This window comes from Nuphar pumila, chromosome 16 (assembly GCF_984573655.1).
Source record: "Nuphar pumila chromosome 16, dmNupPumi1.hap1.1, whole genome shotgun sequence".
In the NCBI taxonomy this organism is placed as follows: domain Eukaryota; kingdom Viridiplantae; phylum Streptophyta; class Magnoliopsida; order Nymphaeales; family Nymphaeaceae; genus Nuphar; species Nuphar pumila.
The window spans coordinates 47,784,253-47,856,341 of record NC_143264.1 but is presented as its reverse complement, the minus strand read 5'-3'; the positions used below and the strand labels follow the sequence as shown (position 1 = coordinate 47,856,341).

Genomic DNA, 72,089 nt, shown 5'->3' with positions numbered 1-72,089 from the left:
TGACAGGAAAGTGGACTTTGGCTCATATCGGCTCCGGAAGGATGCCGAAAGGTGGTGGGCGACCACCTGGGATGTCAAGTTTGGAGGTGGACCAGTTACGTGGGAGCAGTTCGTGGAGGTCTTCTACGCGGCCTATTTTCCGACCCACGAGCGCAGCCGAAAGATGCAGGAGTTCCTCGACCTTCAGCAAGGGAACTCTACTTTGGCGGACTATATCACGAAGTTCAGAAGCCTGGAGCGCTTCTGCCCTCATCTGTATGTGACCGAGAAGGAGTGAGCGATGAAGTTCGCTCGTGGATTGAAGTTAGCCTTACGCTTGAGAGTGTTCACACGTGCTCCCTCTACTCTAGAGGAAGCCCTGGAGACGGCTACACTTTTGGAGCAGGAGTGGACTGAATCCCAGAAGACCCCGCAGTCCAAAGGAAACCAGCAGCAAGGCCAAAAGAGTTGGCCTAAGAAGCGTTCGTTTCAGTCGAATTCGGGTGGAAAGAAGTCCGCCCCGTCAGCAAAGAGGAACCGCAACAACAACAACCGGCAACGACAGAATCGTCAGCCCCAGCAGCAGCAGAGACAGGTGGTGGCAACATCGGGTTGCCCAAAATGTCGGATGGATCATCCTGGCCGACCGTGTCCCCGGGACCTCGGAGGATGCATCTACTGTGGCAAGATGGGCCACTACATTAAGGACTGTCGGAAGAAGCAGTCCGACGATCTGAGGAGGAACACACCAGGAACATCGCAGCCAGCACCTCAGCGACTTCCTCAGCAGCAGCAGCAGCAGCAGATGTATACGCCGCAGCAATCTTCCCAGCAGAAGACGGGTAACCAGAAGACGGTGGCAGGGCGTGCCTACGCAGCCACTATCGAGCAAGTGACCAAGGGAGAATTGGTCCAAGGTACTATTCCAGTCGCTGGTCATGCAGCTTTTACCTTGTTTGACTGTGGTGCTTCGCATTCTTTCATAGCTTCGAGATTTGCTAGTTCTTTGCCTATATCTGCTGTATTGTTGAATTATCCTTTGGAAGTTTGTACGCCGACTGGTGATCAGTCTTTATGTACTTTGTACATTCCAAGCGTGGAGGTGTCAGTGGCAAGTCAGAACTTGCCAGCTGACTTGATCCTACTAGATATGACAGAGTTTGATGTCATTCTAGGCATGGATTGGTTGTTTGAGTATCATGCTCAAGTCCTTTGCAGAGAAGGCAAGGTGGTGTTATACCCTCTTGATCGTCCAGTTTTGGAGATCAGCCTTGCTCGACCTATTCGAGACAGTCGTATGATTTCATCGTTTAAAGTTCAGAAATATCTGCAGAATGGGGGTACTGCTTTCTTGGTCAGTATCACCCCAGTTGAATCAGTGTTAACCCCTATCGAGGATCTTGATGTAGTTCGGGAGTTCCCCGATGTGTTTCCTGAGGAACTGCCTGGATTACCTCCGAAGCGTGAGATCGAGTTTTGTATTGAGTTGTTACCTGGAACGACTCCGATCTCGAAGGCACCATATCGTATGGCTCCGGCAGAACTCGAGGAACTGAAGCGTCAGTTGGAAGAGTTGATGGAGCAAGGGTTTATCAGAAACAGTGCATCGCTGTGGGGTGCACCTGTTTTGTTCGTAAAGAAGAAAGACGGATCCCTGAGGTTGTGCATTGATTACAGAATGCTCAACCAAGCGACGATTAAGAACAAGTATCCGTTGCCGAGAATAGAAGATCTCTTTGATCAGTTGCAGAGAGCGAAGATATTCTCGAAGATCGACCTCAGATCGGGTTATCATCAACTCCGGATCAGAGAGAAAGATGTCTCGAAGACAGCTTTTCGAACTAGGTACGGGTTGTACGAGTTCGTTGTGATGCCTTTTGGGCTCACGAATGCACCAGCAGCATTCATGGATTTGATGAATCGTATCTTCCGTCCGTTCGTGGATACGTTCGTGATCGTATTCATCGATGACATCTTGATCTACTCAGAGACCCCTGAGCAGCACCGAGAGCATCTGCGTATTGTGTTGGGAGTACTTCGAGAGCACAGATTGTTCGCCAAGTTCTCCAAGTGCGAGTTTTGGCTTCGACGAGTCATGTTTTTGGGTCATGTGATATCCAGTGATGGTGTGTCAGTTGATCCAGCGAAGGTCGAAGCAGTGTTGGACTGGAAGCAGCCTCAGTCTGTTACAGATATCCGCAGTTTTCTCGAGCTAGCTGGTTACTACCGGCGTTTCATACAGGACTTCTCCAGGATTGCGCTTCCTTTGACGAAGCTTCTGCGTAAGGGAGTCAAGTTCGAATGGACTGACTCTTGCGAAGAGAGTTTTCAGATCCTGAAGACGAAGCTGACTACCTCTCCGGTGTTAGCCTTACCTTCTGGCAGAGGCGGTTTTGTGGTGTACACAGACGCCTCGGGTACCGGACTGGGATGCGTGCTCATGCAGCACGGTCGTGTTATTGCGTATGCTTCGCGGCAGCTGAAGATTCACGAGAGAAATTACCCGACTCATGACTTGGAGTTGGCGGCGGTAGTGTTCGCCTTGAAGTCCTGGCGACACTATCTGTACGGAGATACATTTGAGGTCTTTTCTGACCACAAGAGTCTCAAGTATTTGTTTTCCCAGAAGGAATTGAATATGAGACAGCGTCGTTGGCTCGAGTTTATCAAGGATTATGAGTTTACGTTGTCTTATCACCCTGGTAAGGCGAACGTCGTTGCAGATGCGCTTAGTCGCAAATCGAGCAGTGTTCTGGCTAGTCTAGTGTGGAGCCAGAGGTTGATCGAAGATTTCGTGGCTTGGAAGCCATTCGCGATCGGAGGCGGATCGATCAGATTGTCTGGGTTGGCCATTCGATCAGAATTCTTGCCTAAGGTTATCGAGGCACAGAAGCGAAACGCTCAATATCAGAAGTTTGTCGACCGAGCTCGTGAAGAGGGCTCAGTCTTTCGTGTTGATGATAGCGGTTGTATCCGCATGAAGGATCGACTTTGGGTGCCAAATGACCCCGAGTTGAGAAAGGAGATTCTTGATGAGGCACATCTGTCGAAGTACACCGTCCATCCTGATGGTACTAAGATGTTTAAGGACCTTCAGCGAAGGTATTGGTGGAACGGGATGAAGCGTGAAGTAGCGGCGTATGTATCGAGGTGTTTGACTTGTCAGCAAATCAAGATCGAGCACCAACGTCCCGGTGGCACCATGCAGAGGATTGAGATTCCTCAGTGGAAATGGGAGGATATCACGATGGATTTCGTGGTAGGGTTACCGCGAACCAGGCGAAAGCACGATGCGATATGGGTGATTGTGGACAGACTCACCAAGTCTGCTCACTTCTTACCCATCCGGATCAGTCAGCCGCTTGAGAGCTTAGCAGACTTGTATATCCGAGAGATTGTACGGCTACATGGTGTACCTACGTCAATCATTTCGGACCGTGATCCCAGATTCACGTCGCGATTGTGGGGACAATTGCAGTCAGCCTTGGGAACGAAGTTGAAGTTCAGTACCGCCTTTCACCCTCAGACTGATGGCCAGTCAGAGAGAACGATTCAGACGTTAGAAGATATGTTGCGGGCTTGTATGCTCGACTGGAAGGGTGAATGGGATTCACACTTGTGTTTGGTCGAATTTGCCTACAACAATAGTTATCATGCTAGTATCGGTATGGCCCCGTACGAGGCTTTGTATGGGAGACCTTGCCGATCACCTTCATATTGGGACGATATCAGCGATCGATCCAGCGAATCACCGATTGTTCTTCAGCACTACACTCAGCAAGTGCAGAAGATTCGAGAACGTCTGAAGGCAGCCCAGGACAGACAGAAGAGTTACGCCGATAAGAGGCGGCGAGAGTTACAGTTTGATGTCGATGACATGGTTTTTGTGAAGGTATCCCCGACGAAGAGCGTCTTTCGTTTCGGAAAGAAAGGAAAGTTGAGTCCTAGATACGTTGGGCCGTTCAGGATCCTTGAGAGGATCGGTGGAGCAGCCTATCGGATTGAGCTACCACAGCAGTATGCTCAAATTCATAATGTTTTTCACGTGTCGATGCTGAGGAAGTATGTTCCGGACCCATCGCACGTTATCCGATACGAAGAAGTCGAAGTGCAAGAGGACTTAACTATGGCCGAGAGACCTGTTGAGATCGTCGATCGTCGCGACCAAGTTCTGCGTACCAAGACCATTCCGCTGGTTAAGGTACGGTGGCAACACCATGGCATTGAAGAATGCACATGGGAGCCAGAGTCCAGCATGAGGAAGAAATACCCTGATCTTTTTGTAGCCTAGCGTTCGTGATTTCGCGGACGAAATCCCTTTTTAGGAGGGAAGGATGTAAGCCCCACTATTTTTTCTGAAGAATTTTAAATGATATATACTTCATTGTTGGAAAATTCCTTGTTCGGCACGAGCATTGCCCATGAATCTGGCAAATTATCGCCTTCTGAGGCTCTGAATCGCGTAGATTCGCTCTACGAGGCGATTCGGGGCAAACCGCGAGGAATCAAACCCCAATATTTGTAGATTTGACTTATATTATATTCATTTGGGTTCGCTCCAAATTTGGAGCCTAAACGAGAAAAATTTCTCGTTATTTCTTTGAGATTGCTGAAAAAGGGTATATCGGTAATTTTGAGTTATACCGAGGCCCAATTTCATTGAAATTGGGAAATTAAACATACTTTATTATAATTTAAACTTTAATTCATGAGATGTAATTTAAAATTTTGGTTTTTAAATTAATTTAATCATGTTCATTTAAATAATGAAGTGAATTGGGTTTTTCATAAAGCGAATTGCAATTTTCGTAAAATCTAAAAGTATATTGTAAAACATAAAAGTGGGTTTTCAAAATATTTTGTATGGAGGATTGTCTTGGGCATTTTTAAAAGTGGTTGGCATGGGCTCCACCTCAGCCCATGCCATTTTGAGGAGTTATGAAAATAAATTTACAAAAAAAAAAACTCCTTTTAATAGGCAATTTTGAAAAGTTTGTAAAAAACCAAAAGTTGAGGCCTTGTTTTGGGATTTCAAAAAGTGGGTGGGCATAGGCCCACGACTTTTTGGGCTGGAATCCCCCTAGGGGGTAGCCCCTAACCCCCCCCCCCCCCCCCCCCCCCCATTTATTTAAAAAAAAAAAAAAGTTTTGAATTTGAAAAAAACGTATATTTTGGCTTGAGGGTTGGCTTTGAAAAGTCAAAGCCAACCACTCCCCTTGATTCAAGGGGAGTGGTTGGGGGCCAGCCCCTTGACCCTCCCATTTGACCCCATAGGATCTAGAGAGGGTATTATGGAGGACCCTCCATCCCCCTTTTTCCTCTCCCCACCCTCCATCTCTACCTACCCCACCCTCTTTCTATTTAACCAAGAGAAAGAGAGGAGAGAGAAAGAGCTGACCCCTTTCTCTTTCCCTCTCTCTTTCTTCCCTTCCTCTCTTCTCCCTTCCTCCCTCACGTAGCAGACTGGTGGCTCCCCTCCAGCTGAGAAGCAGCTCCTCCTTCCCAAGGTGAGTAAAAACTTTACTCTTTACATTTCGTTTCTAATTGTTTGAGCATGGGTTACATGCCCTTGGACGAACCGGGATGCACTTGCAAAGTGCATACCGGATCGTCATGGCTTCGAGCCATTGTATGCTCGACGGAAAAGCACGAGTTTCCATGTTTCTATTTGATGTTATACACGTTCTATTAGGCCTGAATTACATTTTGTTGCAAAAAAAAAAACGCTACTTTTTCTCGTTTTTTTTGGGTTGACAGGGAACCCTCCGGTAAAACGAGCATATCTCCCTGGATATGCGTCGGATCGGAAAGTTCTTGGGCATTTCGGAAAGCTCAGACGAAGCTGCACCACTTTGTAGTTGTCTACTTTGGATGATTCGGCATGGAGGGCTGACGAAAAACCTCGTCTTTAGCTGACAGGTTTCTGCATCAGCAACCCAGGAACGTCCCGAGGGATGCCTGGTTCTTCGGCGATATCTCCTGGACCGTATATCAGAACGGGAATATCTTGGTTGATTTTGAGAGCTGACAAAACTCTCTATGAGTTCCGTGTTTAGCATTTTGGCCGGAGCAGCCTGTAGACTGCCGGAAACCGGCAGCCTTTCGGCTGCACATTTTGGAATATATATAGTTATATATATATATATATAAGTATATATTTTGGGGTGTTCGGGTTGCGTGGGAAGGGCTACAGCCCTGGTTCGAATCTCTACAAGACTCGAACCAGAGGGCTGCGTAGCCCGTTCTTTCCCCCTTCCTTGGTCCACCAAATGGCAGCACGGAACTGGGTGCCCTTGGCACCCGGGTTTTTTTTTTTTTTCTCCTTGGTGCACCCACTTGGTGGGGTGCCGGCCAATGTATGGCCTGGTCTGGACCCACGGTAGGGTCAGACCAGGAGCCACAGACCTTAGGTCTGTGGCTGGCCATTAGTCTGTGGCCTTGTACAGTCTGGACCTGCATGGTCCAGACCATGAAGGCTGGTCGGCACCGACCTGCAGGGTGACAGCACCATTGGCGCACCTTTGGGTGCGGGTGCAGCCTGGTCTGGACTCTTCTAGGAGACCAACCAAGAGCCTGGGCTCAGCACACGCCCAGTGTGCTGCCCTGCCCCTTCTTGGGTTCGGTAGGGACTGGTCCCATAGGGCCCAGACCCCGCCCCCTTGTTGGCCCGCCTAGTCGGGTGTTCTGGGCTAGCCACACCCCACGCGGGTGTGGGCTTAGCCCAGCACCCTGGTCCGAACCCCCTGGGTTCAAACCAGGGGCCCTCCTGTTAACCTAGCTGGGTCTGGTCCTTGTTGGACTAGACCTACAGGGTGGACTAGGCCCAGCCCTTTTGGGCCTAGCATCGCCGGAGCCACTGTGGGACTCCCTTGTTGTTTCGCCGGGTGCGGGAGCACCCGGGTGAGCTCAGTACCTGCGAAACCAGTGCCGCAGCCCAGCAGCACTTGGTCTGCACGTAGGGTGCAGACCAAGACGGTTGTGGGCCCAGTGGTCCGTCAGTGGCAGGCCCTACATAGGCCTTGCCTCTTTTTCCCTTGGCGCCAAGACCGGCGTCAAGCGCTAAGGCAATCGGTAGCTTCGCTACCTTTGGGCAGCCTTGAGCTGGACCCGGGCTCCTGTTCGGAGTTGTTAGCAGACTCGGTACGGGTGCCCGTGTCACCCATGAAGTTCCCGCGAAGGTCCGATGGCAGCACCCGTTTCTCGCGTCGCCGCCAAGCGAAACTAGTTTGTTAAGGGGATAATGTTTATTGTCGTGGTGGTCGCATGCTTCGCATGCTCACACCCCACTGACCACCTTGGAAGTAAGGTGTTTGCGTCGTGACTTATGTCACGGTACACGTTTGTGTGTACTTCGCTTGTTCTCTTCGGACGCTTGCGATGATTGGGCTTTGTGCTCCGGTTGCGCGGGCAGAGCGCGACTATACTCCGATAACGGCGATGTATTTTCCATCCGGATGGGATTGTTTTGACCTCGCTCTCGACACGCTTGGGTGTCGATTTTTGTGATGATTCTACGCCGATGGCCTCTCTACGTGGGTTTTGGCCGCAGTGTGAGGGATGAAATATGCGTATTGGGAAAATACGTATTTCAAGCCCTGGTCGCTCCTCGATCATACAGAGAGCGTCGAATATGCATTTTGAGCCTTGTGCCGCTCAAAATTTGTAGTTAGGGGTACGTTACCTGCCTGTCAACGTATCGTTGCTCACAGCACGATACTCAGGCAGAGTTCTACCTTTGGGGGTTCTTCTTGTTTTGAACATGCAAGATGGCACGTCCTAACACGTGTGGCACTAGCTCAGTTGTCGAGTGTCTTCTTGTTTGTTTCCCATTCGTATATCGATGGATATATGCTGCACCAGGGGCGTGCTTTACACTCGACATGACATACACTTGGAAGGAACAGAACACACTATAGGGTTCGACACTTTTGACCTTTCGAGGTTTTGCGACTCGGTTGGAGTCTACGGGCAATGGCCCGGGTTCGTGAGAAGGTGCTCACATATTCGTGTCACCCCAGGCATAAAATAAAATGGTATATTATCGTCTTCACAGGCGGTGTGCTCGTGGTGGCCGTGTAAGGCTGAGCACGTGAATGGGCAGGCCAAGTCCTCGTTTGCGTACCCCGCGGGGACCACGAGGCACGACTACCTCGAGAGGAGGTATGACTTGAAGTGTGAGCCTAAATAAGATAAACCTGCCGCGCCCCATTCACAATTTGGTCACCCAGGGAGAGGGTGAATGGTACAGCCCCGAGTGACGTGTCGTTACTACGACTTGTTCTTTTGAGGAGCCGATGTGCCCTCTGACCTCCAGTCACTCGGAGTTAGGGAGGTCAAGGTCGCCCTCTACAGGGACCTCTACTATTGCAGTAGTACGGATTGCAATCCTTTGCCCCTGCGAAAGGTTTCTCCTGGCTGCGTGTCGCCCGCAGGTGGTTTTCTCGTTTTGTAGTATCCCCGGTTACCACATTAGAAATTAAATAACAGACGCCGGGTGCATGTCTCACAGAACTTGAGGGTTTTCCTTCGCGTACCCGAAGGAGGTTAAAAGATGAACATAAAGACTAACCAAACAGACTGACTTACTATAGTTTCTACTTTAGAGCCGTACACACTTCTGTTCAGTTGCTACCCTCTGTTGGTTGGTTCCTACTCTGTTACTTTAGCTGCTACTTCTGTTGTTCAGTTTCTGTTTTGTTACTTTAGTAGTTGCACTGTTACTTACTTGTAGTTGTACAGTCTTGTGGCACGTGCACCTACCTGACACGCACTGGTACTTTTATTCAAGTGCTTCTAACTGTTCCATCATGCTAGTTATAGTCTTGTACTTAGCACACTTGTAGCATGTTGCTTACCTTCTGCTTTTCCTTAAAAATGATAATGTATGGATGGTTTGTCTCACCAACTCGCAAGAGTACTGACCCCGTTTTATGGGGATACAGGTGACGAGTAGATGCAGCGCAATGCGACGGCGCACAGCAGGAGCCTTGAGACCCACACTTCGCAGCAGATTCTGGCTTCTTCTGGTTTTGGGGTTTGAGGGGTTGTACCTCTCCTTTTTGTGAGACTGTCCCTTTTTGTACCCAGTCTCGTTTTTGTATCATTGTGATTATTGTGGAAATAAAGAATACTTTACTTGTCTACTGTGGTTTGGTTTTCTCACTGTGGCTCGCTCAGACTTGCGACTCTTGCTTTACCCCTGTTTCCCTCCTTTACTTCCGCTAGTTGTTTTTCACTCTGTATATCCTTCAAAAAAAAAATTTCCTCAAAAACCAAAGGTTTTTACAAGGTCGGGGTTTGGGGCGTCACAACCTTGTATGTAAGTTATCCTTAGCTTCCTCTTTTTTCTTGATAGATATCATTCTCTTCCTCTTGGAAGCAACTAATTCAACTTATAGTTGCTCAATACAAGACTGGAAATCAATGCCACATTGGGTGAAAAAACAATGGACTCCAAGGGCAAAAAAGAGCCTGGGGAGCATCTACACACACCAAAGGAAATGAGTTATCAAATTATAGGGCATGCTCACTTTGCCCCAAATGAGAATAGTTCTCAGAATGGTGAGAGAACAATTCTCATTTGAGGTGCAATGAAGGTCCGATGAAGGTCGACGATGCGGTGGAGGTCCGGTGATGGTGCCAACAGCGGTGGCCGACGGAGCGACGAAGGTCCGATGACATGTCAACCATATGACGATAGTGGTTGCAGGTCGCTGACCAGATTCAGGCCGAAGGAAGGCCTTCGAAGAGAGACAGAGAGAGGAGTCGGCGTCGACGAAGGCGAAGGCAAAGGCGAAGGCGTCGGCTTCATAAGGGAAAGTTGGGAGGATTAGGGCAAAGAAAATTTGCCCTAATCCTCCTCCCCTTAGTCATTTTCATCGGGCATTTTTTTATCCAAAAAATGGACAAAAATGGCCTTAGGTGCATTGACCACACCTAGGGTCCCATTGACTGCATTGGGTGCCGCACTTGCACGCACACTCGCATCGCATCACATCGACACGGGTGTGGCACTCAGTTTGCTGAGTCTCTGTGACTTAGTCAGTTACCATGTTAACCAAAGCATTCTTCACTTTCTTAATCATTTTTATCATCACAATGATGAACGCAAAACATGTTTCAGCGACCTTCAACAATTTCAGGTCAGAATGCCTATTAAATATAGCATTAGCATGATGGTGGTTGACAACAAAATTCCTAATGCTTTTAACATTTTTTTCTAATTCCTCAATTCATGAACATAGAGCATATGCTAGTGAATTTTCTTCTTCTTTGGGGTTGCAGATGCTTTTGAGGGTCAGATTCAAGTTGTACGCTACACAAAGAGTCTAAAAAATATGAGGATATTCACTCTCTAAACTCAATGTTGCACTTTTACAAACTTGAGTGTTGTCTGTGATCATTTGCACTACTTTCTGATCACCCACTTCTTTTATTACTTCTATAAGCAACCCCTTCAAATACTCAATATTTTTATATTGCCCATATGCATCAACTGCTTTCAAGAATACTGGGTCACTAAGCGAAAAAGCAATGAAATTAATCAGTGGACGCCTTTGAATATTTGTCCACCCATCAGAAACAATGAAAACTCTATTTTGTTCTTATGAATATTTCTTAATCTCTAGCAATCTCTCAACATTTGCCCTATCTTCTGCAAGAAGTGTGGTTCATAGTTTTTCTGTACTTGGAGGTACATAGTCACTCAAATTACAATTTGCCAAAGAAGTAACTAAGTCATTCCAATAAGGATTTCTAACTGCATTAAATGGAAGTAAACTAGAATAAAAAACACTCCCTACTTTTCTATCCATTTCCTCCCTTCCATATGTATTGAATAATGCTTGTATCGTTACTTTTCCTCTACCTCGTATATCCACTTTTCTTTTTTTTAGCATCTTCTTGGTGGTTTAAAAAGAGTACACTAATTGCACATGAATCACTCATTGTCTTCCTCTTCTTATATTCATCTTGTATTTTCTTGTATTGCCTTCGCATTGCCTCGTCAACTCTTCTGCATCCTGAAATGCCATGTCCTTGTATCTTCAACAAATGAACTTTGAGTCTTATATAAAATCCAACAAAATCTCTTTCACAAAGCTTGCATCGAAATCTCCTGATTCCACCACCTCCTTCAGTTTTTACAAGCTTATCCATATATGCCTATAGTGGCCCTTCATTAACATATGTTGCAGCTAACAAACTTGAATCAATACTCCCACTATAACTACCAGCAGCACTAGCAGCAGAACTCACATGTAGGGATAAAGATGACGCAAGTCCTTTCTCTTTATATGTTATTTTTGTCCTGAAAATAAAAAATTTTATTATATTAAAATCAATTATGCACATAATCAAGATTGAAAATATTAAGTGTAAGGTCAATAACATATACAGTAGTAGACTAGTAGTAGTACTTCACATATAAGTAAATACCAAAAGGTATGAAAAAAATATATAACAATAACATTAATGCAACTTGATCTAAGTATTTAACTAGTAACAAAATTTTAACAAATTTTAGGCAGTAGACTAGTTTAGCTAGTAACAATAACAAATTTTAAAAATATCTAAGTATTTAACAATAACAATAGTAGACTAGTAGTAAGTTAGTAATAAAAATATGAGCATTCAACCAAATTTTAAGTAACAAAATCAATAATAACAATCAAATTACCCAACATCAAGTCATCAACAAATAATACACATTATAAGCAACCATATGTCATAAGAAAAACTCAGTTCAGCTTGACTAGTTTTATGAAATAGATTTTTAAAGGGTATTTTTGATAAAAACAGTTTGTGAAAGTCAGACACCAAATACTAAAAATCGACTCACACTAGTGGTGGAGTTTGGGTCGAACTCAAGGAATGGGTTTAATCACTTTTGTACCCCACGCAAAACAAAGTTTGTTGCCTTTCAATAAAATAAAAGAATCATTAACTACTTAACTAATTACAAGAGTTACCCTCTGTAGAGGGCTTAAAAAATAAAATGGATTTATTACAGCCCAATTAATAAAATGGCCCTCTGGTCCTAAAAAAAATAAAACTAAAGAAAAACAAAAAATTGCAGAGCTTCTTTTCCAAGCGCTCTAGCCTTCTTCTCGTAATGCATGCACGATTCCTCGCTATTACGCTTTTACTCTTAAATGTGAGCCCTCCTGCGAAACACAAAACAAAGCAACTACAAGACACAAATTCTACAAACAAAATAAAGGTTAGTAACAAATAAACAGATAAAAATGTGAGTTAACATTAACTAAATTAAAACTATGGATTTAACCAACTACTATAATGCAATTCAAGAAAACATTAACTCTGACTAATTCTAATAAGCTAACAAATCAAATCTTAACTAATAAACCATTCAATATTAGTTTACCCACCTAACTACAAATTGTTACCTATGACTAGCTAGTTAATGTCATGCAACAATGTAAAGATATTATATCCTAAACTAAGTTAAATACTTGGCTAAATAACTAACACTGAAAGATTAACGTAGCTAGTTGAAGTTCTAATATCAGGCTAACTATTAATTGCCAAAAGGAATTAAACGAAGTCTAAACTATTAGCTAAAATATTCTAAAACAACTCTACCTAATTACTGACGCAACTGAGTATAATATTGGTAGACCGGAGACTGCCCAGCGTCGTGGATGAAGCTGGCTCAGCAATCACGCTGAATGGCTTACGTGATCTGTCTGGTAAAGATTATTTGCTGCACAAACTGCATGTGCTCACCTTGAATTTGATAGAGAGGACGTGATTCCAAAAGCACGGTAAACCCAATCAAATATAAGTTGCGTATTCACTCTAATGACATGTGTAATATGATCTATCGATTGATCTGCTCGTCACGCGTATCATTAAGGTGCACATATGACAGATTTCAAAAAAAAATTATTTAACGCTGGTCATTTGCCGGTATACAACCAAACCGACCTACATGAATGGGATCTCGTGCAGGTCTGTTTGCTGGCTTTTAAAAAAAAAAAAAAAACTTAACTATAGGTTGCGTTTTCTAAAAAAATGATTATTAACCAGAATAAACAAAATACATAAAAAAACTATTCTATGACGCAACGTTTTCTACTCTAACATGTAGAAAATAAAAAAATTGAAATCAAACTACCCTAGATAAACCAATGATGCTGAAAATATAATGTGATGCATGTAGTATATCTAGTGAGTAAAGAGATGGGGAAGAAGATGTTAGAACTTGAGTTTGCACCAAACCTGATCTTCAACAGAGGAAAGAGAGAGAAGAAAAAGGTAGAAGAAGAAGAATACACAGAGACATTGGGGCTGCACATGTTCATGATTTCTCTTAATGTTTTCGTGACCTGGTCTAATATATTTATGTATTAGGTTACAAGGTAATTCAGTTATGGACATGATTGTCCTACAACAAAAGACAATATTACAGTTGTGCCCTAGTAAGCACGTCAATACGCAATCCCAGTTTGGGTCTAGATCAGACCCAAACTGGTCCAGCACTACACGACACTTAATACCCTCCCCAAGTTGTGTATGGTCTTGAACCATGGACAACTTGTTCTTCAAGAACCAAAATCTGTTTTTTGTCAAACCCTTTGTAAATAAATTTGCCACCCGGTCTTTCGTAGAAATAAAATGAGGCTCAATCTCTTTGTCTTCAACCTTCTGTCGAATGAAATGTTGATCTATCTCAATATGTTTTGTCTTACTGTGGAAAATAGGATTAAAATATATTTTAATGGCACTTTGATTATCACAAAATAAAATAGATTGCGAGATTTGTTCCTCCAATTCATTCAACAAATGTCTTGTCCAAGTAGCTTCAGCAGTTGCAGCAGTCATTGATAGATATTCAACCTTAGTACTTGATCTAGATACTGCCTTTTGTTTCCTACTGCTACAGGATACTAGGTTTTCCCCAAGAAAGATGCAATATCCAAAAACCGACCTTCTTTCATCAAGATCTTCTGCCCAGTCCGCATCACTATAGACCGTGACATCATGCATGTCTCCTCTTTTCCAACTTTTCTTATATACCAACCCATCTCGAACGGTATCTTTTAAATACCTCAACACTCTCTTGACTGCATCCATGTGCCATGTTCGCGGCTCATGCATGAACTGCGACACTTGATTGACAAAATAAACAATGTTAGGGTGAGTAAAGGTAAGATATTGAAGCATACCGACTACACTTCGATATCTTGTAGGATTTGGGTACAAATCTCCATTCTGTGAACTGAGTTTTTGATGTAAGACACTCGATGTAGACAAAGGCTTGCAATCTTGCATACCAAATTTCTTCAATAAATCTAGTGTGTATTTATGTTGTGTCAATGTCAGGTAACTATCCTTCTTGTCTACCTCGACGTCAAGAAAATAACACAAATCTTCTAAATCTTTCATCTTAAACCTTTGACTTAATAGTCTTTTTGTTTCTTCTCTAACGCTCCAAAATTTTTAACCTTATTATAGTTCAAATATTGAAATTTTGAAACCATTTTTTTATATATAAATATAAGTAAATCAGATCTTATAATGCAGAAACGATTTTTAAAAACAGTTAAGACTTTGGGAACGGTTATACTAAAGATAACAATCAAATCAAAATATATAGGATATACACATTTCAAACCACGTACAATATAAGACTGAAATATGAAGAATTTTAATTTCATTTCAAATCATAGTATAAAAAAATACATCAGTCTCTACATGATTAAGTACTTAAAATGAAAAGATCATGAATACCAAGATCGTAAGGTAAGAGTGGACCCTCGAGGATGCAGCTCGACCAGCTTTTCGCTCCAACTACTCATCATACTTTACCTGCATTACCTGTCCCCCATAAAATGGGGTCAGACTCGCTAAAGTCTGGTAAAATAACCAAACTCAAACTTAAAGAAAACATATCAAGCATTTAAAGGTAAAGATATATTATTCATCCATCGTCAAGTGATAGACAAAAGAACAATGTCCTATGAGTCATTCATTTCAAGCATTCGAACATAAAGCATTTAAAAACATTTCATCACTTAATATTCTATTCAACCTTAACTCACATAATAAAGTATAATCTATATGCATTCAAGTCAAACAAGTCATCGCATATATATATATAAGACATTCAGATCATTGCATCATTTTCATATGCATTCATAATTCTTATAAATAATAAGTCAAATCACATTTGATCATTCTAACGTGAAACACACACACATACCTTATAAGTAATTTAGTTAGATATTCATGATACACATCAATCATGATACATAGGTGTGATATATTTACTCATAATCATTTGCAATGAAACTATGTAGGTGTGATGTATCATTCACCTAATAAGTCAAAACTAGTCATTTGTAGGTGTGATGTGTCATTCACCTATACGCTAATATAAGTGTCACAATCATAACCTCATATCAAGATCTAAAATCAATAAGGATTAGATTATCATATCTGAGTTCAATATATAATCATGATATAATAGAAAAGCCAAATCTATAGATTTATAACTGGCTATCTCAATCAACTCAGAAGATCATCATAATTCATCATAACATTTCATTTATTCATAATAAAGATTCATAAAATCCACGTCGGATCACCTGGTCTGGAAAATGTACAACCTCACAAGGAGTTACAGCCCTAGACGGATGGTCTGCCTGGTCTTGGATAATGCACTTCCTCACAAAAATATACCGTCTTCGCGGGCTACCCGCTCTTGGATAATACACTTCCACACAGAGACTTACAGCTCTAGCCGGATTACCTGATCTGGTCATGCACACCCTCACAGAGAATCCTTTGGGAATAATTTCTCAACGGGTACCATATCCAATGAAAACTATTGTGATACATGCATCAATACAATTGATCACTCTCAGGGTCGATAGCCATCAACACGGGAATAAGCATGTATACAATCAAAGCATCACACCATACATCACTTCATATGACATTAAAATTATAAAATCACACATTTAACCATTAAGGCTTCACGAACCAAAGTTCACTATTGAACTTAAACATTTATCGCATGCATTCATAATTTTATTTCACATGACATTTAAATCATATCATACATAAGCATATTATCCTACACATCATATCATCGCCACAAAGAATATTGCACTCCGTAAATTGAACCTCGAAGCATACGTAAACAAAACATGAGTTCTATGCAAGTATACGTAAACATGAATATTTCATAATACGAAGCAACTAAACCTCAACATACATAACTGAAATTCCAATAGAGGGGGGTGAATAGTGAAATACGATAAAGATCGATAAAATAAAATAATCAGGCAATAAAGCACAACACATAAAACACAGAATTTATACTGGTTCGGTCAATACCCAGACCTACATCCAGTCCCCAAGAAAACCACTTGAGCTTTCCACTATAACATCCGAGTCACCGGATAAATAGTACAACACCCTCTTCCTTAGAGGTCTTCTTCTCTCAACAGAGAAGGGGCACACCCTTTTCCACAGAGGTCTTTTTCTCTTAACAGAGAAGGACAACACCCTCTCTCTCAGAGGTCTATTTCTTTCAACAAAGAAGGAATACAGTGAATAACAGAGTTACAATACTTCCTATAGAACCTTCAGAATGATATGAATGTACGAATGAAGGATTCTCAGAATGTTTTGTTTGTCACTCAGAGGATACTCTTTGTCAAAGAGCTGGACTTGACTTTTTTCTCTTTTCTTTCTTTTCTTTTTCTCTTTCTTTTTCAAGGCTCTCTTTTCAAATAATGAATAGAATTTTTCTCGTTGTAAGCTCACACGTCTATTCCATTCCATGTTGAATAGTTTATTTGAGTGTGTTTATATATCTTTAAAAAAGTAGTCATTACATTTTGAAATCGTAGCCTTTTTGAAATGTGAAATGTTATGTCATTTCAAAAACATCTTTTAGAGAAATTCGAGAATGCCTTTTTCCATAAAAGTAAAATATAGGGTACACTAGTCGTTGTAATATTTTAGGTAATACATATTTTATGTAAAAAGTCTATTTCTTACAATAGTACATTGAACGTTGGATTATAGTTTTGTCTTTATTCTAATTAATGATTTGAGGTACATAAGTACTTCTTTACTTTAAATGAGTGTAAGTACAATGAGTGCTTTGAGATATTTATTTGTACATAGTCATGTCAAGTGTTTTCTTTATGTTGTGTTTTTCAAAGTCTTCAGAGAGAATGAGGACTACAAGAAGGTCGACATTCTTGAGAAGGATATTAAACAAGGATTTCTTACAGAAGGTATTTAATGCTTGTACAGAGAGAATGATGACTTCAAGTAAGTCGACATTCTATGGGTTTGTAGAAAGGTAACTAGAGTCTTTATCAAAACCTTTATTATATTTGTTTTCTTTGTGTAGCCGATTTTCATGTTTTGTCTTTTACCCATATTTAAAATTATTTCTTTAAAGAAGATAACTAGAGTCTTTTCAAAAAACATATTATATTTGTTTTTCTTTATGTAGCCGATTTCATGTTTTGTCTTTTACCCATATTTAAAATCATTTCTTTAAAGAAGGTAACTAGAATCTTTTCAAAAACATATTATATTTGTTTTTCTTTATGTAGCCGATTTCATGTTTTGTCTTTTTCATATATTTCTTTTCATGTTGTCTTGTATATGATGTAAGGTACAATTATTACATTTTGAAATCATGTCAAAATACCTTTTTCATAAATGGTTGTAAGAAGGTACAATTATTAGTTTTCAAAAATGAGTTTTTTGAAACTATCGTATACTTTTATGATATAGTTTTTATGAATGAGTATGTAATATGCAATATGCATGTTCCTGAAGGTTCTGTTACATATGACTCTAAAGAAGAAAAAAAATCTTCATCTTGAGGTAGCCGATCTCTTCAGTTGAACTTTAGGAATGCATGGCTCATCAAGCTTTTTTTCTTCAAGGAGTATGATTGCACTAGTTGTACTTGAACAAGAAGTCTTCATCCTTTTTGGGTGAGATATCCTTGCATCAAATACTCGTTAGATTTATGGCAAAACATATTCAGTCATAATATAACATTTTTCAAGAGGACATATTATCATATCATATAAAATCAAATACGACATTGTATCATATTATGTGACATCAAAATAGAGTTTCTCAACATTCTCCCCCTTTTTGATGATGACAAAATATGCTCCCCCTGTCAAAAAGACATTATGCATAGAAATAATAATATGAAAAATGTTTAAAGAGAGTATTTCTCCAATAATGGAGACAGGTTTTCTCCCCCTTTGTCATGGACAAAAAGGAAGGGATCAGAGTAAGAGAGTTATTACAGACCAAAAGTAATTAAAAGTTATTACAGACCAAAACAAAAAATTTATTTTGAGCCGGAGGAAGGGTGAAGCTTTTGGAGTAATGCATCTTGGTCGAGTCGTAGTGAAGCTTGATTCTTCAAAAGGAGATCCTGGGTGTTCTGAATATTGACAATAGCTGTGAAGATGTCAAGGTCAGAAGTTGCTGCTTGATCTGCTTCTTGAAGGCCTTCGTCGTCAGAGTTTAGAGGAGAGGACTCTTCTTCATGAAGAGAGGAGTCATCAATTATATTGTTTGAGTAGTAGATGACATCGGTTGCAAGAAGAATCTGGAAGAATTCAAGAATGAGTGAGATGAAGTATCCGAAGGGAAGAGACTTAAAAGAACGAAAATTGATCATGTTGTGGAAGATGACACTGGACCAGTTGATAGGAAAGGCAGAGAAGATGGCATAAAGAAGAAGGGAGACTTCATTTGCAATAAATCCCCTGGAGGGCGACTTGGGGACGATATTGGAGGAAAGAATTTTGGACAACAACAGAGCATGAGGTTGGAGATTGCTCTCATGCCATGGGAAGTGAGTGGAGCGAGTGGAGAGGAGGATTTTCTGAAACACAGAGTGGTCGAGAGGAACGACGTTGGGAAGTTCAATACCGTAAGAAGAAATATTCAAAATATTGCCTAACTGAGATATGTCAAAGGAGAAAATTTTTCCATGTACCATGGAAGTGATAGAAGAGTGATCATGGTCGATAGAAAGGTTGGTGTAGAAAACTTTGATAAGGTGAGGATAGATGGGCATTTGTTTTGGAGAGGCTAGAACATGAATAAGTTCAGAAAGAGAAGTTTGTAAGTCAAATGTTGGAAGGGCTTCAAGGTGAATCAAGCTGCCTGGTAGGATGGTCAAAGATTTTATGGAGTGATAAGTGTGAACGAGATCAGGAAATCTCAACTCAGAAGCTTGGAGTAAGTCGGATGTGCCAGAGAATGCCATTGCAAGAGCAAAAAGAAAACGAGCAAGAGAGAAGATCTTGGAACGAGTAAGGGTTTGTAAGAGAATAGAGAAAATTGTGGGAATGAGATATGAATCAATCTAATAAATAGAAGAAGAGAAATAATGGTGATAAGAAATGAATGATATTGGAAGTGAAGGATTTTTGGATTGTAGTTTGAATAAGGAAATTTGTGAGTTGTAAGTTAAGGGGCTTGTGAATGACAAATCAAATCAATGGTGGAAGATAGTGTATCATATTGGTATGTAAGTTAAGAAGGACATAGATTTGAACAAATATACTATGGGAGAGTGTATCGAGTAGTTATGAATGGAGTATGGAGTGACCTATTAAAGAGAGTGAAGAAAATAATGGCCTAATAAAACAAACAACTTTAACTACATGATATTACTTGATATGGAAGCATTTCAAATTCGTGAAGTGTGATTTTGGAATAAGACAAACAAAGATGAGTGAGTGAGAGGCAATAATTGGTTATTTAATAAATTTATATTTTGATAGGCGTGGAAGAAGAATGAATAGACATAAAGAAGGGTGATACGGATATGTGGTTTGAAAGATATGACATTTTTGAAGGAAAAGAATGCTTTAAAAAAAATGTGTCATGATTAATGTGTCTTCACATTTGTATTGTTTTATGAGTATACGTAAAGATGAGAGGGACACACTTTGACTATAAATAATGATGAGACAAAAAAATATTTATGAATGAAGAGTAATAATTGTTTGTATAAGAAAAAAAATTTATGGATATGTGTAGAAGGAGTGAGAGTAGTCATGGAGAAAAGTGAGATGACATATATGGATTGTCGAGTAGGATAAGAAGTAATAAAAAATTCATGATTGATATGAGATGAAAGACATGAGATAAAGTTATGATTGACATGAATTAATGTTTATTTGATAAACATATTTTTAAAGAAACTCGATTGGAGGAAGTTTATAGTTTTTAAAGACTAAAGTTAAGTTTTAAATTAGTAGAGGAGTCACAAACATGAATTGACAAGAATGGAGGCTCAATTCGTATGAGAGAGAAAAAAAGTACTAAAGGTACTAATGAGAATAAAAAATATGAAGGACAAGGTTTTAATGAGTCTCGATTGGAGAGAGATATAAAATGTATGAGAGAGTCATGGTCACGGATGAGAATGAGCTATGTATAATGTATAGAGAGAGAGAGATAAAAAGGTGATACAAAACGTACTAATGGGTGGTGTACAAGTGTTTTTAAAATACTTTTTGTAAAAGATGTAAAACATGAAGAGATTATAATAGATAGTTCTTTAGGCTATGATATAAAAGATGATATAGTAAAAATGTACGTGAGATATAATAGAGTGTACGTAATATATGAGATATCACATGATATAGTAAAAATTTACGTGAGAACATAGTAACTAGATCTTTAGAATAAGGTAAAAAAAATAATCATCCGAATTTAACCAAAAATTTGAAAAGCAAGATTTTTCATAAACTAATTATGTTATTATGTTGAAGGTGAATCAATTTATCGTAAGAGAAGTTTTCACAAAAGGACAAAAATAATAAAGGAGTTATGAGATGAGTGATGTGAACAATGTTATGATAGCTTTTAATATAATTAGTTTTTATGGATATGAGTGAAAGGAGATAGGACAAGAAGTCATAATGGATGTGTACTTGAAAAGATGACAAGTTGAAAGACATAAAGAATGTGTCTTATAAGATTTTTAAAGTGTACGTGAATATGGAAATCTAGTTTGACTAACAAAAATCGACAAGAAGAAGAAAACTTTTTAAAATAAGATTTTAACAAAACTTATTATAATAAGTGTGATTAATTTATAAGTCACTTAGTTTGCATATTCCTAGTTCTTTTCTAATTCGTGTAAAGTCTTCATGTTTCAATGGTTTAGTGAAAATATCTGCTAATTGTTGATTAGTGGGTATGAATTCCAGTTTAATTATTTTGTTTAAGACTTGTTCTCTTAAGAAGTGGTGTCTTATTTGAATGTGTTTAGTTCGTGAGTGTAGAATAGGATTTTTAGATAAGTTTGTAGCACTAGTATTATCACAGAAGATAGTTGTATTTTCAAAATTTAAACCAAAATCTTTTAAGGTTTGTTTCATCCAGATAACTTGTGTACAGGCTAGGCTAGCAACAATATATTTGGCTTCAGTAGTTTATAAGGATACACAATTTTGTTTCTTACTGAACCATGATACAAGAGAGTGCCCTAGCATATGACATGTTCCACTTGTGCTTTTTCTATCAGATTTACTTCCAGCAAAGTCAGTATCGCTGTATGAGATTAGATCAAATGTAGAGGATTTTGAATAGAATAATCCAAAATCAACTGTGTCTTTTAAATATCTCATTATTCTTTTTACAGCTTTAAGATGTGATTCTTTTGGATTTGACTGAAATCTAGCACACAAGCAAACACTGAACATAATATCTGGACGGCTAGCAGTTAAATATAGAAGTGATCCTATCATACCTTGGTATACCTTTGTATCAACAGACTTACCATCTTCATCTTTGTCCAAAACAGTAGTAGTGCTCATAGGAGTAGATTTTGAAGCAGTTGAGTTCATGTTGAACCTCTTCAGAAGTTCACGAGCATACTTAGATTGATTGATGAAAACTTCATCCTTGGTTTGCTTAATATGTAGTCCAAGAAAGTAGGTGAGTTCTCCCATCATACTCATTTCAAATTCTTTCTGCATGGACTTAGAAAATTCTTCACAAAGAGTGCTGTTAAAAGATCCAAAGATGATATCGTCTACATATATTTGAACAATTAGGGTATGATTATTCACTATTTTAACAAATAATGTAGAGTCTGCTTTGCCTACATAAAAACCAGTTTTTAACAAAAAGGTTTTAAGTCTATCATACCAAGCACGAGGTGCTTGTTTTAAACCATACAAAGCACGTTTGAGTTTGAAAACATGATCTGGATATTGTTCATTCTCAAATCCTGGAGGTTATTTTACATAAACTTCTTCATTTATAAATCCATTTAGAAAAGCACTTTTAACATCCATTTGATATAATTTGAAATCCATATAGCTTGCATATGCTAAAAACATTCTAATAGATTCAAGTCTGGCAACAGGAGCAAATGTTTCATCAAAATCAATACATTCCTCCTGGTTGTATCCTTGAGCTACTAGTCTTGACTTATTTCTTACAACATTACCTGTTTCATCTAGCTTGTTTCTGAAGATCCATCTTGTCCCAATGATTAGATGATCCTTTGGTCTTGGTACAAGATCCCAAACTTCATTCCTTTGGAATTGATTCAGTTCTTCAGTCATGGCTAGCATCCAGAACTCATCGATGATGGCTTCATCAATCTTCTTTGGTTCAAGTTGAGAAATGAATGTCATATTTGCAATCCGTTCTAACTGAGCTCTAGTCTGAACCCCCTTTGTCAGTTCTCCCAAAATCTGTTTTTGAGGATGATCTTTGATATCAACAAATGTTCTTTGATGATCATCTTCATTAGACTTAGCTGTGTTATCTAAAAATAAATATGTACTTTCAACATCATCATCGTTAGTTTGCTTATGAACAGATTGATCAATAGATTCACAGAAACTAACATGCATAGATTCTTCAATAGACTTAGAACACTTATTGAAAACCCTGTATGCTTTACTATGACTTGAATATCCTAAAAATATGCCTTCAATAGATTTAGCATCAAATTTATCTAGGCTATCTTTTGTGTTTAGGATAAAGCATTTACAACCAAAGACTTTGAAATAGTCTATTCTTGGAGTTCTGTCATAGAATAGTTCATAGGGAGTTTTATTTAATAAGGGTCTAATGAGAACTCTATTTGTTATGTAGCATGCAGTATTAACAGCTTCTGCCCAAAAAGATTTAGCAAGATTGTTGTGTTGGAGCATAGTTCTAGCAGATTCCTGAAGGGTTCTGTTCTTTCTTTCTACTACACCATTTTGAGGTGCAGCTCTAGGAAAGGCAAAGTTATGAGAAATACCATGCAAGTTACAAAATTTTTCAAAAAGCTCATTTTCAAATTCTCCTCCATGGTCACTACGGATTTTAACAATGGAACAAGATTTTTCATTTTGTAATTTTTTACATAAAATTTCAAATTGACAAAACGTATCACTTTTGTTTTTCAAAAATATCACCCAAGTAAATCTTGAGTAGTCATCTACAATGACAAAAACGTATTTATTGTGATTATGACTAGCTATCCTAGAAGGACCAAAAAGATTCAGGTGGAGAAGCTCTAAAGGTCTTTTGCTTGAAATGATATTTTTTTATTTGAAAGATGATTTTGACAGTTTTCCTAATTGACATGCATCACAAAAATAATCCTTTTTAAAAGATATTTTGGGTAACCCACGTACTAACTTATCTTTAGCTAATTTAGACATGTATTTAGAATTGATATGACCCATTCTCATGTGCCATAGATGTTGAGATTCATTATTAGCTATGAGGCAATGTTCTGTGATGTTTTCTAGGTATAGTTCATATATATTATTCTTTCTTATACCTTTTAAGATGATGTTTTCGTTGATGTCTGCTATGAGGCATGCATCATGATTAAAGCTAACATTATAACCTGTGTCACACATTTGACTGATACTTAGTAGGTTATGTTTTAAGCCTTTAACAAGGAGAACGTCTTTGATAAGAGGTCTATCTATGTTACCAATATTACCAATGCCAATTATCAAACCTTTGTTGTTATCTCCAAAGATGACGGTTCCTCCTTCTTTATGATGAAGAACAGCAAAAAGGTCTGGATGTTCTGTCATGTGTTTTGAACATCCACTGTCTAGAATCCATCTGTTCTTCTTATTTGGAGCCTGCAAATCATCAAGTAAAATTTCTTTTTGGTACCCAATCGGGTCCCTTTTTGTTAGACCTTGGAACCCATATCCATTTGGATTTGGGTTTGTCTACAACCTTAGAGGAGTTAAAAAAATTATAATACTCCTTATTTGGTTCAGACGAACTTTTCACAAACGTGGTCTTTTGATTCATACAAGAAGGCTTGTTGAAATGAGAGTAGCCAATACCATTCTTGTAGAAGGAGACTTTTTGAGAAGATAGGAGTTTATCCAAGTTCTCTTTTCCTTTAGTAAACTTGAAAACTGTTTTCATAAGGTTTTTAGTTTTACTTTTTAATTCTGAAATTTTTACTTGCAGATTTTTAGTCTTGAAGCTAGTAGATAAGATTTCAGAAGCAATAAGAAGATTTTTCTTTTTCAACTCAGAGTTTTCACTGCTGAGTTTTTCATTTTTCTGGAAAAGCTCTAAATTTTCAGATTTTAATGTTTTATTTTTGGAGCTTAATTTTCTAGATTCTTCAAATAGTTCTTGAAAAGCATCTAGAAGTTCTTCAAAGGAAAAATCAGAAATGTCACTTACAGAGCTTTTGTTTGCCATGAAGCACATGCTTGCAGTTTCGGCTTCATCATCACTTGACTCTTCACTGGTAGATGGTTCTGAGTCATCCCATTGAGCATGCAGAGCCTTTTTCTTGAAGAACCTCTTCTTTGGTTCCTCGGTCTTGGATTTTCTTTTGAGAAGGGGACAGTCACGCCTTAAGTGACCTGGCTTATTACACTGATAGCACATGGGATCTTCCTTAGGATCTTTTCTTTCCTTGTGCCTGTTTGGAAGTTGGTTCCTTCTCATGAAGCGCTGGAATTTTCTGGTTAGTAGCGCAATTTTGGATTCTTTATCTGAGTCTTCATTCTCAGATAGAGCTGAGAAAGCTAGAGTTTTCTTTATTGGTTGCTCTTCTTCTCTTTTTTCTTTCATGTGGACTTCATAGGCCATAAGATTGCCTATTAAGTCGTCCAAAGTAAGCTTAGATAAATCTTGAGCTTCTTCAATAGCTGTAGTCTTTTTCTCCCAATCAGTTGTGAGAGATCTCAAGATTTTCTTCACCTTTTCTGTCTGAGAATATGTTACACCCAGAGATTTCAGATCGTTGGTGATATTGGTGAATCTGGTAAACATCTCTATGATGGGTTCATCTTTGTTCATTTTGAACAACTCATATTTTCTAACAAGAGATGAGATTTTGGCTTCTTTTACTTTGTTGGTTCCTTCATGAATAACCTCCAAAGAATGCCAAATGTCATATGCAGATTCACATATAGATATTCTATTGAATTCGTTCTGATCAATGGCACAATATAAGGCATTCATAGCCTTTGCATTTAGGTTTGCCATTTTCTTTTCTTCATCAGACCATAAGTTATAGTCTGCGGATGGAGATGTGTATGGATGCTCAACAATTTTCCATACAGCAAAATCTATGGATTTGAGAAATATAGCCATTCTGCACTTCCAATATCCATAGCTGGAGCCATTGAAGAAAGGAGGACGAGATGCGTGTTGACCTTCAATATCACGAGCATAAGAGGTAGATGCCATTTATGCTGGAAGACTTGTTATGTCGAAACCAACAAACCAGCTCTGATACCAAATGAAATTCCACTAGAGGGGGGGGGGGGTGAATAGTGAAATACGATAAAGATCGATAAAATAAAATAATCAGGCAATAAAGCACAACACATAAAACACAGAATTTATACTGGTTCGGTCAATACCCAGACCTACATCCAGTCCCCAAGAAAACCACTTGAGCTTTCCACTATAACATCCGAGTCACCAGATAAATAGTACAACACCCTCTTCCTTAGAGGTCTTCTTCTCTCAACAGAGAAGGGGCACACCCTTTTCCACAGAGGTCTTTTTCTCTTAACAGAGAAGGACAACACCCTCTTTCTCAGAGGTCTATTTCTTTCAACAAAGAAGGAATACAGTGAATAACAGAGTTACAATACTTCCTATAGAACCTTCAGAATGATATGAATGCACGAATGAAGGATTCTCAGAATGTTCTGTTTGTCACTCAGAGGATACTCTTTGTCAAAGAGCTGGACTTGACTTTTTTCTCTTTTCTTTCTTTTCTTTTTCTCTTTCTTTTTCAAGGCTCTCTTTTCAAATAATGAATAGAATTTTTCTCGTTGTAAGCTCACACGTCTATTCCATTCCATGTTGAATAGTTTATTTGAGTGTGTTTATATAGCTTTAAAAAAGTAGTCGTTACATTTTGAAATCGTAGCCTTTTTGAAATGTGAAATGTTATGTCATTTCAAAAACATCTTTTAGAGAAATTCGAGAATGCCTTTTTCCATAAAAGTAAAATATAGGGTACACTAGTCGTTGTAATATTTTAGGTAATACATATTTTATGTAAAAAGTCTATTTCTTACAATAGTACATTGAACGTTGGATTGTAGTTTTGTCTTTATTCTAATTAATGATTTGAGGTACATAAGTACTTCTTTACTTTAAATGAGTGTAAGTACAATGAGTGCTTTGAGATATTTATTTGTACATAGTCATGTCAAGTGTTTTCTTTATGTTGTGTTTTTCAAAGTCTTCAGAGAGAATGAGGACTACAAGAAGGTCGACATTCTTGAGAAGGATATTAAACAAGGATTTCTTACAGGAGATATTTAATGCTTGTACAGAGAGAATGATGACTTCAAGTAAGTCGACATTCTATGGGTTTGTAGAAAGGTAACTAGAGTCTTTATCAAAACCTTTATTATATTTGTTTTCTTTGTGTAACCGATTTCCATGTTTTGTCTTTTACCCATATTTAAAATTATTTCTTTAAAGAAGATAACTAGAGTCTTTTCAAAAAACATATTATATTTGTTTTTCTTTATGTAGCCGATTTCATGTTTTGTCTTTTACCCATATTTAAAATCATTTCTTTAAAGAAGGTAACTAGAATCTTTTCAAAAACATATTATATTTATTTTTCTTTATGTAGCCGATTTCATGTTTTATCTTTTTCCTACATTTCTTTTCATGTTGTCTTGTATATGATGTAAGGTACAATTATTACATTTTAAAATCATGTCAAAATACCTTTTTCATAAATGGTTGTAAGAAGGTACAATTATTAGTTTTCAAAAATGAGCTTTTTTAAACCATCGTATACTTTTATGATATAGTTTTATGAATGAGTATGTAATATGCAATATGCATGTTCCTGAAGGTTCTGTTACATATGACTCTAAAGAAGAAAAAAAATCTTCATCTTGAGGTAGCCGATCTCTTCAGTTGAACTTTAGGAATGCATGGCTCATCAAGCTTTTTTTCTTCAAGGAGTATGATTGCACTAGTTGTACTTGAACAGGAAGTCTCCATCCTTTTTGGGTGAGATATCCTTGCATCAAATACTCGTTAGATTTATGGCAAAACATATTCAGTCATAATATAACATTTTTCAAGAGGACATATAATCATATCATATAAAATCAAATACGATAGTGTATCATATTATGTGACATCAAAACAGAGTTTCTCAACAATAACTCCTACATAGTTCAAGATTGCACACACGATAAAAGTTATATGCATTTTTCACCACATGAATCAATATATCACCTTAGATATAATTGTGTAAGGATTGGTTAAAATCTCATTGACCATCCTACCGTACATTATACGCATATATTTCTCAAGCAAGCAAGACATACAAGTTCAAAACAATTTATAACATTCGCATATTTTTTTCTATAAAAAAATAAATGAGTCCATCATATGACAAGACAATATATATAACATTCACAGTATGCATCAAATATAACTTATATATGTCCATAGTAGTTATATGTGCACCATGTGTCAAATTCATACAAACACACAAAGCAATATAGTATGCGCAAACCAAAGTATGATGATACACATTGCATACATATTATATATTCATAAGTGCACAGGCATTCAAACCACACACAGATGTACTTGTAACAAACACACTCCATATTCTGCTAACTACAATCATGACAAGCATGATCTTCGAACTACAATCACAAGAGTCTCTTCATGAGCTACAACAGACTCATGTTGAATTAACTGCACTTTTTCAAGTAATTCTCTTGACACTTTTCTCATACATACATAGGCTTATTCGCTTTTCGATGCCAAATCTGCAACATGCATAAGTGACCTACATAGTTGTTGGTAACGGGAGGTTATGTGGCACTTCTTATCAACACCAGATAAACTGACATTATTTGTATCCAATAGTTCAATCTTTGTTTGTCTCGTTCATCTTCTCATTATATATGACTAAGGTATTTCTTGTATCTTCTCTTGATTAAGTACCTTTAATGCATGACGACATAAAATATCTTTGAATTCAAATATTTTACACGTACATTCAATTGTTCTGTTGTCAACATTATACGTAACATGTGCTTCTTTTCTTTTTTGTTGCTCTTCGCTCTCCCATACAACATGGTATTTGCGCATATTCTCATATTGATATATCTTTTTATGTTGCAATTCATGACCTGTATAACCTCCTCCTTAGTTCATTCAAATACAGTTAGTGTGTACAGATCTGCAAGTCACGCCAATATTTTCATGCCCAAAGTTACAGGGCGGATGTTAAAGCATTTCACATCTTGTTCAAGCTCATTCTGTCTAAGACTGTCTACAAATAATTCAAATTGTTCCATGAAGCGAAACATTATTAAACAAGAATACAATATTTTTTTCAGTGTGACATGCATATATTCAGCTCTTTGTGTGCTTATCATACATGCACAAAAGTATTGTCTTCCATATGCTAATGCCCACTTCTCTTTGTCAGCATATAAATTTTGTAACCACACACAGTCTTCAAGGTTGTACATCTGAATCATTTGCTCTCAATCAGACATAAAAGTGATATTGTCTATGCTCTCAAGTACACACTTTCTAAACTTTTTATCAAACTCTGTCTTCTGATTAAAAACATATCATATGTTCTTTACTGCATTCTGAAAGATATGCCATAAACATAGGCGATGATGTACATATAGCCATACATAAGACACTGCAGCCGCAATTGCATGATCATCATCTGTAAGTATAGCTGCAGGTTGTTTCCCATTCATTGCCTGTATAAATACATTGAACAACCACTTAAAGCTTTCCTCGGTCTGGTCATACAAAAAAGCACCGTCTAATATGCAACTCCGTGAGTGATGGTTCACTCCGACAAACTGCGCAAATGACCACTCTTTCGTATTAATCTTCACTGTCGCATAAAAAATAAGGACATCATTGAAGCATTCATAATCTACTCTTGACTTTGAATCTGCCCAAAACATATTCACAACATACCCATCTTTATCTAATTGCATTGCACTAAAGAAACGATGGTCATTGCTTGAATTCTTATGTAGGTAATCCAACAAATAACATATTCCTTCATTCTTCAAATTGTCTGACATCTTCCTTCTTAAATGGTTTCTTAGATCCATAGGCGTGAATGATACATTCTCGCGAACATCATCTATGTACGCGCACAAATTGTATGTCTTCCTTGGTGCAATATCGATGCTATCAGCTATTTCAGCAATTACAGAATGCACTTCAGTTACTTTACGATGTGACCTTAACATAGGTGTCATAAATGAAGGGGCTAATTCATGGTTATGATCATTGATTAAAGTACAAACTACATATTTTTCATTCAAAAGTCTTATTAATACCATTCTCTTTGGATAACCACATCTTGAATCTGGCTTGCTCCTTGTTGAATTTTCACTTGACTTCTTCCAACCTTGCTTAGAACAAACATATGCCTTTCTCACCGCGACACCTTGTGCATTTTTTGCCCAAGAATACCTTCTAACACTTAAGCCAAATTTTAAGGCATAATCATTGTAAAAATTGCATGCAACTTCCTCATTATTAAATTGCATTCCCTCTACAGGAACAGAGTAAAGTCATGCAGACTTGAGGTGCCTGCACCTTTGTCAAGTGCACCGTCATGATCGTCTACCTCATTATTGAATTGCATTTCGTTTGCTGGAATATTCAAGTCAATAGTGAATCCAATGCCTGCAACCTTCTTATCATGTGCATCATTAGTGCACATATTCACTTCTTCAGGTGCGTCGATAGTACGAATGTCTGTTGCTCCATGACTTTCCAGCGATTGAAATACATCATCTTCACTGCAACTAGTTGATATGCTCAGCACTGTTATGAGCAAAATATCAATTTGCGTTAGCCAGCGCATGTGTTTACTATGATTTATTCAAGATGCATATAACGACTACCGATTAGTTAAGCAAGTCAAATAAATGATTGAATGAATCATAATATCAAAGCAACAACATAATATCTTACAAATAGATAATAACAAACAAAACCATATCTCACAAATCGACACTATAAAACACATAATATTGTACAAATCGATATACGACAATTCAGCATAATATATTACAAATCGGTATACGACAATTCAATATAATATTCTACCAATCGATATACGACAATTCAGCATAATATATTACAAATCGAGATTAACAATCAAAACAATATCTCATAAATCGACACTAGAAAATACATAATATTTTACAAATCGATATACAACAATTAAACATAATATATTACAAAACGATATTAACAAACAAAACAATATCTCATAAATCGACACTAGAAAATACATAATATTTTACAAATCGATAAATAACAATTAAACATAATATATTACAAAACGATATTAACAAACAAAACAATATCTCATAAATCGACACTGGAATACACATAATATCTTATAAATCGATATACGAAAATTCAACATAATATATTACGAATCAAGATTAACAACAAAAAAAATATCTTATAAATCGACATTAGAAAATACATAATATCTTATAAATCGATATACAATAATTCAACATAATATATTACAAATCGATATTAACAAACAAAATAATATCTCACAAATCGATACTAGAAAACACATAATATCTTCCAAATTGATATACGACAATTCAGCAGAATATATTACAAATCGATATTAACAAACAAAAAATATTACCAAATCGACACTATAAAACACATAATATCTTACAAATCGATATACGACAATTCAATACAATATATTATAAATCGATATTAACAAAAAAAAACTATCACCAAATCGACACTATAAAGCACATAATATCTTACAAATCGATATACGATAATTCAACATAATATATTACAAATCAATATTAACAAACAAAACAATATCTCACAAATCGACACTAGAAAACACCTAATATCTTACAAATTGATATATAACAATTCAACATAATATATTACAAATCGATATTAACAAACAAAACAATATCTCACAAATCGACACTAGTAAACACATAATATCTTACAAATCGTTCTACGATAATTCAACATAATATATTATAAATCGATATTAACAAACAAAAAATATATCACAAATCGATATACGTGTTACTACAACCGCGATTTGCGTTACATTGCATATACTGAGTGAATGGACGATATCGGATGGGGTAGAGGCCCTTGCTCGCATATGTAACCAAGCATTCTTGTCAACATGTCCCAACGTCTTACAAATATCTTCAAGTTTTTCATCGTCGAAATGATAAAATCTACCTTCAATAACAAAACAATGCCTCAATGACACTCACGACAACATACGTTCTTCAATAATAGCATGATGACAAAGAAAGATACTCACCACGCTTTAATGATGCTTATTGAAATGTTTATGTGCCATTGATTTTTTTCATACTGCCTAATGAAAACGAAGAAGAAGAGATGACTGTAAAAATAGATGGCCAACAAATCCCTCTATAACGCACCTGAGAATGAACCCAGGAATGTTCATCACGATTTGTAATGATTGAGCTAGTTGTTTGATTTATAGTTATCTCGATGAGGTAGGAACGAACCCGAGAATGTTTTTTATCTAACAGAAGACAAGAACGAAAAGTCAACCATGTGTTGTAACACAAGCTAAAAACAAAGGCGGAATGTGCAAATCTATTTACGAGGATCGAGAAGACATTTTCGTCCAACGTATACCTAGAAGATATTTTTGTCAAAATCATATCTACCTTTTTTATATGTTATTTTATTATAAAATCATCATAAGCAACATTAACATATGAATTATCATGGGTCCCAAAATATTTCTCCTTATACACGGGAACACGACATCCTCCCATAAAAATATGCACGGATCTAGCTCAGAATCGGGTATATCTGACCGAATTTAGACAATACCCAGCGAGAGAGAGATATGGTTCAATGTTGGTGACTGGGTGATGGAATATTAGGGCAGAGGATGAAGCAATTGACTTGGAGGAATCGGTGGCTGTCTCCTCCCTCCTAATAAGGGAAAAAAGATTTGTCCAGAGAGAAAAGAAGAAGAGAAGGAGAGGATGTCTGTCACGGAGCTGAAGGAGAAGCACGTTGCCGCGACTGCTGCGGTCAACAGCCTTCGGGAGCGATTGAAGCAGAAGCGCCTCCTTCTCTTGGACACCGACAGTACGGCACTCCTCCTGCTCTAACAGTTCTAACAGCTGATTGTCTTTTGTTCCTTTTTATTGATATTACACAGAGAAACCACGCTCAGAGACCTAGCCGCGCTGGCTTTGCCTGCCGTACTTAGTTGCTGTCCTGGCAGCGTAAGACTCCGACCTAGCCGCGCTTGCTTTGCCTGCCGTAACTTACGGTTGCTGTCCTGGCAGCATAAAATTCCGACCTAGTCGCTCTGGCTTTACCTGCCGTACTTACGGTTGTTGTCCTGGCAGCCTCAAACTCCTGGGCTTACAGCCTTACCCCTTACCCTTTCTTCTTTCCTTTTCAAGATAAATTTCTTGAGGTTCTTTGTGCTCTGTTCGGGGACCTGATTTCTGAGACAGTCCCTTATACACATTCTCTCTCTTTCTCTGTGTCTCTTTTGGCAGTTGCCGGCTACGCGAAAGCGCAAAGGAAGACGGCGATCACGTTTGGTCCTACTGATCTGGTTTGCAGCAGGATTTTGCAAGGCCACACAGGAAAGGCACGCCTCTCTCTCTCTCTCCATCTGTCTCTTATGTTCCATATTATGGTGATTGCTATTACTTGAACTCCCTGTTAGCGGCCATCAGTTCTAATTGTTTCTAAACGTTTTTGTGGAAACCAGTCGCTATTAGACATGGATGATGTACTCAGTCCATTACTTTTTCAACAGAAGCTAGTTGGGTTTATTAGATCAACAATGTTCGGTAGTGCAATCGAATACATTGACTACACGATCTACAGATGCTGTGGATCTGAAATTCATAATTTGGTATCACCTTAATGGCAACATCCGGTAGATTCACTAATGTGCACCTATGAGACTAAGGTTGCTATGTGAAACTTTGCACGCATACAATGTATTTTGCAAAGAGCCAAATGCTGTAAACAGGAAAAGGATATTAAAAGAAAAATGGGACGATGAGACACTCAAAAATTTGTGTGGTCTGATCGTAGTTGTTGTCCGTGGAGAAGCAATAAGAATTTTCTCCTCATTAATAGAGAAGCACAAGACAATTGCAGGCCCTCTTCTGCACCTCTGTTTCTATCCTGTTTTCTTCTCGACCACGTGGTCACCTCGGACCTTTAAAACCACCTAATGCCCTAAAGAGTAATGGGAACACCGTTTGGCATCACAAACAGCTCCTGATTGGATGTCAATAGATTGATCATCTCCTAATTCTGTTCTAGTACAGAATAATGTTCCCATCTAGTTGCTACCCAATACTGCCAAACCTCAAGTAATCTCAATCCCCAAGTAATGCGCCAATATAAAGTCTCCTTTGTTTCAGTCCAAAATATCTGTATCTTCATTGAAATTTGAAACCCATCAAAACTTGAGGCAATACCTCTCTCTCTTATTGTTGGTGACTTTACAACCAGCCCATAGTTGGAAAGTAGTTGTAGAATTCGTGGAATACCTTTAAAATCGAGAGTGGATCGTATGAAACGCTGGGTGACATTAGCAATGTCACCCAACATTCACAACCACTAACCATCACGACTCTGCTGCTGTAGCTCAGTACAAGCGGGACCCACAGAGAGGCGGGGTTAGTGGTTGTGGACATTGGTTGACATTGCTAATGTCACCCATCATTTCATACGATCCGCTCTCTTTAAAGTCTTAGCAGTTCCCAATTTCCAGCCATGTGGTTGCATCTTTTCTGTATTTCAGGAGCCTACATATTGAAACTGTACATGTACTTATGCTCATACATCTAGTGAGAAACAGTTATCACATCTTGTGGAACTGAATCAGCATAGTTGATAGCAAGGTTGTATCATATCGTAATTCGTATCGGTCAGGCCCAAAATAAGATAAGTATCGTATCGTAAAAAATCACAATTTTTGTTTTTTTTTTTAAAAATCTATAAAAAATAAAAAAATAGCAAAAATTATAAAAAATCATAACACAATGCTGAAATGCACAAAATGTAATCATAAAATCATATATGAAGCATTTATGTCCCTATCAGGTGCGTAAGACATCATCAACAACTATCTCATACAAACAATGAAAAATATTAATTATCTTGCAATTAAGAACATGCCATAAGACTCATACTTTCATATTATATAAACAAAAATATTATAATAATAGTGTACTCAATTTTCAATCGGTTTTTACTCATTACTTGAGTGCTCCATTGCTATGCCGGATCATCTGATGCTATCTTTGTTGGAGGAGTGTGGAGCTTGATTTCTACCTTGATATAAATCTTTAATTTTTGCAGATCCAAGCGCTCCCCGAGGTGATTTTTTTTGGATAGCAGCTTTGTAATTTTACTCATAATAAAGATTTTTTACCTTAACCCATTTTCTTAGTGGAAAAATGGTGAAAATGTGGTTTTTTTACCTTAATCCATTTTCTTGGGTGAAAAAATGGTGGAAATGCACTCTTACATGACGAAATCAGGAAAGCCCTCTTTCCAGTACAAAGATCGCCCCCCAAAACAATCTCGCGGCTCTTAGGGTGCATGAGAAGCTCTCCAGTATGTTTTATATGAATGGGGTTTCGGCCCTCAAAAGCTCTTTAAAACTCAAAAATATAAAAGCATGATTTTGCTCATTTTTAAGTTCGCAGGCACTGTATCACATGATACATGTGATACACCTATGATATACCCATATCAAGATACAAGTGTGTATCGTATCGATCTCTTGCTTCAATACAATACAGACAACATTGGTTGATAGTGCAATATGAAGAAATTGTGCTTGTGGTGACTTGCAGAATTATTTCTCTAATGTTCCAGCACATGGTTCTGTTTTGATTTGATATTTTTGGTAACTATGGCTGTGGTTAGATCAAATGTGGTTCTATTATGTCTGAAGCTACTACATATGATCGAAAAAGCAGCATGCCTAGTGATGGTGATGGAGGTAGCCATATTTGCTCAAACTTTACTCAACTAATCTAGGGCTATGGCACCTTGCCATCCACTGGCCTGGGTGCCCTATTATCAGTAACTTTGCTTATGTTGGACTCTTTTTACTGTCAATTTGTTAAGCTTAGGAACTTTTCTAATGGTTGAGTTGCTGTCTCTACAAGAAAATGATTTGAACTTTTCTTTTAACTAAATCCATCAGGTTTATTCACTAGACTGGAGTTTGGAGAAGAACCGCATTGTGAGTGCATCTCAGGATGGAAGATTGATTGTATGGAATGCTCTAACAAGCCAGAAAACACATGCAATCAAGTTACCGTGGGTTATGACATGTGCATTTTCTCCCAGTGGTCAGTCAGTTGCATGTGGGGGCTTAGAGAGTGTGTGCTCAATATTCAATTTGAGCTCTCAAACCGACAAGGATGGGAATCTACCAATTTCAAGAATACTTAGTGGACACAAAGGTTATGTATCTTCATGCCAGTATGTTCCAGGTGATGATACTCATCTAATAACTGGCTCGGGCGATCAGACATGCATTTCATGGGATGTTACTACTGGTCAAAGGGTGTCGGTTTTCGGAGGTGAATTTCCATCAGGTCACACTGCTGATGTATTGAGGTAAGGAATGTTTATGAGGTCCCCAAGAAAATAGCTTTGAGAAAGTTTGTGATGTTAGATTGGTCTGAACTTTCATTACTGTAAATATGATAGATTTCAGTTGTGAAAACGATCCATGCTTTAGTTCTTTCTTCTTTTTTTGTCTATTTTCTTGTCCATTCTGTAAAGTTCATCATATATTTGGAACTGTCATTTGTGGGTTTGTTCTTTAAAAGAAGTGACTGTTTTCTTTTTATTCCTGACAAGAAGTGACTTTGGTTGCCCATAAAAAAATTGTTAGACTTGGTGCTTCGAGGCTTGTTGGTTGTCAAGCATTGGTTATAATGGTGGAACCAAAATTTCTTAGTGTTAAGAAATGTTAAGGAAATGTATAATGTGTTTTACTATTTGTGTGCCTAGGGTTAATTTTTTTCATACTCATGTCTAGAGGTAATATGTGTTTTACTATTTGTTTTGCCTAGAGGTAATTTTTCATACTCATGTCTCACCTATGCGGGTTTAATTCAGATATGAACCTTTTTGTGCTCAAATTGTTGTACAGTTGTGCCTTAGGGCTTAGTCCTCATCCAGTAAGCATTGGTTTGGTAAACAAGCACTTTGTCTTTTCTATTCACGGCTCCACCTTGGTCCACTATGAATCTGTAAAACTGAATTTGAACTCTCTCAATCTATGTCACATAGGCGCGGGTGCGGTAATGCGGCACTTTAAAAAAGCCTGGGTGCGGGGGTGTGGGGAGGATATATATATATATATATATAATTTTTAACAATTTTAAGTTAACACTACGTGTATTTGTGTGCATTTATGTATTTATTATATATAATATAGATAAAAATGGACTTGATTAGGGCTAACTGAATCTACTTTTGGATAGAAATGGACCTCAGTGTGGTTGGCTTCACCTAACATAAAAGAAGTTGTGTCCAAGTGTCACACCCACCTGGGTGCGGGTGCAACGCGGGTGCGGTGCCCTGTTAGAAGAGTCCGTGTGACATAGTTCTCAAACTTCATTTCAACTTGTTTTGATGTGTCCTCTTTAATGAAAATTCATTTTCGAAATCCGTAAAAAGGGTTTTCTTTCATTTTAGTTTTAGTTTATCCACATAAAATTTCATAATTTTTTGACATGTTTACGGATTTTTCTTTATTTTTCGGGGCATAAATAGTATCTTGGAATTTTCTTCAATTTTTCAATGATTGAAGAAAATTCATAAATGCCTACATTTATTTCTAACATATTTGTTCATTTTGCAGGATTTTATTTTCTTTTATTTTCAATTAATGTAATTCATTCAAGTGTTGTAATAATACATTAATGAGAAAATTTACTTTATGCTTAGTTTAGAATGAATGAGCATCTTAGTTTAATTTTCTTCATTTTAATTTGTTGCATATTTTTTTTATTTCTTAAAAACACTATGGAAACACGAATGGCACATGCACCATTTAATAAAGGATAAATAATGTTAAGTAAAGTTTGTATTCACGGCCATAGTCGGGATATGAATAATACTTAAAATTGTTATTCTTTGTTAAAATACAATTCATTTTAAAAAGATCATCATATTTTAAAATACAATTTCTTCCTTTATTAGAATCTAAAATAAAGATTAAATCAAAGTATATTCGTGGCTATAGTCATAAATATAAAAAAATTGAATCTTGTTTTAATTCTTTAAAGGCAAAAAAATTCATTTCATTCTTTATTGGAATTTAGATAAAGATTAAAATTAGAATATGTTTGTGACCATAGTTATGAATATATTAAAGTTTTAATCTTATTTTAATTCTATTAAAGAATGAAATTTGGTTTTAATTCCAATTTCAAATAAATTCTTTTAAATACATTCACTATTTAAGATAGAATTGCATCATTATTTTCTATTTTTCTAAATTATTCAAAGTATTTCAATTTTAAAATATTTTCTAAGTGATTTTCGAAGTTTAATTTTTATTTTGTTTTCAAAAGTAAAGTTCAAAACTATTTCAAAATTGAATTTCAATTTCAAATTTAAAATCATTTGCAAATTCAAAGTATTTCCAAAATCATTTTCAAAATATAAAATAATTTCAATTTTGACTTCAATTTCCAATTTCATTCAATTTCAAATTCTATTTCAAATTTCTATTTTTAATTTTCAAATTTCAAATTTATTTCCCTTTCTCATTTTCGAAATTTTAATTTCAACTTCATTTTCATTTCAAATATTAACTTTAAATTCTTATTCAAATTTCAAATATTCATTTATTTCAATCTTGAAATCAATTTTAATTCTCCATTTTTGAATTTTAAATTCTAAATTTTGAATTTCATTTCAATTTTCTATTTCCTTCCCAAATTTAATTTCAATTTTCTATTTCATTTAAATTTCAAATTTTAAAACTCGAATTCCATTTTCAAATTCAAATGTCAAATTCAAATTTTCTATTTTTCAAATTTCAATTCTTTATTTCATTTCAATTCTAGATTTTTATTTCAAATCAAATTTCAAATTTCATTTTGAATTTTTAATTCTAAATTCCAATTTCATTTTCAAAACTTCAAATTTCAATTTCTTTAGTTTAGATTTCAAATTCAATTACATTTTCAACTTCTGATTTCAATTCTTCAATTTTAAATTCAAAATTCAATTCTAATTTTCAACTTCAAATCTAATTCTAATTTTCAAATTCAATTTTAAAAGCAATTTCAAAATTCCAAGTTTGATTCCGAATTCAATTCTAAATTCAAAAATCAACTCCAAATTCGATTTTCCATCAATTCAGATTTCAAATTTCTTAACTTTGAATTCAATTTCAAACTTTTAAATTCATTTCAAATTCCAATTTCTTAAGGCAAAATTGATTTCTGAACTTCAAAGTCATTTCTAAAAGGATGTTTTCAAATCCATTTCAAAATCACTTGGAAAAATCCAAATCTTCACAGCATTTCCAAAAGCATACATATTTTTCAAGTTCAAAATCATAGTACAAGCATGATTCTATATGCATCTAGGACTTAGAATAATTTCTTAGACAAATTTAGGCAAGTCAAAGACATAAATTTGACCCTTGGTTCGATTATCCCTGGTAAACGCGTTAGGAACGGTTGAACCTCGTATCGACGAGTGAATCCCGTCTCCCCATTTTCCTGCAAATTTCAAAACGGAGGCGGGTAATTTCAAAATATCTTTACAAAAGGTCAAGTGAGACCTTGCGAGAGTTTTTCTCTTTCTTTCCCTAAAAAAGAATAAAAGGAAATTTTTTTGCAATGATCACAGTTGGTCGCAGTGATCTCATGGGAGAACCTCAAGAAAGAGTTACGCGACTACTTCTTGCTCAGGAATCAAGAAAAATTGTCCCGTAATAGGTTGCTGGCATTGAAGCAGATAGAGTCAGTTCATGACTATGTCAAGGCATTCTCCTCGATAATGTTGGACATCAAATACATGGGTAATGCAAACTAGTTGTTCTACTTCAGTCACAGATTGTAGGGGTAGGCAGCTGTTAAAAATACAAAATGTGTAATATATATAATATAATAATATAATAGTATAATACTATAATACTATAATAATATAATATATATTTATAGTTTTTTTTTCTTTATTTTTTTTCTTTTTATCTAGTTCACTTTGAACTAGTTAGTCAAGATCTAATTAGATCTTGACTAATAATATAGTTGTTGGACCTAGTCCAACAACTATAAATAGAGGTGCTGGACTAGGTCCAACGACTCTTAGGAAGCGCTCTCTAAGAGCTCTTCTCACTCCTCTCTTTTCTTGTATAAATAGGGGTGACCCCCTCCTTTGTAATTCAATGCTTCTTAAGCATTTCTCATGAGAAATAAAATTGTATTATTTTTATCTTGTGTTCTTCTATTTATACCCTTTTGTGGGTTGTGTTTGTAGTGTCTCCAATAGACACCCATTGTGAGCTTTTGTGTTCTTGTGGAAGATCATCATTTCATTACATAGTATCAAAGCTTTTAGGTCTTGGATAATTTTCACCTCATTTTTTGTGCCTCCTTAGCAAAGGACGATTTATCCTCTTGTTCGTAATTTAAGTGACTTTTTTTTAAGAAGGAAGGCGTTTGGAGGAAAGATTGGCTACGTAAATTTGTGATTGTGCTCTTTTCCTTCCTCTCTTATCTCCTTTTTCTTTTTTTTCTTCCATCTATCTTTCTTTCTTTTGTCACCCTTATAAAAGATGGATGACAATGATAAAATTACCATCATGCCCATGAAATTAAATGATACCAACTATGTGATGTGGGCTTCAATTATGAAGCACTACATCTAGGGAAAAGGGTTGTGGGGTAGAGTAGATGGTTCCGATTCAGAATCAAAACTAGTTCTCACAAAAATTGAGAATGACAAAGAAGTACCCATCAAGGAAGGAAAGAAGAATAAGGCCTTGACGACCTATGAAAAAATGGAAAGAGTGGAGGATAGGGCATGCCAAAATTATGTCATAGCTAATTAATAGCGTTGACATTAAGAAATGCTCTAGTATAGCCAAATTTGAGCATGCCGATAAAGCTTGGGAATACTTTAGAAATATGTATTCTCTTAAAGATATTATACATGTGTGTAATTTACAAGACAAATTTCGGACAATGACTCAAAAAGACAAAAGTATTAGGGAATATTGCAATGAGTTATTCGAGCTTTGGGAAGAATTGACTCTTCTTGAGCCAAAATGACATTGTTTCAAAGATATTGAGCTTTGCCAAAAGCAACTCGAAATGGGACACTCTTATCAGTTTATAAATGGTTTAAGGGTGGAATTTGAATCAACCAAATCAGTTCTTTTACATCGTGGAAATGTTCCTTCTATCATTGATAGTATAGCTGAACTAACTATATAGGAAAATAGACTTAGGAAGAATACTCCAAAGCATGAAGATGATTATGTTCTAGCTGTATCTACACTAGAAAATTATGTGCATACTTATAGGCCGCCTCACTTTGGTAGACAAGATGGTGATTTTGACAAAAGAAAAATCATTTGCCACCATTATCATGAGTCGGAGCACTATAGGCCTCAATGTCCTAAGTTAAAGAGAAGAGAAGAAAAGAAAGTTGCATTTGTTGGTTCGAAATAAAAAAATCAAGATGCACCTATATCTATGGCTCAATTAATGGAGATCCTTCAACCTCTTATCAAAGGATCGTCCTCCTCAACTGAAGCCTCGATTGGAGCAGCTGTTTCATCTTTCTTCGATCTCGATAACTTTCCTTGGCTCATTTACTTTGATGCTTCTTCTATATGACCTCAAATATCAATAGTTTATCCGAATGGCTTAACAATAAGTGTGTCAAAAGTTTTTACAACTGATGGTATATCTCTTGAAATAAAAGGAATAAGAAATTTTGAAAAACTTCATAAATCCAAAAAATTCTTTATTTCAGAAGTTAGGTATATTCCTAAACTAAATATAAACCTTTTATCTGTTTCTCAAATATTTAATTATGGGTGTAATATCTTCTTCTCTTTTCATGGTTGTTGGGTACAAGATCGCCAGTCAGAAAAGCTGATTGGGGAAGGTCATAAAGAGGGAAGACTCTATTATATGATTTTTTGGAATTGCCCAAGAATGCTTTCTGTTATAATGTTTAGAAACTAGAGTTGGATGTATGGTACAAAAGACTTGGCCATCCTCGTATGTCTAAAATCTATTTTTTTTTCAAGTTTATGAAAATTTTGTAATTCTGAAAATTTTACTTATAAAGATTGTATTCTTGGCAAAATGAAAAGATTACCATTTCATGATAGAACTTTTGTTTCTTCTAGACCACTTGAGTTAATACATTCAGATGTTTGGGGTCCTGCACCAGTCATATCAAAAGGCGGGTATTCATATTATGTAATTTTTGTCGATGACTTTTCTAGGCATACTTGGATTTACTTTTTTAAACATAAATTTGAGAGTTTTTTACATTTTTAAACATTTCATAAAATAGCTAAAAATAAATTTCAAAATGATATTTTCATGTTTCGCACTGATTCATGAGAAAAATTTATGTCCAAAGAATTTAAAGACTATCTCAATTTACATGGCATCACAAATCAAAGATCTTGCCTGCACACCACAACAAAATGGCCTGGCCAAACGAAAACATGACACATTATGGAAACCACTAGGACTTTATTAATAGCAAATAAAGTTCCAAAAGGTTTTTGGGCAAAAGTTGCCTTAACTGCTACTTATCTTATTAATCGAATGCCATCTTTGAAAAATATAACTCCGATTGATAAACTTGTTAAGTTCTCTTGATTACTCTAGATTAAGGGTCTTTGGATGCAAATGTTTTGTTTTCACCAACAAAGGTGATAAACTCTCCCTGTGCACCATACCTTGTGCCTTTCTAGGTTATGCAGATAATAAAAAAGGTTATAGATGTTTTGATTTTCAAAATGAAAAATTGTATGTATCAAGAAATGTATTCTTTTTGAAAAAGGAAGTAACCAAATATTTCTTTTTGATATATTTGACTTCGAAATCCAATGAATATGATCATGAATACGATTTAGACAATGATCAAGGTACTATTGATTCTGAACATAATGTTGATAATGAAGAGCAAACCCATAGGGACATCAGTTTACAATATTCAAGATATAGAGAATCTAATATTCCATGTGATCTAGAAAAATACTTCGAAGCACAAACCAAAAGGTCATCTAGAATTTCTAGACCTGAAAAATTCGTGTCCTATGAATCTTTTTCACCCACATATAAGGCATTTATTGCATTAATATAGTCATATGTAGAACCATCATCCTATACTCAAGCCAAAAACCATTCTAAATGGGTAGAAGCCATGAAGGCAGAATTGAAAGCATTAGAAAAGGCTAACACTTGGACTATTCAAGATATTCCTCTAGGTATGAAACGTATAGGTTGATAATGAGTTTACAAAGATAAAACCAAGAGTGATGAAACTCTTGAAAGTTATAAAGCTAGATTAGTGGCTAAGGGATACCCCAAGAGTATGGTATCGACTACGAAAAACTTTTATTCGAGTTGCCCGAATAACCACTGTAAGGACATTAATAGCTTTAGCCTCTATTAAAAAATAACCTATATTTCAAATGGATGTGAAAAATGCTTTTCTCAATAGAAATTTAATTGAAGAAGTTTACATGGAAGCTCCACCTGATATTAGTATCCCCAAGGGTAAAGCTCTTTGCTTAGAAAAGACTCTTTACGGTCTTAAACAAGTACCAAAAGCCTGGTATGATAGGTTTAGTCATGTTATGCTTGATATTGGATTTTGATTTTGTTTGACTGACACAACTTTATTTATTAAGAATTCTAATGCATCATCGGAGGTAACAAACATGAAGTTGAAAACATTAAAAGGCTTTTTAAAACTCATTTTGAAATGACTGATTTAGAGTTATTGAGATATTTTTGAAGAATTGAAGTTGCTTATTCTCCTCGTGGGTATTTGTTATCTCAATCTAAATTTGCTTTGATATTGTTTTCAGGTCTGGAATTACAGGTGATAAGAAAGTGGACACTCCAGAAGTTGTCTAACATAAAAAAAAATCGATAATGGAGAACCTCTTGATGATCCCACTCCTTACAGACAACTCATTGGAGAACTCTCCTATCTTTTCCTTACTAGACCTGATATAGCTCACGCTCTACACACAACTAGCCAGTTTTATCATGCTCCCACTTCTGTTCATATGAGAGCAATTTTGCGTATTGTTAGATACATAAAGCCCTCTCTTTCACGAGTATTCTTCTTGCCTGCTTCATCTTCATTAGATTTAAACACTTATATTGATGCTGGTTAGGAAGGTGATTCTAATAACAAACACTCAACCGCTGGTTTTTGTGTTTTCTTAGGTGAATCCTTAATTTTGTGGCAATGCAAAAAGCAGTAGAAGGTCTCTCTTTCGTCCACCGAAGTTTAATACCGAGCCATGACCACTACAACAATGGAAGTAGTTTGACTGAGACATCTGCTAGCTGACATAGGAGTTGAAATGACACAAGCTTCACGCATGTGCTGCGACAACAAGAGTGCGATTTATATTGCCAGCAACCGAATATTTCATGAACGCACCAAACATATTAAAATGGACTGTTACTATGTTAGAGAAGAATATCTACATGAAACCATTGATCTGCCATATGTTACTTCAAAATATCAATTAGCGGACTTTTTCACCAAACCTCTTGCTACTCATAGATATCATTTCCTCTTAAACAAACTTTCACTCATTGTATCGTAAGTTTGAGGGGGAGTGTTAAAAAAATAAAATGTGTAATATATATAATATAATATAATATAATAATAATAATATAATCTTTATTTATAGTTTTTATTTTCTTTCTTTTCTTTATTCTTTATTCTTTTTATCTAGTTCACTTTGAACTAGCTAGTATAGTCGTTGGACCTAGTCCAATAGTTATAAATAGAGCCGTTGGACTAAGTCAAACGACTCTTAGGAAGAGCTCTTCCCACTCCTCTCTTTTCTTGAATAAATAGGGGTGACCCCCTCTTTTGTAATTTAATGCTTTTTAAGCATTTCTCATGAGAAATAAAAGTGTATTATTTTTATCTTGTGTTCTTTCATTTATACCCTTTTGTGGGTTGCGCTTGTAGTGTCTTCAATAGACACTCGTTATGAGTTTTTGTGTTTTTGTGGAAGATCACCCTTTCATTACAACAACCATAGAACTCATTCGACATGATTCTCCTTCTCTCGTTGTAGCGCTTGTTGTGGAGAAGTTTACCAAGCTTGATAGGAATAACAAAGCATTTCAAGGTAGACAACATGGAAATGACCGTAACAATAATAATCGAAGGAATGATAATGCGCAGAATGCTGGTTGCAGGAACCAACAGAATTAGGACCGACATAATGGCCAAAATAACAACAATCAGAATAGGAATAACTTTCAGGGTGGTAGCTATCGTTGCCATGATTGTCGTATCTGCCATGGTGATCATTGGGCCGATATGTGTCTCAACAGGAATGAAAATAACCGCGCGCTTCGAGCTGCGAATGTCGTTCAGGGTGAGGAAGTTCATCAACTTGTAGAGGCACCAACTGTTGGGGCAATGCAGATGATGAATGCAGTGAAGGTGACAACTACTGCGGAACCAATTGTATGCAAAGAACTGATGTACTTGAAACTTCTACTTAACAGAAGACTCACTAAAGCATTGGTGGACACAGGTGCCACGCATAATTTTATCTCGTGTGAAGAGTCAAAATGGTTGGGATTATAGTGAAAAAAGGAGAGCCGCATGAAAGCGATTAACTCTAAAGCAAGGGTCATCTACGACGTTGTGCATGATGCGCCAGTGCAGATCCATAACTGGTTAGGAAGGACTACATTATCGGTCACACATATGGATGATTTCAAAATCATCATCGGGATAAAATTTGTGAGAAGTAATAAGGCAGTGCCAATGCCTCACCTTAACACTGTCAACTTTAAGGGTTAGAATCAGCCTTGCATGGTTACCGCGATACTGGTAAAGCCTTGCGAGCGCTTGGTGTTTGTGCTCCAGTTGAAGAGAGGCATAAAAAGTGGTGATAAGACTTTTTTCATCACAATTCGTGCAACAGATGAAGCAGGAGAAGCCGTTGATGTCTCAGGGGCCCTAGTGCCCCTATGGAAGGAGTTTGGTGATGTTATGCCTGCCGAACTGTCGAATAAGCTACCTTTGAGGTGTGAGGTAGACCACCAAATTGAGTTAGTGCCGGGTGCACGACCACCCGCAATGAATCCCTATCGTATGACAATTCCTGAGCTGAAGGAATTACGCAAGCAATTGGATGACATGCTCGAAGCAGGGATCATCCAACCATCCAAAGCTTCTTTTAGGGCGCCCATGCTGTTTCAGGTGCACGATGGGTCGAAGCGTCTGTGCGTCAACTACAGGGCACTGAATAAAATGATTGTAAAGAACAAATATCCGATTCCTTTGATCACATACTTATTTGATCAGTTTGGAAAGACAAAGGTTTACTCTAAGACTTGAGATCAGGCTATTAGCAAGTAAGAGTTGCTGAAGGAGATGAACCAAAAACTATTTGTGTAACGCGATATAGGGTATTCGAATTCCTTGTTATGCCATTCGGCCTGACGAACACGCTACCTTCTCAACCCTAATGAACAAAATTTTCTACCCGCACCTTGATAAGTTTGTCGTCGTTTACTTAGACGACATAGTAGTGTACAACGACTCTATCAAGCAACATATTCAACACCTTAAAATTGTGTTTCAGACTCTTAAGGACCATGGGCTGTACGTCAAGCGAGAGAAGTGCCTATTTGTTCAGGGAGAAGTTTACTTCCTTGGCCATATTGTGGGAGGAGGTACATTAGAAATGGACCACAAGAAGCTTAAAGCTATCGCGTTTGACTTCACAGTTGGAGGGGTGTTGCTCCAAGAAAGACATCCCATTACATTTGATAACTGAAAGCTAAATGACACTGAGCGTCGATACACAGTGCACGAGTGCGAGATGTTGGCGGTTGTGCATTGCCTCTGTACATGGAGACACTATCTTTTGGGGTCGCAATTCGTTATGCTCACTGATAATGTTGCGACGGGCTACTTTCAGACTTAGAAGAAGTTGAGTCCAAGACAAGCCCGTTGGTAAGATTTTCTGGCAGAATTTGATATAGTCCTAGAGTAGAAGCCTGACAGGACCAATGTTGTTGCTGACACTTTGAGTCAGAAAGTAGAACTTGCAGCTTTGCTCGCGTTAGCTAACCGAGCGATCTTCTCGAGTAGGTTCGAGAAGCTTTGAAGAATGATCCAACGTCCCAACAGCTGATCGCGTTGGTAAAAAAAGGAATGACACAAAGATTTTGGTTGGAGGATGATTTGCTCCACTCCACGGGCGATCATTTATATATTTTGCAATCGGATACTCTACGAATGCGCTTGATACACGAGTACCATGATACCACTTGAGCGGGTCAACCATGATAACAAAGAACTTTGGCATTGTTAGAACGTGCATTCTATTGGTTGCAGATGCACGACGATGTGGACATTTATGTGTGGACTTGATTTGCCTGCAAGATAAGCCCATAAACCAAAGACTGGTGGACTATTGGAGCCCCTACCAGTGCTAAGTCGTCTGTGGGAGTGCATAACCATAGACTTCATTGTGAGCTTGCCAAAAGCTCAGGGTTGCACTTCTATCTGCGTGGTTGTGGTCAGGTTTTTGAAGTATGCTATTTTTGTGCCTATCCCTGCCACTTGCTCAACTGTCGATACCACAAGATTGTTTGTTCAAAATGTGATCAAATATTGGAGAATCCTCTAGAGCATCGTCAGTGATCGTGATGCCCACTTCACTGACAAATTTTGGTGAGAAGTATTTCGCTTGATTGGGACAAACTTGCATTTCAGTACAAGTTTTTACCCCCAAATCGACTGGCAAACAGAGAGAATCAATGGCATGCTAGAGGAATATCTACGGTACTTTGTCAATGCCAATAAAAAAAATTGGGTTAATTTACTTGATGTGCTCAATTCTGCTACAACCTCTAAAAGAGTGAGTCATCCGACCATAGTCCATTCGAAGTTGCAATTGGATAATAGCCGCAAACTCCGCACTCACTTGCCGTGCGAGGACGTGGCAAAGCACCTTATGCATACTTGTTCGTCAGGAACTGGCAGGATTAGACAAAGTTAGCAAAGGCGTATTTTAACAAGGTGACCATGCACATGAAGTAATGGGCGGACGAGAAACATCAGCCAGTAGAATTTCGTGTTGGAGACAAGGTGTTGGCGAAGCTCTTTCCTGATCACATAGCTATCTTTCGGGGCCACTATTGAGGCCTCATTCGCAAGTACGACGACCACTTCACCATCACCAAGCGCGTTGGAAATTTGGCGTACTGGCTGGACTTGCCATTAAACTTTCAAATGCATCTAATCTTCCATATATGTAACCTGAAGCTGTTCTACGAAGATAAAGGAAACCCTCAATGGAGCATGCCTCAACGTGCTCTCATTTCGCAACGCAGACCATCAACGATCAACATCCCAGGCAGAGAACCGGAAGTCATCCTCAACCACTTCCACAACTATCTCGATAAAGTAAAAAAGTACCTAGTGCAATCGAAACATCTATTAAAATGTGAAGCCACCTACCTACATGTTTCAACATCGTCAACTTGTGGAGGACTACCATGAACAACTGGCGTCGAGGACGACGCCAACTTAGGCGAGGAGCGTGTTCCAAACCGCCATGTTTTCACCTTTTTGTTCATGATATATATATTTTTTCGGCACTCTTCAGTGCCAGAAATGGCCTTTTGGCTTAAGAACCCCGTGTATCGGGCCCCTCTCTCCCTCTTTTTATGTACTCTACTTACAAATTGTTATAAAAGAAGTTTTATGCATCCTTGCTCTCTTTGTGTTTGTGCATGCACGTACTCTTGCTTTCGCTCCTGTGCGTGTGTTGTGAGTTGCTTGTGTGCTTAAAAGGCTTGCTTTCAGTGTTTGTGATTATCCGAAGCTATGTTGCGGGGGCCTTCACTTCTAAGCCCATGACAACCTAGATCCATGCATTAATCGGTCCTTCGGGTCCGGACCCAGGTCTTAATGGGGTCTTCTTATTTGTCACCATACCCGGACCTTATAAGGTTTGGTCTGGGAAACCCGATTCGTTGTCACCCCCTAGGTGTGGGTATGGGATTAGCGTGAAAAGTACAGATGAAAAATTCTAAAAGAATTGTACTAGGATAAGTGGCATCCATCACACACTTTAAACATCTCTCTCTCTCTTGATATATATATATATACATATATATATATATATATATATATATATATATATATATATATATATTGTCACAGGGGCAATTTTTCTCTAACTTTTGCCTTCCGTGAGGTCTGTACCACCTATCCAAGTGGCACTACAGCCTAACTCCTGCTCTAGCCAACTAGAGATAGTCTGAGCTAAGGCTCAAGGCTTAGATGCGCAAGGGACACTTACGAACATGTAGGCACACTCACACCCAAACCGGCAAAGCACTCAAAGTTCACGAGGGCTACACTGGCCCGTTTATTGCTGCACACTTAACTTCCCAGATGCCCAACAAGGGTCTAGAGGAGCCCATATAAGGTGTAATGAAAAGAGGCGGAAGCACCAATAGAGCAAAAGGCACTCTTTAAGAGTAACCACTAGAGCCAAGCACACAAACACCAAATGTGCACACACAAAACTCTCAAAAATAGAAAATGACTTAAAGTCATAAGTTGGATATTATTGAAGAAAAGAAGAGAAGGGTGAAAAACCCCATACATTTACAAGGGGGAACCTCCTCTTTATATAGAGGAGGAAAGCATTAAAGGAGGACCATAAAGGGGGCTCCCTTCTAGTCGTTGGGAGCCCCAACGGTCATAAATATGACTGTTGGGGCCCCAACAACTAGATAGGTAGGGCCCCTTTATGGTTCCAAAAAGTAAAAACAGAAAAATTAAAAAGGAAAAAGAAAAAGGGGAAAAAGGTAAAAAAGAAAAAAGTACATGTGGAATTACCAAAACACCCCTATCGGGTTTTTGGTTTATACAAAACATGAAAAGCTATATTATTATGTATATATACATATATACGTATATATACTTATATATATATACGAATGTATATATATATATATATATATAAGTATATGTATATATATATTTATATATACATAATTTAACATGCCCCCTCAAACTTTACGGGGAGAAGACCGAAAGTTTGCCAAGAAGAAACATGAATCGTGGAGTTGGGAGCGCCTTGGTGAAGAAGTCAGCCAGTTGATACTCTGAAGTGACATATGGCAATGTGATGGTCCCTTTGAGATATTCGTCTCGAACATAATGGCAATCCATTTCGATATGCTTGGTCCGCTCATGAAAGGTGTGATTGCTGGCAATGTATATCACACTCTTGTTATCGCAACAGAGCTTGGTGGGAGTGGAAATGGGAACGCCCATGTCACCAAGGAGACTTCTGAGCCACACAATTTCCATAGTTGTCATCGTCATAGCCCGATATTAAGCTTCAGTAGATGATAATGAGACCTTCTGCTGCTTCTTGCATCTCCACGAGACGAGAGATTCTCCTAAAAAAATGCAAAGACCCGTAATTGAGATACGATCATTGGGATTTCCTCCCCAGTCAGCATCAGTAAAAGCAGTCAATTCAAGAGATGTGGAAGAGGATAAGAAGAGTCCCTTAGAGATGGTATTTTTGATATATCGCACAATTCTCATTACGGCCGCCATATGAACCGTAGTAGGTGCGTACTGAAACTGGCTCATTGCATGAACTGCATGAGCTATGTCTGGACGTGTGATGGATAGATAGGTGAGGGATCCAATTAATTGACGGTAGGGGGTTGGATCTTCAAGAAGAACACCATCTTCAAGTCTTAGTTTCGAATTGATAACTTCGGGAGTCTCAACTTTCTTTTCATCAGATATTCCTGATTTGGTACAAATTTCTGCAACTAACTTCATTTGAGATAAGATGTATCCTCGCGCGGAATAAGCCACTTCAATTCCTAAAAAATATCTCAAATAACCAAGATCAGACATATCAAAAGTATCTTTTAACATAGACTTAACATCATTTACTCCCTTTTTGTCATTCCCAGTGATGATCATATCATCAACACACAGCAGAAGCATAATAATGGAGTCACCTGTCCTTTTAACAAAAAGAGCAGTGTCAGTATAGCAAGAAGAAAAACCTAATTTGATTAATACATTACTAAACTTGTCATACCAAGCTTTAGGAGCTTGCTTAAGTCCATATAAAGCCTTTTTTAATTTTAAAACTTTTCCATCTAAATTCATACCTGGAGGCGGTTCCATATAAACTTCTTCATTTAAATTACCATTCAAAAAAGGCATTTTTAACATCAAGTTGAAAGATTTGCCATTTTTTAACAAAGACTATAGCAATAAGGGCTCAAACACTAGTCATTCGAGCAACTGGGGCAAAAGTTTCATCATAATCTGCCCCATACTCTTGGGCATATCCTTTGGCTACCAACCTAGCCTTATATCTTTCTAATGAACCATCACTCTTAGTTTTTACCTTAAACATCCATCTACATCCAATGGGTTTCTTGCCATTGGGAGGATCAATGATTTCCCAAGTTTGCGCCTTTTTAAGGGCATTAAGTTCAAGTTCCATAGCTTTATTCCAATGAGCATATTGTTTAGCATCATTGTAATGAGATGGGTCATGAAAGGAGTGAAGAGCAAGTAGGCATGCTCGAAAGTTAGGAGAAAAAGAGTCATAAGAAACAAATCTATTTGGTATCTTGGGAATACGATTTGATCTTCTTTGAGAGGTCTCTTCTATGGACTCACTTTGAGAGAATTTTTCAAGGGCACAAGGAGGATTTCTTTCATTCCTTCTAGAGTAGACTTGTATTTGTCTTGAAGCATTTTCTTCTAAGTTTTGATCATTATTTGGATGTTCAAAAAGATCTTCATTAAGAGATTCACTAAGATCAACATGATCATCTATGATGTTTTCTTGAGGTAACAAGTCAAATAAAAAGGAATAGTCAATATTTTCATTTGGTTGGTGCAAAAAACCATTTTCTTCTTCGAGGAATGTGACATCTTTTGAGATATAAAGTTTATTCTTAAGCATGTCAAGACATCGATATCCTTTTTGTTTTTCGCCATATCCCAAAAAAATACATTCAATAGCCCTAGGATGAAAGTTTATCATTTTTGCGAGTTAAAACAAAGCATTTACATCCAAAAATTCTTAATCTTTTATAATCGGGAGACATATTGTAAAGTTTTTCAAATGGAGAAAGATTTTTCAAAGAGGATGAAGGGATTCTATTGATGAGATATATTGAGGTTAGAACCGCTTCGGCCCAAAAGGATTTTGGGATATTTTTTGAAATCAATAACGTTCTTGTAGTTTCTATTATGTGCCTATGCTTTCTTTCCGCAAGACCATTTTGTTGCGGAGTGTTGGGACAAGAACGTTGATGACAAATATCATTTTCTTTTAAGTAGCTTTGAAAATCATTAGACATATATTCACCTCCCGAATCGGACCTAAGAATAGACAGATTTCCCAAAAATTGATTTTTAACCACTGCATGAAATTCTTTAAAGAAGGAGAAGACTTCGGATTTGCGACTTAGGAAGTATATCCACGTAAATCGAGTGAAGTCATCAATAAAGACCGCATAATACGAAAAACCTTCTTTAGATAAAATAGGGGAGGGTCCCCATACATCGGAATGAACAAGTTCAAATGGCCGAGTGGTAAATTAACTTCTTTGAGGAAATGGAGTAGCTTTAGATTTCCCAAAAATGCAATCTTTACAAGTCATGTGATTGTCTTTACAAGTATTGTTCAAAAAAGGAAAAAGAGACATTTTTACAAAATTTGGATGACCAAGTCTCTCATGCCAAATTCCAATACTTTTGTCTTTTACAAGATTGCAAGATGACTTAGATGGAAGCGTAAAAAAATCCATAAAATAGAGATCACCCCTTCTATGGCCTTGCCCAATCAGCTTTCCTGACTGGAGATTCTGCATGGTGCAATCTTTAGGTGAGAAAGAGACTTGGCATCCATGATCGGTGATTTGGGAAACGGGAAAAAGATTTAAATTAATTTTTGGAACAATTCTCAATGATGTTCCATCGGCCGTTGAAACATAGGAGGACATGGGTTCGGAAAAAACATTTGAAAACGAGTTTTTATGAGATGTCATATGAAAAGAAGCACCAGAGTCTAGTATCCACATACCTGGAGGTGATGAAGAGTAGGCGATGGCGGCTCCGGATGTTGAAGGAGAAGTCTTGAGAAGGTGTTGGAGAACTTCGGAGATATGATTAAGAGTTTCTTTGATATCTCCCTCTTTGGTACTTTCTTCCTTCTTTGGAGAATTTTCTCCAACCGCGGCAACCTTTCCTTTAAGTTTTGGACAAACCGGTCTAATGTGCCCCGGTTCATTACAATAATGACATATAATTCCCTTTCTAGGCCCATTATTATTTTTGTTAAAGTAGGGAGGTCTATATGCTTTAACATTTGATCCGGGCCTCGTAACGGCCAAAACATCATCACTCTTAATGCTCAAGCCAAGTCGAGTTTCTTCTTGACATATCTCGGCGAGGGCATCTTCAATAGGTAGGGCTTTGCTTCTATGGTGAAGAGATGCCCTAACTTGTTCAAATTCCGGGCGAAGTCCATGAAGGAATTGAAAAAAGTGCTATTTTTCAATTTGTTCCCTTCTTAGCTCAATATCTTGCGGAGCAACCCATTTAGGCTCAAGAAGGGCAAGCTCATCCCAAAGAGGGGTTAGAGAGCTAAAATAGTCCCGTACACTCATATCCATTTGTTTGGTGGAACGGATTTTTTCTTGACAAAAAAATTGTCAGAGCAAGATCCTTTTGGGTATACATACCCTTAAGGAAAAACCAAGCCTCATTGCCCCTTCTAAACTTGGCAATATTCGCACAATTTTTAAGGTCAACATTGTTCATAAACCATGCCAAAATTTTGGCATGGTTACTTTCCCAATCCTCAATTTTGGATTGATGGTCATTAATGGCTTTGATGCGCTCATCGCCATCTAAAGCTTTTTCAACCTCATTTTCGATTTTGGTGAGAACAAGAGAGGGTTCGGGAGTAGTTCCCATAACAAAACCCCAAAGTTTCTTACCTCTTAGATGATTTTTCATAGCGGAGGCTCACATGAGATAGTTGGACTCATTTAGCTTAAAAGAAAGCTCCACTTTAGAGTCACGTTCCATCGGCACCGAATATATTTCCTTTCTTCAAAACTTTGAGAGGCAAGCGTTCCAAGATGACAAAAGAAAAGCCCAATCACCAACCGAGCTCTGATACCACGTAATGAAAAGAGGCGGAAGCACCAATAGAGCAAAAGGCACTCTTTAAGAGTGACCACTAGAGCCAAGCACACAAACACCAAATGTGCACACACAAAACTCTCAAAAATAGAAAATGACTTAAAGTCATAAGTTGGATATTATTGAAGAAAAGAAGAGAAGGGTGAAAAACCCCATACATTTACAAGGGGGAACCTCCTCTTTATATAGAGGAGGAAAGCATTAAAGGAGGACCATAAAGGGGGCTCCCTTCTAGTCGTTGGGAGCCCCAACGGTCATAAATATGACTGTTGGGGCCCCAACGACTAGATAGGTGGGGCCCATTATGGTTCCAAAAAGTAAAAACAGAAAAATTAAAAAGGAAAAAGAAAAAGGGGAAAAAGGTAAAAAAGAAAAAAGTACATGTGGAATTACCAAAACACCCCTATCGGGTTTTTGGTTTATACAAAACAGAAAAAAGCTATATTATTATGTATATATACATATATACGTATATATACTTATATATATATACGAATGTATATATATATATATATAAGTATATGTATATGTATATATATATATATTTATATATACATAATTTAACATAAGGGGCCCCAGTATACACTTCGGTACAAGCAATACACCACTTGGCCCTAAGTTCTTGTACAAGTGTTTGGCCCTGCCTCCCTTAGGGCCACTCTGTTGCAGTAGCCCACTGCAGCACACAAGGGTCAACATCACCTCCTACATCAACGAACCAGTACTTGGCACTCTCTACACACCTCTATGTAGCCTAGTGCATTCCCAAGTTCTTCTACATAGCCATCCTGTCGTGACCATGGTCTCAGCCCAGCTCTGGCCTCTGCATGATCCTTGTGCTTCACACCGAGTGCCTGCAGTTATCCCACTGCTGGCCATTTACCCCAGCCTATGCATGTGCTTTCCTTGTGTTGCACGGCCAAGCCTCCTGCCTTGGCCTGTGCATGCCTGTAGCTTGCAATGCACGGCCAGCCTTTTGCCTTAGCATCTGCATGCACGTTGCTTGCAATGATGGCCAAGTCTCGTCATGGTGCCTCCTGTAGTCACTAGTCACTCCATTGCAGGCCACCTGGGTCTCTCATACTTGGGCATTTACTGAATTGAACTCACAGCACCACCCTATGCTGTGCAGCTCAGCAACTCGAAGGGATTGCAGCTGCTATCGTATGCTGCATCACCGCAGGTGAACGGCACACCAACTCCAACAGGACCCCGCAGCAGTGTTGTTAAAAACGCGCCTCCAGGCGCAAAAAGCGCGCCTCGCCTCGAGGCGAGGGCCTTTTCGCCTTGAGGCGCACTTAAAAAGCGCAAAATCGCAAAAGTGTACGCCTCATGCGGCTTGAGGCGTACACCTTGAGGTGAGGCACGCCTCAAAGTGAGGCGCGCATTAAGAAATTGGATGGCCCGGACCCGAGTTCGACCCGGATCTGGGCCCGTATTCTCGAAAGATCGAGAACCTTTGTCTTTAAAAAAGACACAGGCGCTTCGGGGCGAGGGAAAGCCCTCGCCCCTTCTCTCTCCACTCCGTCCCCTCTCGTCTCCCGCCACTGCTGTCGCCGGCCACCACTCGCCGTCGGCCACCACTCGCCGTCAGCCACCACTCGCCGCCGGCCACCCGCTGACTAAGGCGAAGAGTTGTTACCTTGATTTCCAGGATGGTATAAGCCTGGTAACAGAGAAAAGCCAGCTGAGCCAAAGTCTCTGTTTCCTCCAACGTGGCTCGAACGAGGAACATCGAGAACGACTCCGCGTCGTGCTCGTCATCGGCTGGTCCGCCCTCCAACTCTGCATCCGAACCCACGCAACAACATCCATCATGACAGGAATTTCCTCCATCGTGCGCCTCCGCATTTTCTTCAACAGCAGACCGCCCCTTCCTTCCATCCTTAGTCTCTCCCTCCACCACCTCCTCCTCCTTCCGGCCCTTCCAATCCCTCCTCAGCTGTAAAACCCACTTAAAAAAAAAAAAAAAAATCGGACCCGGGCCCGTCACCGTTAGGGTTTTAAAACCCGACACAAGAGAAAGGGTTTTGAGAAAACCCTTTCTCCTGTGCGCCGCACCCCCCACCACGCCTTCGACCCGATAAGGGAAACCCATCGGGGTTTCCCCTTTTGTCGCCCCTCCCCGAGCTCTTTAAGAGCGTTGCGGGAGGGGAGGATCGATGCCCCGCCCCCCTTCTCGTTCCCTGCAGGCGAAAGCCTCACCGACAACCCCGACCGCCGCCTCTCCTCTTTCCCTGCGCACGCCACCGACCGCCGCCGCTGTCGGTCTCCTCCCAGGTACGTCATTTCCTCCCTCTTCTCCCTCTCACCCCCCTCTCTGTCACCTCGCCGGGAGGCCGACAGGTGGCGCACGACCCCTGCCGCGCCTCCCACCTCCCCTGTGCCCATTGGAGACCCGACAGGGGGCCTACAGGGCCCCTGTCGTCCCCTTCTCTCTTTTGGGGGTTCGCCGGAGTGCCGGCAGGGGGCCAATGGCCCCTGCGACACCCCCTCGCCCCGATCTCTCTCTCTCTCTCTTCGGCAGGGGTTTGTCCCCCTGCCATCGTCCTTTCGCCAGACGGCAGGGGCTCGACCCCTGCCGATTCGCTGTCGTCGGCAGGGGTGCGACCCCCTGCCGTTTCAGTGTTGTCGTCTGGGGAGCGACCCCTGCCGATTCGTTGCTGTCGGCAGGGGCTAGCCCACTGCCGATTCGCTGTCGTCGGCAGGGGTGCGACTCCCTGCCGTTTCAGTGTTGTCGGCAGGGGAGCGACCCCTGCCGATTCGTTGCTGTCGGCAGGGGCTAGCCCCCTACCGCTTCGCTGCCGTCGGTAGAGGTGCGACCCCTGCCGCTTCAGTGCTACCGGCAGGGGCTAGCCCCCTACCGCTTCGCTGCCGTCGGTAGAGGTGCGACCCCTGCCGCTTCAGTGCTACCGGCAGGGGCTAGCCCCCTGCCGCTTCGCTGCCGTCGGCAGGGGTGCGACCCCTGCCACTTTAGTGTTGTCGGTAGGGGCTAGCCCCCTGCCGATTCGTTGCTGTTGGCAGGGGCTAGCCCCCTGCCACTTCGCTGCTGTCGGCAGGGGTGCGACCCCTGCCGCTTCAGTGCTGTCTGCAGGGGCTCGCCCCCTGCCGCCTCGCTATGTTTGACAATGGCTCTTTCTCTGCCACCTTGCTGTTTTCGGCAGTGGCTCGTCCCTGTCGCCTAAACCTACCAATGTCCTCGTCGCACCATTAATTATATTAGCAAAATTGAATATTTAACACTTGCATATTTACGCAACAGGTTCCGATCGTGCTCCGCGGCTCAATCCTCGTATTATTCTCACACGTAGGCGTACGCAGCTGCACGACATCCCAAGGTAGGGTAAAGTCGCACAAAGGGCAATTGATGAATGTATTTAAGTTGAAATGATTAAGATGCCATGCTAGATATGCTTAGAGTTACATTGCTTCTGCATTGCGTATTATCATGTTTGTATGCTCATGGGCCGAGGTACAATTTCATTCTTCGATCATTATTTTGCATAGTTGCTTATGAGTTTGAGGTGTGGTTTCGTATTTCGTGCAATACCTATGCTCTCGTTTGCTTGCATATATTTTTGCCTGCACGTTTTCTTTGAGTGAGGTACGACTTCGTGTCTCATATATTACTTATGACCTTATGTGTTTGCCTATCTAAGTGGCCAAGGTATGATTTTGGTACCTCATGTATTACTTATGTGCTTTCCCCTCGATGTGCGGCATCACAAGTCGAGAGTTTCTTGTTGTCATGTTATAACCTGCATATGCTCACATTCATGGTAAATATGTACTTACATAAATGTAGTCTTATGCCTATCCTGATATCACTTGTTTTCAAAACACTAGAAGTTGTGCTTATGCATTGAAGTTCTTTAAAAGCGAGTTTCCTTCTGCCAACCCAGTGCTCTTCAAATTGCACAGCTTTTGCAAAGTTAAGTTTTAAGTCTCGCAGGATTGCGAAGTCACATTTGGGCCCTCCCAAGTCCACACACTTGGGAGAAATGTTTTATAACCTTGATTCAAGTTGCGGCTTAATTTAAATAACCTCGATTGGGGGCAGGAGCCTGGGATCGAGTGAGGTTCTGTTGAAGGACCCATTCTTCATTTATTAAACTTAGTGTCACGTGTCGTGCGAATCATGTCGATATTAATATAAAATTTTGGATGCAAGATTGATAGTGATGTGCCTTGGGTGAATTGTGGCTTTTAAGGATGAATCGTGCCAAATGAACACTCCTATTTTCGTTCGATCGTTATGAAGTTGTGTGTTGGGTGTTCCTTTTGAGAAGCCTACGCACCCCCCTTTTTGGTGTAGCGTACTTTTAGATATGCACAACATGTTAAGTACTTTGTTGATCGGACGAGAGATCCGAGATGACCTTGCATCATGAAATATGAAAAATGTTGTTGAATTGAATTCAAGACTTATCTTGCCAGGATGTGTTCTTTTGCAGATAAGATCTGTAGGGGTTTCTTTTGTGGAACCATTTCCCTTTCATCGTAGTCGTACTTTTGACAAGTGCGACTGTACTTTTTGACAAGTACGTCTTCTTACGTTACGATGATTGGATAAGTAGGTTGTGGTAACCTCGATGAGTGCAAATAACAAAATGTTGTGATCATCTAAATAAGTGATGTTTTCGCCTTCACCGACAAGATACTCGAGTTGGTCGAAAGACCAGAGTATGTAGAATGGGTCTTCAGTTAACTACCCCTGATGTACTCATTCGAATCGCTGACTCCTGTCAGGAGAGAGGACATGAAGGTACAAAACTTCGATGGACAGACCATTAATGGCAGTTACGAGCAAAAGACTCGACTTCCCCAGTCATCGGAGTTAGGGGAATGAGACTACCATAATTATCCTAGGTGGTAGCTCTCCATGTTTGGGATGCATCTATTGTTTATGCTGCTTTGGGGATTTCTCTCTTGGTCACCGACCGTCCCCTTAGGTGCGGACTCAGTCAGCTATCCGGGTTATCATAAAATACATAGCATAATAAACCTCGAGATCAGTCTAGGCTGTTTCTAGAGTCGTGCCTTGTGCGTACCCGCTTAGCCAGTTAATATCGAAACATAAATTAAATCCGATCACACAATGTGTTCAATTAGCACGTATGAAAGTTATAGGGTACAACAGGTTCAATACTTATGGAATTGTGTGTGTGGTTGATGAAGCATTGTATTTTGCTAGTTAACTTTCTTGTGCAGTGCTTTGCTTATAATAGTCAGCCTACTTGTGGCAGTAAAATGCTTGTAATAATTTTAGCATTGTGTTCATGATAGTTGCTCTATGGATCTGTTGAAATTAAATTGCTATATAATTGCCTGTCTACTTGACATATTAAATTATTCTGCTTAATTATGTTCAATATTGTCATGTCTGTGCACCTACCAGTTTTTAGTGAAACCTACCCATTTTATGGGGAGGTAATGGATAGGTAATACAGTCTGCGATGGCACGATGGCGTGATGAGATCAAGATAAAGCTCTTTCCCTGACATTTCGCTCCTGAGGACATGTTGGTAAATTTGGTATAAAGTGTATTTCAAATTTCTCTTTTTATAAAACCTTGAGTTACTAAAACTGTTTTAGTAAACTTCTTCTTGGTTTCAACAAACAAATTCTAAATCATTGAAATTGCATTTTAAAACCCTTTTGATTTCAATAGTTGTGCGGAATTCGGTAAAGAAAAGTTTACGCTGTAATGCGCTCAAGGTCCATTGACTTGGGGTTTTAAAAATATCATTTTCCGCTGAAGTATTATTTAAACTCTGATTATTGTATGATTTCAAAGCTTTCTGAACTATTCTAAAAAGTTACAAGTCCTGGATTTTTGGGGCGTTACATCAGCTCCAACAATCTCTTGATCCAATTCACCCTCTCCGGCCTCTTCCTCGCCTCCGGCACCTCCTCCGCATCCGCGATCCCTTCCTCAGGCTTCTCCACGAATAACCGAACCGTGTTGGTGAGAACCGAACCGGCAATATGGAGCGGGAGGAACCCTAGCGATCTCAGCGAGGTGGACGAGCTTTTCAAGTGGGTCTCGCTCGGCGAAGGCGATGATGCCCAGTTGTTGGTAGCCAGCGAGGAGTGTATCTGGGGATCGGAGATGGATCTTCGCATCTTGCAATGGTCTGTCATGCCTTTGCCCACAATGACGGGGTTAGGGATGGTGACCGCCATTGCTGGGGTATGGGGGGAGGGCAATCGGAGATCCCCAAGAAGACACCACAAGGATCAATGGTCGATATGGCCTCCCCTCCTTTACCGTTCACTTTAATTTGTTTTTCCCCTTCATCCTGCAGAGGAAAGAAAAGGAAGGGAGCGGAGGACCAAGTTTGGTTAAACAATAAACACAATGAGAGCTACCGTTTTTTCTTTTAATGTGTGTGTGTATAGTGGATCCGATTGTAGTTTGACCAATGGGCTTGGCTTTGCTGGAAACTGCTGAGGTTGTTCGGGGTATAAGAGACAAAATCCAGAGAGGTTCGCTCGGACTTCGCCTCTTTGAAGAACAGCGTTTTTTTCGCTGGATTGGTTGGGAAGGTTGTTGCAGGAAATGTGGTTTATGAAAAACAAAACAGCTTTGAAAATAACGCATGTCTGTTGCATGGGTATATGAAGTAAGGAGCGCATTTAGGTGAGGCTAATTTCATCATATTGGTCATAGTTTCTGGATCCTGGAAAAACAAACAGCTTTTATAGTTTTTTTTAAGTTTAATTTTTTTTTGAGGCTTACGCTTTGCGCCTCAAGGCTTACGCCTCGCCTCAGATTTTGGTGGAGCGCCTCACTACGCCTCAACGCTTTTAACAACACTGCCCCGCGGCATCTATGAGCTACCCCACTGCTGCCACGGCATGCGCCTTGCCAGGTGTGCATGTGTTATATATATATATATATATATATATATATATATATATATATATATATATATATATATAAGGTAACAAAATCACATGCAAAAATGTGAAATTATGCTACATATTACAAAAATGTGAATTTCTTTTTTGGTTCATATCGCTGACCCCAATTGTTTTGGGATGAAGGCGTAGTTGTTGTTGTTGTTGTTGTATTACAAAATCCTGGACATTGGCTGAGTCATAAAATGAATAAAATACCATGTTGAAATTAATGTAAAATGCCATGTTATTTCAAATTCATAGGGGTGAAATTTGGTGAACTCGTTAGCATTCATAAAGGCCAGAGGCATCTCTCTCTCTCTCAGCACATAGATGCATTTCATGTAGTGTTGATCTCTTGGCGTTTCATACCAATTGTTAAAGTTCTGTACGTTTGCCTGCTTGTGTTCCTTGTTTGTAGTTCCTGAAACATCATCTGTCTCCTGCTACTTATAGATGTATTCCTGTCAAGGGGTAGGTTTGAGTTTTTGTAAATTTTCAGTGTATCCATCAACGGATCAAACACAAAGATGTTTGTCTCTGGTTCTTGTGATGCAACTGCTCGGCTTTGGGATACACGCATTGCAAGCCGTGCAGTCCGGACATTTAATGGCCATGAGGGGGATGTTAACACTGTCAAGTTTTTCCCAGATGGGCATAGATTTGGAACTGGTTCAGATGATGGTACATGCAGGCTGTTTGATATGAGGACAGGGCACCAGCTTCAAGTCTACCACCAGCAACATGGTGAAAATGAGGTTCCCACTGTTACCTCTATTGTGTTCTCTTTATCAGGCAGACTTTTATTTGCTGGATACTCGAATGGTGATTGTTATGTGTGGGATACCATTATCGGCAAGGTATGTTCTACGTCAATTCTGCTTCAATGTTTCTGCCTTCATTCCTGATATCAGTTCTTTAGCATTTTAGTCTTGATGCTTGCGATCCATATGGACATTTTTGTTGTTGTCTCCAGGTTGCCTTGAACCTAGGGACATTGAACAATTCGCATGACTGCCGAATAAGCTGTCTGGGTCTGTCAGCTGATGGGAGTGCATTGTGTACTGGCAGCTGGGATCGAAATTTGAAGGTTAGTTTGTCATACAAGTGAATGGACGTATACTAAATATTATACTTTTGGTATTAATCTTATGATGACAGCAACTTTCCTGCCCTACATTTCACTACATAAATTTCTATTGTTGGCAATGGTTACAGATTTGGGCTTTTGGGGGACAGAGAAGAGTGATATGATCTTATGGCTGAAGCAGCCTTGGTGCCATGAGACGTCTTACTGTGGTCTATGGGTCTGTGTAAATCTTTTGCTTATAGCTCTTTGCTTTGCAAGGGGTTTACAATAATCTTGTATGAGTGACATTGTTAGTAAATTTTAGTTCCTCGTCCATATGTGCCACATTTGTTTCTGTTTTTGTTGTTTTTTAATTTCTTCATTTCGCTTGGACAACCCATGAACTAATTCTTTTTGGAGTAGTTGATTAGCCGGTGGCTGGGCTAACAATTTTGTGTGTTGTGCATACATTAGGATATGGATCTCAGATTTATGTACGGAAAATGACTGTACTGTATAGATAATTTGACACATTTTCCTAAGAACTTATAATTTTTGCTATTCTTTCGATGTCCAAAATCGTAAATACCAAACTTCAGTAAGAATTGACATGTTATTGCAATAAAATTGTAGTGCAAACTCCCACTTAAATCCATAATCACATGTTTTCTTATGCGGGCCTTACAAACTCACATAAATTTATTTTTGAACATTTGGTAAAATTAAAAGCCCTAACATCATAAATATCCTTTATAATTCGCATGTATAATACGAACTTTGCATACATTTATTTGTGCATATACTCCATCAATTCACATAAATATGTGTGAACATTCACTTAAATTGAGTGTCACATCTCAAATATCATACTTAAATATTTGTCAATTTATGACATATATGCAGTCTTTTTTGACAAATATGCGAAATTTATTGATACATCACGTATGTTTTGGATGTACATTGTGAGTTTTCTTATTATTTGCATAGTTCTTAAATCATATAAACTCATTTTTGTACCTAGAGTTTGTTTTTTTTGTTTGTGTCTGTCTTGTAGAACCCTCTGCATTGTCCTTTTTTCCTTGCAACGATTTTCATGTAATTTGGCATTGCATTCTGAGGAGGTTGTTGTATCATCTTTGTCATTGACTTCTCCATCTATAGGTTCGAAATGTGAGTTTTATACAAAATATATGTATATATATACATATTGTTTTTCACTCTAAACTTTTTTCTTTTTTTCTTTTTGTAAATGTGATCATTTAATAGCTCATACATATTCTTTTTTTGTTGTTGCTATGAATATTTTTTTATGTTTTTTTGTGTTGTCATTGACTTTCTAAGCTATCAGATTTACCGTTTAGGGTTTACTATGTTTAAGATTTTTTTTCAAAGATATATATATTTGTTTTTGTTGTAAATGATTTATGATTGTTTGTTTGTCTTTTAGTTAATATTTGTTGTTCCTGTGTTAGTGTAATGAGACTAGGGTTACTGTGCAGAAGCATTGAAAATCTATAGTGGTTGTTGTAAGCAGCCAATGATGGTGTCTGAAAGGGCTAAAGTACATTGCTATATCGGATTACTCTAATTGGAGATCTATAGTGGTCTTTAAAAATAATAGCCTTAAAGAATTTACTACTTTGATATCTCATAAAATTAGATACGCTCAAGACTTATTGAGCCTCTGGTATAATTATTCTCCAAACGTAAACAATCAATAAATATGAATAGATATTTTGGATGATGATGATGATGTAAAATCAATGTTATTTAGTAGTGATGTTTACTTGGATATATGCAAAGTTAATCAAGAGCAGTTAATCAAAGAGTGGCTGATGAATTGAATTAATCGAATCTTGTGGAGAATGTGTATTTATCTCAGACACTGTCTATCGAGTTAAGTCCTGAACGATATTAATGTTGCACACAATCAAAGTATCACTGCAAAGGATGTGAAACTACATGGGCAAACTAGTACCAATAATCTTCATCGCAGTAATTTGAATAACATGCAACATTCTCGGGTATATGACAAAGTTAGGTACAAATTATAATTTTGATAAAATTTATAGTTAAGATTTAGGTGTGATCATGAATGTGATATTTTGATGGTTAATCTTGAATGTTGGAAATGCAGGAATGTTGCATGCATGAAAACAAATAAAGCAATAGATATGATAAATTTTGATATAGTTTGTGCAACTGAACAATCAATTAATGGTAACAACGATCATATTGACATTGAAAAATCAGATGATATTGATGATGATGAGTATACCATGTCGATAGGAGAGGATAAAAACAATGATGATATAAGACAAATAACGGTGGGTGAAAGAGATGCACTAATGACATTTGAGAAGTTGAACCCTTGGTATGTTGTATACTTATATAAATATTTATTGGGCAGTATAACTGTTTTATGTTATTACACTAATGAGATGTGATTGAATAGGTTATCGTTCAATAGATTCTCATACAACGAAGAAAAATTACAAATTATTGAAGTAGAGACATCTCATTTGTATGACTAATTACATAATGAAAGCGAGCATACATGCGGTAGATTACTAGACAACATTGTTGTAACACTCTAAATTTGTATCCCAAAAATCATGATTTTTTTTTAAATACTTTTATAAAAACTGCAACAGAAAATTAAACGGGGCAAAAACTTGGCGCGTTACTTCTCGATCACATTCATTTCCATACTTGCATTTAATTAAGAAAATTAAACATTCATAAATCAATTAAAAGTTCATTATATCTTCAAATTTAATAATAATAGTATATTTCAAAATTTAAATCAAATGACCAGAGTCTTGAGCATTTTAAGATACTCCTGTTCCAAAAACACTAAAAGGTTGGGTAAGGCTTGGCTTGGTCCTCGTTACAACCTTCCGCCATTGCATGTAAGTTTAGTCGCTACATGAAAACATTTAAAATCAACAAGATTAGACAAATACTATCTCAGTAAGGTAGAACTATTCAGAATACATAAATTAAACAAGCAGGAATTACTTTGATTTTCCATACATTCAACAAGATTAAACATAACACAAAAAAAAATATGAATTTTTGATATATCATTTAAGCATCAATTCACTAAATTGTTTTCAATCAATCATTCATTAAATTTGAACAAATAAATATGCATGAACAATTAAGAATGCATGCACTTACCATTGATGAAGTCAACTTTATGCGTGAGTCAATTATTATCTTTAATTAATTTTTTTTCTTATATGATGCATGTCGTGCCTATCTAATGCACAATAAGATTAGGTTACAATTCTTATCCCTATGGGTACAAATATAGGCATAAGTCCTAGGTCAAGGCCATGTTGCAGTCAGTGTTTTCAAACAAAGGGTGACTTTGGCTTGACGGGGCACTATTCGCCAGTGCTGGGTGAGGGACGCCAAAAGCGAGAGAAGTTATCAACTACTATCCCGATGCATCGGACTTTACTCATGAGATTCTGTACCTTCACGTTGCAGTGTAATGTAGAGGGTTTCCCTATCTTCGTGGTTGGAGGGAAGCAACCTTTCGTGCTTAATTTGATACCCACAAAGCTAGAATAATACCACTTACCTTTTCTTAGTAAGTATCAATCTTTTAATGTTACATGTTTAAACTTTTAAATTATTTATTTTATATGCAACATTCACATAACAGTCTCACTTAAAGGATTTGGCCACTTCGGGGCCTATGGATGCATATTTGAAACATTTAGTTTGATATCATTGCACATGCTTCACTCTTTTCAAACTCATATGCAAATGTATAAACAAAACAATGAATTTTCTGTTACACTAAAGGCATCCAATCGTTCATGTTAAAATAAGTCGACCTCTTAAAGTTTTTCTTATTAAAGTTTTACTTAAGTCTGATTTTGGTATTCTCTAAATAATGAGGGACCCATATGTAATTTCTTTCTTATGGCTGATCTCTATTTAAACAAGTAGAGATTAGACCTAATACAAGATTAAGCCGTCTCTTTCTACCTCTTTTTCTTTTCTACATGGTATCCGAGCCATCGACCTTGGGGGTGTGACTTTGGGATCTGTGCCAAAGTGTGCATGAAGGGTACCAGATCGCGTGAAGGGGCGTGACTTCTGGGTCTGCGCCAAAGCGTGTATGAAGGGTACCAGATCACGTGAAAGGGACTAGACCTAAGGTGTGTTCAATTTTTTTTTTTGGAATCAAGTGGTATAGATCTGATAACAGATCTGCAGTCTGACAAAAGTCATGACTCAGATCTAAAAGTCGAGGTGGAAGTATGGGTTTCGGTCGATCAAATCTGGTGGATACATGTACGGTGCAGTAATGTTATAGTGAAGTGGGTGACAACCAGATTTGTCGTGGGTTGGTTTTTTGTGTTTTGTTGTTCTGGTTGTCGTAAAATAAGTCGATCTGATCATATGTCGTAGACCAGCATATTCTTTTGGATCAGATCATTTGTTTAGGCTGCTGTGAAGCTTATATCGTCGTTTAGTTTTGGATCTGCATATTCTTTTGGATCTGATTGTTTGTTCAGGCTACTGTGAAGATTAAAAAAAATCTTATATCGCCATTATTTTTATGTTCTGGCTGTCGAAAAAAAAACCCATGAACTCTTATAGTCATAGATCTGCATATTTCTTTAGATCTGATCGTACGTTCAGATCTGATCACAAATCTGGGTGTTGTGGTGAAGGCAAATCACTATAGTGGATCGGTTCATTGTGGAGCAGTTCATTTACGAACTATGAAAAGTTGCTTTTGTGTGCACGTGGACATCTACTGCAACAACGTCAATGGTTGCGGCTCCTTAGTTCGTGTTATTCATTATGGGTGATGCTAAAAAATCTGATTATAAGAATGAAGCTATTGGGGGAATATAAAGCCTTTGTCAATCCCTTCTCCTATGGTTCTTCTGTGAAATTAAATGAAACTAACCATGCAAGGTGGTCCAGAACCTTTATGATGTTCGTGTGTGGACATCATAGAAAGCATATTCTATTAGAATCTGAACCTAATGATAAAACATGAAAATATAATACTTAGGACAAAGATAATGACATTGTTATGTCATGAATCATGAATAGCATTGAATATCATATTGCAGATGACTTAATTTATTACAATACGATTAAACAGATGTGGGACACTCTTCGAGATACGTACTCTCAAGAAACCAATGTGAGTCATATTCTACAAGTTGAACAGGAAATATATAATCTACAACAAGGTGGCCGATCATTAGCCCAATACTATGCCTCTATCAAGGCAGCCTTTGAAAGACTGAATGCTCATAGGCCTCTGTGCTGCTCAAAACAGAAGGATCATCAAGAACAGACCATGGTTGCTAATTTCCTCACAGGTCTATCATTAGAGTTCTGAGTTGCAAAAGTTCAAATGTTGACTGGGTCAAATGGTCCTACTCTTGCTGATGCATACAATCGATTGAGTAGACTTGCCATTTCTCTTCCACAATCTCAACCTGCATCTCAGTCATCTGCTTCAGCCCATGTCAGTTGGGCAAGCATCATCGGAGTTCGTTTCTTTCTAGTCAGAGTCAGTCCAGTCATAAGGTCTTTGAACTTCTTTATGCGGATGTATGGGGTCCCAGTAAGATTCCTAACAGGCCCCAATGTCGTTATTACCTTGTTAATGTTGATGATTTTTCTAAGTTGTCTTGGGTGTTCTTAATAAAAGAAAGATCTGAAGTTCCTAGTATCCTCAAGTCATTAGTTATTAAAATAAAGACTCAGTTTGAATCTGTTGTCAAGATTATTCGTACTGATAATGCCCTTGAGTTTAAAACCAAAGCACTATTGCAATTTTATCGAGACCATGACATTCAACCCCAAAGCTCTTGTGCCTATACTTCCCAACAAAATGGGGTGGCTGAGCGAAAACATAGGCACCTCCTTGATGTAGCCTGCACCCTTATGATTCAATCCAATGTTCCTGCTTCATATTGGGGTGATGCGGTTATCACAACTTGTTATTTGATTAACCGCATGCTTTCATCATCCGTGGAAGACCAAATTCCTTTGCAAATCCTGTATCCTAATGTACCTCTCTTCTCTCTTTCGCCCAAGGTATTTGGGTGCGTTTGTTTTGTGCACAGACTCAGACTTGATCGTGATAAATTAGCCACTCAAGCCACTAAGTGTATGTTTATAGGCTATCCAAAGAATCATAAGGGGTATCGATGTTATGATCCGATTTTCCATCGGGAGTATGTCAGTGTGGATGTATCTTTCTTGGAGTCTATTCCATATTATTCCAGTACTGGTGCTCAATTGCAAACTGATCGAGATGATTCATTTCCTCTTCCTGTTCCTCCTTTTCCTTTGGAATCAGTGCCCCCATTACCGAATCCAACTCCACCTACCTCACGGTTTCACAATCCTCCATTGGTGTATACGCGTAGAGCTCCACCTCCTCGAGTGCCTCCATCATTTTCTTCTCCTGAGGTAAGTGTTCTTGATAGCAATGACATTCATGTTGATGATAACAGGCCAATAGCTCTAAGAAAAGGGACACGACAATGTATCGTATATCCTATGTCTCAGTTTGTGTCAAATGCCAGAATTGGTAATCAGATGAAAGCTTTTATCTCAACCTTATCTGCTGAAACTATTCCTCTGAATTATCAAACGGCCGTTCTCGATAGCAGGTGGAAGCAGGCTATACAAGATGAAATGAATGCTTTACCATCTCAACAGACATGGGATCTTGTTGATCCCCCAGTGGATGCAGACATCGTTGGATGCAAATGGGTATATACCATTAAGTACAACTCAGATGGTTCAATTGAAAGATATAAGGCTAGGTTAGTAGCAAAAGGTTATACTCAGACATATGGTGTTGATTTCTTTGAGACATTTTCTCCTGTCGTGCGAATGTGCACCATCCGTCTTGTTCTCTTGGTAGTTGTTCACCATGGATGGAGTTTGTGTCAACTAGATGTGAAGAATGCATTCCTATATGGGGATCTGTTTGAGACAGTATACATGCAACAACTTTCTGCGTTCAAGGTTGAGAGAGAGTGTCAAAAGGTGTGCAGATTAAGAAAGGCGATATATGGGCTGAAGCAAAGTCCTCGTGCATGGTTTCAAAAGTTGTTTGATGTGATGTCAAAGTTTGGTTTTGATAGGTCAGCGTCAGACCACTCATTATTTATTAAGAAAACTAACTCAGGCCTAGTCATTATGGTGGTATATGTGGATGACATCATCCTTACAGGAGATAACATGAAAGAGATTGCAGCTACAAAGGCTCATCTTCAAAAATATTTTGTTACCAAAGACCTTGGTCCATTTAGATACTTTCTGGGCATAGAAGTGGCCAGGAGCAGTGAGAGAGTGGTTTTGTCTCAACGTAAGTATGTTCTTGATCTATTAAAAGAGACATAAATGTTGGAAGCTAAACCAACAAATATTCCCATGGATCACAAAGTTCATTTATTGGACGAGGGGTCAAAACCCATCGATAGCAGGAGTTATCGCTCGTTGGTAGGGAAGTTACTGTATGTGACAGTGACTAGACCTGATGTTGCTTTGACTGTAAGCAAGGTTAGCCAATTCATGGACAAACTGACAGAGGTACACTGGAAAACTACAATGATGATACTCACGTATTTAAAATCTTTCCCTGGAAATGGGTTATTATTCAAGAAGGGGGGTACTCTGGAGGTAATTGCTTACTCTGATGCTGATTATGCTGGGTCTGTAGATGATAGAAAATCTACCACAGGATTCTGTGTATTTGTGGGAGGTAACTTAGTCTCTTGGAGAAGCAAGAAGCAAACCGTGGTCGCTAGGTCGAGTGCCGAATCTGAATATAGGGCTATAGCCCAAACTGCAGCTAAATTGATGTGGGTTCGAACTGTGTTGACTGATCTTCAAGTGAAGGTTTCATCTCTTACGGTGATGGTGTGTGATAACAAGGCAGCTACATATATAGAAAATAATCTCGTATTTCATGAGAAGACAAAACATATTGAAGTTGACTGCCACTACATAAGAGATATGGTTCAAGCTGGACATATATCTACCAAGCATGTAATCTCTGAGGATCAAGTTGCAAATATTTTTACAAAGCCTCTTGCCAGGTCCAGTTTCTCAAAATTATGCGGCAAGCTGAGCATGATTGATATTTATGCTCCAGCTTGAGGTGGAGTGTTAAAATAAGTCGACCTCTTAAAGTTTTACTTAAGTCTGATTTTGGTATTCTCTAAATAATGAGGGACCCATATATAATTTCTTTCTTATGGCTGATCTCTATTTAAACAAGTAGAGATTAAACCTAATACAAGATTAAGACGTCTCTCTCTACCACTTTTTCTTTTCTACAGTTCACATCATCATCATCATCATCATCATCATGTACATGGTAGTCATATAGAAAAAAATTACAACATGCTCAGTTCATTAACACTTCACATTTAACTCGCAAGACGGACACTTTGGGCCATTAGTTAGCGAGAGGTCATGAAGGCATGCTTGGGCTTTAGCACACTATACAGTTCATGCCTTATAATTAGGCACTTAATTTTCTACAAAAAATTTACTTTTAACCGTTCATAGACAGTACAACATTCATTCGCAAGGGCACACACACACACATAATTCGCAAGCATTCGATAGCCAGGACTTAAACCCGTTTCAAACTCGTGAAAACTCAATTATGTCAAACTGTTACAAAGGTTACATAAAATTCTGCGGTGGGCGGGTAGAGCCAAATTTTTTACAATTTTAGAGAATTTTGTCAGCTTTCTGATGCCACAAGCTATTCGTAAAAAATTATCCGAAAGAGAGAGTTACGAACGATTTAGTGCAGACCTGTACTTTTATGTTCTGACTGTCACAATTCAGTGCTCAGTGCATGAACATAGCTGCAAATTTCATAAAAGTTATAAAATTTTGTTAGCTTTCCAACATAATAAACCGTTCATAAAACTCCTTCGTATGAGTGTGAACACCCCAATTTTTTCAAAAATTGAAAAAATTTCCTTTTTGCCCCTGGCCCCATCCTCTGAATAAATTAGGTCAATTTCTGATCAAAATCACATTTATTTATCAGATTCACTGGAATCCAAATCCAAATTCCATATCTGACCTAATCTTGGATCCAAATCTGATATTTGAATCCAATTCTGAGTCTGGATCTTTTGTTTTTCAAAAAATAAAAAAAATTTATTCTTTGTATATTCTCAGATATTTTATTTGAATCCAGTCTCAATTCAAGATTCAAACTCAATATTTTCCCAAAATATCGAATCCAGATCTATTTCCGAAACCCAATTTTTAAAATTTAACCGCGTATTTTTGCAAAACCTTCTTTTGTAAAAACCCCAATTTTCAAAACAATTATTTTATAAAAAATCCTAAAAACCTCATTTTAGAAAATCTTAAAATTCTAAAACGAGTATTTTAAAAAAATATTTCCAAAAACTTTACCTGGATCCCGTTTCTTATAAAACCCTTTGTCTTTTCCTCGCATTCTTAGGGTTTTCTTTCGAAAACATAAAAAATTCCAGAAAAGCAGCTTTCACTCTTTCTGAAAAACCTTGTGAAAAGAGTCACTATTTTGAAAATTTATGAAAGTTAGGGGGACCTCATTTGTAAAACCCCCAACGACCTTCTGTTATAAGAAGAGCCGTGGGGGGGGGGGGGGGGGTCGAAGAGATGATCCGCCTTTCACCTCCCCATTGCATCCGATCACCAGCTTCTTCTTCCTCTCTCCTATTCCCCTTTTCCTTCTCCCTCTGGTGCTTCCCATTAAGCAACTGAAGGTCGACCTTCATTCAGCAGAGTCATGGTAAGTGACCCTCTTCTTCCACTTTTTGATTTTTGTAAAGATTTTCTTACAGCATTCCTTTGTTTCAATTTCGCAATTCTTCATTTTCTTTTCTTTTTTATTTTATCATAAGGCACCAATGGTAGGATCGACCTACATATAGCAGGATCAACCCACCTATTGCTACAACAATGGAATGTCCGATTCCAACATCTGTTTCTCTTTTCCATTTCTGAATTCTTTTTGATT

General features: G+C 38.2%; 1 protein-coding gene across 1 annotated transcript; it reads left to right on the top strand.

Annotated features, from left to right (window-relative positions):
* The first annotated feature begins 32,422 nt into the window (after positions 1–32,422).
* LOC149813223 (guanine nucleotide-binding protein subunit beta-2-like) lies at positions 32,423–62,585 on the top strand. Its single transcript, XM_089991633.1, has 6 exons — positions 32,423–32,661; positions 33,084–33,178; positions 35,768–36,186; positions 61,481–61,838; positions 61,955–62,068; positions 62,197–62,585. The coding sequence occupies exons 1-6, from the start codon at positions 32,556–32,558 to the stop codon at positions 62,230–62,232; spliced, it is 1,128 nt and encodes a 375-aa protein (XP_089847759.1). The 5' UTR covers positions 32,423–32,555; the 3' UTR covers positions 62,233–62,585.
* Positions 62,586–72,089: the final 9,504 nt, after the last annotated feature.

Bases quoted from the DNA above. Each gene is read 5' to 3' on its own strand.
- LOC149813223 (XM_089991633.1), top strand. From the start codon at position 32,556: ATGTCTGTCACGGAGCTGAAGGAGAAGCACGTTGCCGCGACTGCTGCG. The intron at 36,187-61,480 runs GTAAGGAATGTT...GTAAATTTTCAG, and splicing joins CACACTGCTGATGTATTGAG to TGTATCCATCAACGGATCAA. The intron at 61,839-61,954 runs GTATGTTCTACG...TGTTGTCTCCAG, and splicing joins GGGATACCATTATCGGCAAG to GTTGCCTTGAACCTAGGGAC.